This window comes from Triticum aestivum, chromosome 7D (assembly GCF_018294505.1).
Source record: "Triticum aestivum cultivar Chinese Spring chromosome 7D, IWGSC CS RefSeq v2.1, whole genome shotgun sequence".
NCBI classification, from domain to species: domain Eukaryota; kingdom Viridiplantae; phylum Streptophyta; class Magnoliopsida; order Poales; family Poaceae; genus Triticum; species Triticum aestivum.
In genome coordinates this window covers 93,904,459-93,976,547 of record NC_057814.1, presented here as the reverse complement: position 1 = coordinate 93,976,547, position 72,089 = coordinate 93,904,459, and the positions used below count along the sequence as shown (strand labels likewise).

Genomic DNA, 72,089 nt, shown 5'->3' with positions numbered 1-72,089 from the left:
GAACTAGGTATCGAGGTACCGACGATCAAATCTCGGGCAAGTAACATACCGGTGACAAAGGGAACAACGTATGTTGTTATGCGGTCTGACCGATAAAGATCTTCGTAGAATATGTGGGAGCCAATATGGGCATCCAGGTCCCGCTATTGGTTATTGACCGGAGACGTGTCTCGGTCATGTCTACATAGTTCTCGAACCCGTAGGGTCCGCACGCTTAAAGTTACGATGACAGTTTTATTATGAGTTTATGTATGTTGATGTACCGAAGGAGTTCGGAGTCCCGGATGAGATCGGGGACATGACGAGGAGTCTCGAAATGGTCGAGACGTAAAGATCAATATATTGGACGACTATATTCGGACTTCGGAAAAGTTCCGAGTGATTCGGGTATTTTTCGGAGTACCGGAGAGTTACGGAAATACGTATTGGGCCTTATTGGGCCATACGGGAAAGAAGAAAAAGGGCCTCAAGGGTGGCCGCACCCCTCCCCTTGGTCTGGTCCGAATTGGACTAGGGAATGGGGGCGCCCCCTTCCTTCCTTCTCTTTTCCCCTTCCTCTTTTCCTATTCCATATGGGAGGTGGAATCCTACTAGGACTAGGGAGTCCTAGTAGGACTCCACACTTGGTGCGCCCCCTCCTAGGGCCGGCCTCCTCCTCCCTTGCTCCTTTATATACGGGGGCAGGGGGCACCCCAGAGATACAACAATAGATCCTTGAGATCTCTTAGCCGTGTGCGGTGCCCCCCTCCACCAAATTACACCTCGATAATACCGTTGCGGAGCTTAGGCGAAGCCCTGCGTCGGTGGAACATCATCATCGTCACCATCCCGTCGTGCTGACGAAACTCTCCCTCAACACTCGGCTGGATCGGAGTTCGAAGGACGTCATCGTGCTGAACGTGTGTAGAACTCGGAGGTGCCGTGCGTTCGGTACTTGATCGGTCGGATCGTGAAGACGTTCGACTACATCAACCGCGTTGTGATAACGCTTCCGCTGTCGGTCTACGAGGGTACGTGGACAACACTCTCCCCTCTCGTTGCTATGCATCACCATGATCTTGCGTGTGCGTAGGAAATTTTTTGAAATTACTACGTTCCCCAACAGGTTGTGCTCAACCAGCTTTTCTGGCAGATCATAACTGATAGGCGATGCCGACTCAAGTCATACCGGAGAATGCCCAAACCATGATCAAGGAGGAAGTAGAGTTGTTTTCCGATGAGGAGACTAGGCCTTCCCATGAAGTAGTTGTCCGATACAAATCCTATGTGACTACAGGCCGGAGAAGTCCACTTCTGGGAGTATGATGAGTACACAGACGCCCGCAGGAGAGAATGTTCGTCATCATCCACACATCCCTCATCCTTGATACAAGCCACGGAAAATGGGCCCGAGTTGCAGGCTGCATGGTCGCAGCCGTCCACGGAGCAGAGCACCACGGTTGCGCAGAAGTAGTCAGACTCTCGCAGTTCGTTCCGCCTCCTGGACACGGGATCCCAGACGACAGCTTCATCACGCAGTTCCGAGCAATCAAGAAGAACGCGGCCATGGCGTCAGTCGAGCACGAGAGTGCTTTCCCGTTTGGGAATGGGACTGCGGGGGCAGAACTTTTTTGTGGGGATGAAGCGCTCGGGGTCGCCGGCCACCCAGCTCTGCAGGAAGGCCAGGACCAGAGCTGTTCCATGCAAGGCGAGGTAGCGGCTTCGGAACGCGTTGCCGGAGAGGAGGCAGCACCAAGGTTTGCAGGCGAGGGAGGCGCGGACGAGGATCTCCAGCTCCTCTGGCGGAATGCTGAGCAGGATCTTTTCCACGAGCTCCTCCACCATGCTCCGTGCTAGTGGACGGTGCGGATGCGGATTTTCGTGCTGAACATTTTGATATACTATATGTTTTTTCTGACATCGTATGCAAAAGTTATAGCCGTTTTACATTTTCCATACACTTTTTGCAAAACATGTCCAAATTTAAGTTTTTAAATTTTCCTAACTAGTACATGTAGTAACATAACTACATCTGGAAGGATTTTAATTTTTGAAGTTTTTATCATTTTCTTTTCCTTTTCACAAAACTGAAAAGGCGATCCACAGGGGGGGGGGAGTGTAGAGTTTGAAAATGGGACCTTTAGTACCGGTTTGTGCCATGAACTGGTACTAATGCCTCAAACCGCATTAGTACCGGTTGGTGGCTCGAACCGGGAGTAAAGGTCTAACCTCTAGTACCGGTTGGTGCCATGAACCGGTACTAATGGGCATCGCACCCTTTAGTCCCGGTTCGTGGCACCAACCGGGACTAAAGGTCCCATTTGAACCGGGACTAATGCATGTACGGTGCCCTAGCCGCTCGAACTGGGACTAATGCTCACATTAGTCCCGGTTCGTAATGCAACCGGGATTAACGCTCTTTTCTGGCCGAACCAAAGCCCTGTTTTCTACTAGTGACAGCAACCTTTTGCCCGATCTCGCACGATGGGTGGAATACTGAAATCACCCATTAGATTGCATCATTTTGCTTATCCCTGTCATTAAAATTAGGCATCATGTCTGAATCGTCCGTGGACGATCGTTTGCAGAGCACTTTCAATCATAATATAGGAAGCATTTTGCTTGGCAAGGGAAGTTGGAGGGACCAGTCCGACAGGCTAACAAAATGACTGAAGGAACAAGAACTTGGCTATCCTCCGGCCATATCTTAACCAAGTTACTGAAAGTTCAGTGTGATACGCCACAGAGAAAATATGTTTGGGTAACCAACTTAGAACTGACGCTTAACAAGATTATACCAAAGCGAAGACTCTCATATATTCATAGCAAACATAGGACAAGACTCTCATAGCAAACATAAGTGAAGATAACAAGACTCTCATATCAGAGTAGGATAACACTCCGAATAAGAAGAAGCACCAAAACATGAAATTAAACTCCCATGCTTCATTGCCTTGCCAGGGATTAATTCAGACTTCGGCATGATAAACACCTCCTCCTTCAGCAGCTCTTTGGTCGTCCACAACACCAGCCAGTGCTAAACGAGGCAAAGAACGCCAATCAGTAGTGTACTCAGTAAAATTTCTTGGCACCGCTTAAGCGATTTTGTTAAGGCAAACTTAGCATGTGTTGGTGAACTGAACACATCAAACAATCGTACACATGGGAATCATATATGAAGTGGCAAGGTAAACATACCTGGTATGGTGTTGAAGCTCGTGTAGAGAAAGATGTGCTCAGCTAAATCCCAACCATATATGTACTTCTTACTCGAAAGCTTCTTATAATTCAGGGACTTGCGATCAAATGTGAAGACACCAAGATCTATGACGACAATGCTCACGTTGGTGCCCTCCAAAGATCCAGCCAACACTGGCGGATGTGAGCTCATCGGATGGCCAATGGGGCGAAGCATATTGAGGTCAATTGCTCTGCCATAGAGCCAACGATACTCACCATCAATGCTCCACCTCGAGTACACGACGCATAAGCCGTGCTGGTCCTGGTGGACGACCCCCAGCCTACCGCCGGGCCCCGAGATAAGGAGAGGGTTATGCTCAACCAGCTTTTCTGGCAGATCATAACTGACAGGCGATGCCGACTCAAGTCATACCGGAGAATGCCCAAACCATGATCAAGGAGGAAGTAGAGTTGTTTTCCGATGAGGAGACTAGGCCTACCCATGAAGCAGTTGTCCGATAGAAATCCTATGTGAATACAGGCTGGAGAAGTCCACTTCTGGGTGTATGATGAGTACACAGACGCCCGCAGGAGAGAATGTTCGTCATCATCCACACATCCCTCGTCCTCGATACAAGCCACGGAAAACGGGCCCGAGTTGCAGGCTGCATGGTCGCAGCCGTCCACGGAGCAGAGCACCGCGGCTGCGTAGAAGTAGTCAGACTCTCACAGTTCGGTCCGCCTCCTGGACACGGGATCCCAGACGACAGCTTCATCACGCTGTTCCGAGCACCCAAGGAGAACGCGGCCATGGCGTCAGTCGAGCACGGAAGTGCTTTCCCGTTTGGGAATGGGACTGCGGAGGCAGAACTTTTTTGTGGGGACGAAGCGCTCGGGGTCGCCGGCCACCCAGCTCTGCAGGAAGCCCAGGACTGGAGTTGTTCCATGCAAGGCGAGGTAGCGGCTTCGGAACGCGTTGCCAGAGAGGAGGCGGCACCAAGGTTTGCAGGCGAGGGAGACGCGAACGAGGATCTCCGGCTCCTCCGGCGGAATGCTGAGCAGGATCTTTTCCACGAGCTCCTCCACCATGCTCCGTGCTAGTGGACGGTGCGGATGCGGATTTTCGTGCTGAGCATTTTGATATATTATACTTTTTTTTTCTGACATCGTATGCAAAAGTTATAGCCGTTTTACATTTTCCCTACACTTTTTGCAAAACATGTCCAAATTTAAGATTTTAATTTTCCTAACTAGTACATGTAGTAACATAACTACATCTGGAAGGATTTTAATTTTTGAAGTTTTTATCATTTTCATTTGCTTTTTACAAAACCGAAATGGCGATCCACAAGGGGGGAGGTGGTGTAGAGTTTGAAAATGGGACCTTTAGTACCGGTTCGTGCCATGAACTGGTACTAATGCCTCAAACCCCATTAGTACCGGTTGGTGGCTCGAACCGGGACTAAAGGTCTAACATTTAGTACCGGTTGGTGCCACGAACCGGTACTAATGGGCATCACACCCTTTAGTCCCGGTTCGTGGCACCAACTGGGACTAAAGGTCCCATTTGAACCGGGACTAATGCATGTACGGTGCCCTAGCCGCTCGAACCGGGACTAATGATCACATTAGTCCCGGTTCATAATGCAACCGGGATTAATGCTCTTTTCTGGCCGAACCAAAGCCCTGTTTTCTACTAGTGACAGCAACCTTTTGCCCGATCTCGCACGATGGGAGGAATACTGAAATCATCCATTAGATTGCATCATTTTGCTAATCCCCGTCATTCAAATTAGGCATCGTGTCTGAATCATCCGTGGACGATCGTTTGCATAGCACTTTCAATCATAATATAGGAAGCATTTTGCTTAGCAAGGGAAGTTGGAGGGACCAGTCCGACAGGCTAACAAAATGACTGAAGGAACAAGAACGTGGCTATCCTACGGCCATATCTTAACCAAGTTACTGAAAATTCAGTGTGATACGCCACAGAGAAAATATGTTTGGGTAACCAACTTAGAACTGACGCTTAACAAGATTATACCAAAGCGAAGACTCTCATATATTCATAGCAAACATAGGACAAGACTCTCATAGCAAACATAAGTGAAGATAACAAGACTCTCATATCAGAGTAGGATAACACTCCGAATAAGAAGAAGCACCAAAATATGAAATTAAACTCCCATGCTTCACTGCCTTGCCAGGGATTAATTCAGACTTCGGCATGATAAACACCTCCTCCCTCACCAGCTCTTTGGTCGTCCACAACACCAGCCAGTGCTAAACGAAGCAAAGAACGCCAATCAGTAGTGTACTCCGTAAAATTTCTTGGCACCGCTTAAGCGATTTTGTTAAGGCAAACTTAGCATGTGTTGGTGAACTGAACACATCAAACAATCGTACAAATGGGAATCATATATGAAGTGTCAAGGTAAACATACCTGGTATAGTGTTGCAGCTCGTGTAGAGAAAGATGTGCTCAGCTAAATCCCAACCATATATGTACTTCTTACTCGAAAGCTTCTTAAACTTCAGGGACTTGCGATCAAATGTGAAGACACCAAGATCTGTGACGACAATGCTCACGTCGGTGCCCTCCAAAGATCCAGCCAACACTGGCGGATGTGAGCTCATCGGATGGCCAATGGGGTGAAGCATATTGAGGTCAATTGCTCTGCTATAGAGCCAACGATACTCACCATCAATGCTCCACCTCGAGTACATGACGCATAAGCCGTGCTGGTCCTGGTCGACGAACCCCAGCCTACCGCTGGGCCCCGAAATAAGGAGAGGGTTATGCTCAACCACCTTTTCTGGCAGATCATAACTGACAGGCGATGCCGACTCAAGTCATATCGGAGAATGCCCAAACCATGATCAAGGAGGAAGTAGAGTTGTTTTCCGATGAGGAGACTAGGCCTTCCCATGAAGCAGTTGTCCTATACAAATCCTATGTGAATACAGGCCGGAGAAGTCCACTTCTGGGTGTATGATGAGTACACAAACGCCCGCAGGAGAGAATGTTCGTCATCATCCACACATCCCTCGTCCTCGATACAAGCCACGGAAAACGGGCCCGAGTTGCAGGCTACATGGTCGCAGCCGTCCACGGAGCAGAGCACCGCGGCTGCGCAGAAGTAGTCAGACTCTCACAGTTCGGTCTGCCTCCCGGACACGGGATCCCAGACGACAGCTTCATCACGCTGTTCCGAGAACCCAAGGAGAACGCGGCCATGGCGGCAGTCGAGCACGAAAGTGCTTTCCCGTTTGGGAATGGGACTGCGGGGGCAGAACTTTTTTGTGGGGACGAAGCGCTCGGGGTCGCCGGCCACCCAGCTCTGCAGGAAGCCCAGGACCGGAGTTGTTCCATGCAAGGCGAGGTAGCGGCTTTGGAACGCGTTGCCAGAGAGGAGGCGGCACCAAGGTTTGCAGGTGAGGGAGGCATGGACGAGGATCTCCGGCTCCTCCGGCGGAATGCTGAGCAGGATCTTTTCCACGAGCTCCTCCACCATGCTTCGTGCTAGTGGACGGTGCGGATGCGGATTTTCGTGCTGAACATTTTGATATATTATACTTTTTTTTTTCTGACACCGAATGCAAAAGTTATAGCCGTTTTACATTTTCCCTACACTTTTTGCAAAACATGTCCAAATTTAAGATTTTAAATTTTCCTAACTAGTACATGTAGTAACATAACTACATCTGGAAGGATTTTAATTTTTGAAGTTTTTATCATTTTCTTTTGCTTTTTACAAAACCGAAAAGGCGATCCACAGGGGGAGGTGGTGTAGAGTTTGAAAATGGGACCTTTAGTACCGGTTCGTGCCATGAACCGGTACTAATGCCTCAAACCCCATTAGTACCGGTTGGTGGCTCGAACCGGGACTAAAGGTCTAACCTTTAGTACCGGTTGGTGCCACGAACCGGTACTAATGGGCATCGCACCCTTTAGTCCCGGTTCGTGGCACCAACCGGGACTGAAGGTCCCATTTGAACCGGGACTAATGCATGTACGGTGCCCTAGCCGCTCGAACCGGGACTAATGCTCACATTAGTCCCGGTTCGTAATGCAACCGGGATTAATGCTCTTTTTTGGCCGAACCAAAGCCATGTTTTCTACTAGTGACAACAACCTTTTGCCCGATCTCGCACGATGGGTGGAATACTGAAATCACCCATTAGATTGCATCATTTTGCTAATCCCCGTCATTCAAATTAGGCATCATGTCTGAATCGTCCGTGGACGATCGTTTGCAGAGCAATTTCAATCATAACATAGGAAGCATGTTGCTTGGCAAGGGAAGTTGGAGGGACCAGTCCGACAGGCTAACGAAATGATTGAAGGAACAAGAACTTGGCTATCCTACGGCCATATCTTAACCAAGTTACTGAAAGTTTAGTGTGATACGCCACAGAGAAAATATGTTTGGGTAACCAACTTAGAACTGACGCTTAACAAGATTATACCAAAGCGAAGACTCTCATATATTCATAGCAAACATAGGACAAGACTCTCATAGCAAACATAAGTGAAGATAACAAGACTCTCATATCAGAGTAGGATAACACTCCGAATAAGAAGAAGCACCAAAAGATGAAATTAAACTCCCATGCTTCATTGCCTTGCCAGGGATTAATTCAGACTTTGGCATGATAAACACCTCCTCCTTCAGCAGCTCTTTGGTCGTCCACAACACTAGCCAGTGCTAAACGAAGCAAAGAACGCCAATCAGTAGTGTACTCAGTAAAATTTCTTGGCACCGCTTAAGCGATTTTGTTAAGGCAAACTTAGCATGTGTTGGTGAACTGAACACATCAAACAATCGTACAAATGGGAATCATATATGAAGTGTCAAGGTAAACATACCTGGTATAGTGTTGCAGCTCGTGTAGAGAAAGATGTGCTCAGCTAAATCCCAACCATATATGTACTTCTTACTCGAAAGCTTCTTATAATTCAGGGACTTGCGATCAAATGTGAAGACACCAAGATCTGTGACGACAATGCTCACGTCGGTGCCCTCCAAAGAACCTGCCAACACTGGCGGATGTGAGCTCATCGGATGGCCAATGGGGCGAAGCATATTGAGGTCAATTGCTCTGCTATAGAGCCAACGATACTCACCATCAATGCTCCACCTCGAGTACACGACGCATAAGCCGTGCTGGTCCTGGTGGACGACCCCCAGCCTACCGCCGGGCCCCGAAAGAAGGAGAGGGTTATGCTCAACCAGCTTTTCTGGCAGATCATAACTGACAGGCGATGCCGACTCAAGTCATATCGGAGAATGCCCAAACCATGATCAAGGAGGAAGTAGAGTTGTTTTTCGATGAGGAGACTAGGCCTTCCCATGAAGCAGTTGTCCGATACAAATCCTATGTGAATACAGGCCGGAGAAGTCCACTTCTGGGTGTATGATGAGTACACAGACGCCCGCAGGAGAGAATGTTCGTCATCATCCACACATCCCTCGTCCTCGATACAAGCCATGGAAAACGGGCCCGAGTTGCAGGCTGCATGGTCGCAACCGTCCACGAAGCAGAGCACCGCGGCTGCACAGAAGTAATCAGACTGTCACAGTTCGGTCCGCCTCCCGGACACGGGATCCCAGACGACAGCTTCATCACGCTGTTCCAACCACCAAAGGAGAACGCGGCCATGGCGTCAGTCGAGCACGAAAGTGCTTTTCCGTTTGGGAATGGGACTGCGGGGGCAGAACTTTTTTGTGGGACCTTAGCGCTCGGGGTCGCCGGCCACCCAGCTCTGCAGGAAGCCCAGGACCGGAGTTGTTCCATGCAAGGCGAGGTAGCGGCTTCGGAACGCGTTGCCAGAGAGGAGGCAGCACCAAGGTTTGCAGGCGAGGGAGGCGCGAACGAGGATCTCCGGCTCCTCCGGCGGAATGCTGAGCAGGATCTTTTCCACGAGCTCCTCCACCATGCTCCGTGCTAGTGGACGGTGCGGATGCGGATTTCGTGCTGAACATTTTGATATATTATATTTTTTTTTCTGACATCGTATGCAAAAGTTATAGCCGTTTTACATTTTCCCTACACTTTTTGCAAAACATGTCCAAATTTAATATTTTAAATTTCCTAACTAGTACATGTAGTAACATAACTACATCTGGAAGGATTTTAATTTTTGAAGTTTTTATCATTTTCTTTTGCTTTTTACAAAACCGAAAAGGCGATCCACAAGGAGGGAGGTGGTGTAGAGTTTGAAAATGGGACCTTTAGTACCGGTTCGTGCCATGAACCGGTACTAATGCCTCAAACCCCATTAGTACCGGTTGGTGGCTCGAACCGGGACTAAAGGTCTAACCTTTAGTACCGGTTGGTGCCACGAACCGGTACTAATAGGCATCACACCCTTTAGTCCCGGTTCGTGGCACCAACTGGGACAAAAGGTCCCATTTGAACCGGGACTAATGCATGTACGGTGCCCTAGCCGCTCGAACCGAGACTAATGCTCACATTAGTCCCGGTTCTTAATGCAACCGGGATTAATGCTCTTTTCTGGCCGAACCAAAGCCCCGTTTTCTACTAGTGACAGCAACCTTTTGCCCGATCTCGCACGATGGGTGGAATACTGAAATCACCCATTAGATTGCATCATTTTGCTAATCCCCGTCATTCAAATTAGGCATCGTGTCTGAATCATCCGTGGACGATCGTTTGCATAGCACTTTCAATCATAATATAGGAAGCATTTTGCTTGGCAAGGGAAGTTGGAGGGACCAGTCCGACAGGCTAACAAAATGACTGAAGGAACAAGAACGTGGCTATCCTACGGCCATATCTTAACCAAGTTACTGAAAGTTGAGTGTGATACACCACAGAGAAAATATGTTTGGGTAACCAACTTAGAACTGACGCTTAACAAGATTATACCAAAGCGAAGACTCTCATATATTCATAGCAAACATAGGACAAGACTCTCATAGGAAACATAAGTGAAGATAACAAGACTCTCATATCAGAGTAGGATAACACTCCGAATAAGAAGAAGCACCAAAAGATGAAATTAAACTCCCATGCTTCACTGCCTTGCCAGGGATTAATTCAGACTTCGGCATGATAAACACCTCCTCCCTCACCAGCTCTTTGGTCGTCCACAACACCAGCCAGTGCTAAACGAAGCAAAGAACGCCAATCAGTAGTGTACTCCGTAAAATTTCTTGGCACCGCTTAAGCGATTTTGTTAAGGCAAACTTAGCATGTGTTGGTGAACTGAACACATCAAACAATCGTACAAATGGGAATCATATATGAAGTGTCAAGGTAAACATACCTGGTATAGTGTTGCAGCTCGTGTAGAGAAAGATGTGCTCAGCTAAATCCCAACCATATATGTACTTCTTACTCGAAAGCTTCTTAAACTTCAGGGACTTGCGATCAAATGTGAAGACACCAAGATCTGTGACGACAATGCTCACGTCGGTGCCCTCCAAAGATCCAGCCAACACTGGCGGATGTGAGCTCATCGGATGGCCAATGGGGCGAAGCATATTGAGGTCAATTGCTCTGCTATAGAGCCAACGATACTCACCATCAATGCTCCACCTCGAGTACACGACGCATAAGCCGTGCTGGTCCTGGTGGACGACCCCCAGCCTACCGCCGAGCCCCGAATAAGGAGAGGGTTATGCTCAACCAGCATTTCTGGCAGATCATAACTGGCAGGCGATGCCGACGCAAGTCATACCGGAGAATGCCCAAACTATGATCAAGGAGGAAGTAGAGTTGTTTTCCGATGAGGAGACTAGGCCTTCCCATGAAGCAGTTGTCCGATACAAATCCTATGTGAATACAGGCCGGAGAAGTCCACTTCTGGGTGTATGATGAGTACACAGACGCCCGCAGGAGAGAATGTTCGTCATCATCCACACATCCCTCGTCCTCGATACAAGCCACGGAAAATGGGCCCGAGTTGCAGGCTGCATGGTCGCAGCCGTCCATGGAGTAGAGCACCGCGGCTGCACAGAAGTAGTCAGACTCTCACAGTTCGGTCCGCCTCCCGGACACGGGATCCCAGACGATAGCTTCATCACGCTGTTCCGAGAACCCAAGGAGAACGCGGCCATGGCGTCAGTCGAGCACGAAAGTGCTTTCCCGTTTGGGAATGGGACTGCGGGGGCAGAACTTTTTTGTGGGGACGAAGCGCTCGGGGTCGCCGGCCACCCAGCTCTGCAGGAAGCCCAGGACCGGAGTTGTTCCATGCAAGGCGAGGTAGCGGCTTCGGAACGCATTGCCAGAGAGGAGGCGGCACCAAGGTTTGCAGGCGAGGGAGGTGCGGACGAGGATCTCCGTCTCCTCCGGCGGAATGCTGAGCAGGATCTTTTCCACGAGCTCCTCCACCATGCTCCGTGCTAGTGGACGGTGCGGATGCGGATTTTCGTGCTGAACATTTTGATATGTTATACGTTTTTTTTCTGACATCGTATGCAAAAGTTATAGCCGTTTTACATTTTCCCGACACTTTTTGCAAAACATGTCCAAATTTAAGATTTAAATTTTCCTAACTAGTACATGTAGTAACATAACTACATCTGGAAGGATTTTAATTTTTGAAGTTCTATCATTTTCTTTTGCTTTTTACAAAACCGAAAAGGCGATCCACAGGGGGGGAGGTCGTGTAGAGTTTGAAAATGGGACCTTTAGTACCGGTTCGTGCCATGAACCGGTACTAATGCCTCAAACCCCATTAGTACCGGTTGGTGGCTCGAACTGGGACTAAAGGTCTATCCTTTAGTACCGGTTGGTGCCACGAACCGGTACTAATGGGCATCGCACCCTTTAGTCCCGGTTCGTGGCACCAACTGGGACTAAAGGTCCCATTTGAACAGGGACTAATGCATGTACGGTGCCCTAGCCGCTCGAACCGGGACTAATGCTCACATTAGTCCCGGTTCGTAATGCAACCGGGATTAATGCTCTTTTCTGGCCGAACCAAAGCCCTGTTTTCTACTAGTGACAGCAACCTTTTGCCCGATCTCGCACGATGGGTGGAATACTGAAATCACCCATTAGATTGCATCATTTTGCTAATCCCCGTCATTCAAATTAGGCATCATGTCTGAATCATCCGTGGATGATCGTTTGCATAGCACTTTCAATCATAATATAGGAAGCATTTTGCTTGGCAAGGGAAGTTGGAGGGACCAGTCCGACAGGCTAACAAAATGACTGAAGGAACAAGAACGTGGCTATCCTACGGCCATATCTTAACCAAGTTACTGAAAGTTCAGTGTGATACGCCACAGAGAAAATATGTTTGGGTAACCAACTTAGAACTGACGCTTAACAAGATTATACCAAAGCGAAGACTCTCATATATTCATAGCAAACATAGGACAAGAATCTCATAGGAAACATAAGTGAAGATAACAAGACTCTCATATCAGAGTAGGATAACACTCCGAATAAGAAGAAGCACCAAAAGATGAAATTAAACTCCCATGCTTCACTGCCTTGCCAGGGATTAATTCAGACTTCGGCATGATAAACACCTCCTCCCTCACCAGCTCTTTGGTCGTCCACAACACCAGCCAGTGCTAAACGAAGCAAAGAACGCCAATCAGTAATGTACTCCGTAAAATTTCTTGGCACCGCTTAAGCGATTTTGTTAAGGCAAACTTAGCATGTGTTGGTGAACTGAACACATCAAAAAATCGTACAAATGGGAATCATATATGAAGTGTCAAGGTAAACATACCTGGTATAGTGTTGCAGCTCGTGTAGAGAAAGATGTGCTCAGCTAAATCCCAACCATATATGTACTTCTTACTCGAAAGCTTCTTAAACTTCAGGGACTTGCGATCAAATGTGAAGAAACCAAGATCTGTGACGACAATGCTCACGTCGGTGCCCTCCAAAGATCCAGCCACCACTGGTGGATGTGAGCTCATCAGATGGCCAATGGGGCGAAGCATATTGATGTCAATTGCTCTGCTATAGAGCCAACGATACTCACCATCAATGCTCCACCTCGAGTACACGACGCACAAGCCGTGCTGGTCCTGGTGGACGACCCCCAGCCTACCGCCGGGCCCCGAAATAAGGAGAGGGTTGTGCTCAACCAGCTTTTCTGGCAGATCATAACTGACAGGCGATGCCGACTCAAGTCATACCGGAGAATGCCCAAACCATGATCAAGGAGGAAGTAGAGTTGTTTTCCGATGAGGAGACTAGGCCTTCCCATGAAGCAGTTGTCCGATACAAATCCTATGTGAATACAGGCCGGAGAAGTCCACTTCTGGGTGTATGATGAGTACACAGACACCCGCAGGAGAGAATGTTCGTCATCATCCACACATCCCTCGTCCTCGATACAAGCCACGGAAAACGGGCCCGAGTTGCAGGCTGCATGGTCGCAGCCGTCCACGGAGCAGAGCACCGCGGCTGCGCAGAAGTAGTCAGACTCTCGTAGTTCGGTCTGCCTCCCGGACACGGGATCCCAGACGATAGCTTCATCACGTTGTTACGAGCATCCAAGAAGAACGCGGCCATGGCGTCAGTCAAGCACGAAAGTGCTTTCCCGTTTTGGAATGGGACTGCGGGGGCAGAACTTTTTTGTGGGGACGAAGTGCTCGGGGTCGCCGGCCACCAAGCTCTGCAGGAAGCCCAGGACCGGAGCTGTTCCATGCAAGGCGAGGTAGCGGCTTCGGAACGCGTTGCCGGAGAGGTGGCGGCACCAAGGTTTACAGGCGAGGGAGGCGCGGGCGAGGATCTCCGGCTCCTCCGGCGGAATGCTGAGCAGGATCTTTTCCACGAGGTCCTCCACCATGCTCCGTGCTAGTGGACGGTGCGGGTGCGGCAAAGATTTTGGATGGAGTGGTACGGTCTCCGAATCATAGTTTAATAGCCGGCTATAGCCCCGCTATCGCTGTTTGAGGGTGTTGTCGCTAAATGACTTCATGTACAATTTGCCGCTATAGCCCAGCTATAGCTGTTTTTAAGGGTCGCCGCTAAATGCCATAGCCCGCTATTTAAAACATTGCTCCGAATACGATTATTTAGCCATTACCCTAGCTTTGCATCAGCTTATATAGAAGTTCGGAGATACGATGCGGTTACAAAATGCGGAGTAGTAAATTCTGCCTCGGGCAGTGATCGAGCACGCCTGCTCAGCTTCCAATAATCTTCATCAATGCACGCACGCATGCTGAACCGTCACCTACTTGTAGCATGCTTTCTGGCCATTTGTCCCGGTTCTTAAGGGCCTTTTGTCCCGGTTGTTGAACCGGGACTAAAGTGTCGTTACTAATGCCCTGGGCCTTTAGTCCCGGTTCTTACATGAACCGGGACAGATGGGCCTCCACGTGGCCCGTGCGGGGAGCCCAGGCAGGAGGCCCTTTGGTCCCGGTTGGTGGCACAAACCGGGACCAATAGGCATCCACGCGTCAGCAGCTGGCAGGAGCCGAGGTTTTTGTTTTTTTAAGGGGGTGGTTTAGGGGTTTGGGGGGGGGGGTTAATTTAGGTGTTTCATATATTGTGTTATCTACCTAATTAATAGAGAGAAGTGTTTTCTCTTATCTCCGTGCTTGGTCGACGTACGCTACGTATTATATATGCGTATAGAGAGGACTCGACACGCTAGCTAGTAAGCAAATGAAGGAAACAGAAGATCGTCATGAACATATGCATACAGAGCGAAGTAATATCGACCACCTCTCCTTCTCCGAGAGATTGGTCGAACAACAAGTTCTCGTATATCTATCCGACGCTACTGGCTACATATATACAGTATAATTATCTCTTACAATATAATCTCCTAATTATATATGAACTCAGGGTCCACATGGTATTCTTCGTCTTTAGCGATCACGTGGTCAAGGAAGAATGCCGCCAATTCCTCTTGAATTGCTCGCATACGATCTGGTGGTAGGAGTTTATCCCACATCCGAAAGATCTAATTTGAAGAAGGGGGTCAATACATATATATATGAATAAATGAAACTCAACACAAATGATGGTAATAAAATAAAATTGTGAATATTATTGCTTACGCACTTCATATTGTTCGTCAGAGTAGCCCTGCTCACAGGTCGTGTGGCGGATGGACTCGCAAATGTAGTATCCACAGTAATTATTCCCGGCTTCCTGCCACAACCACTTTACAAAAAATAGAGGTCAATCAAACTGATAAGCAAGCATGCTATAAATGGTATTGATGAAACTAGCGCTTGAATCACTAGGAGGTGCGCGGAACATGCTAGTAGTACTTACTTTCGGGTGTCTAAATTGCAGCTTCTTTGGCAGTCCCGGAGCTTTTTTGGTGAACTTTGTCCAAACCCTGCTAGACAAAGAAAACAATTACTTGATATCAGGAAATGAACAAACTTGCTGATATGGTGCGATAATGATCGATTTAACTTACTTCTCGAGCATTTCAGTCATGTCCGCATACTCCTTAGGATCTTTTCGTCTCGAGTCTAAGACGGTTACTAGTCCCTGCTAAAGCTTAATCTCTAGGAGAATATAGTGGAACCTGCGCACACATGCATAACTCATCAATTACATTACTATAACCTGGACTAATAAGGGAAACCGAATATGCACAAGACAGTAACACTCACTTGAAGTTGTAAGGAAAGAGTATTATATCTTTGTTTTCATTTATTACCAACGATCGTAGCAAGTTGGCCTCGGTATCTTTGGCATGAAATTTAACCTCATTTGCATCTATGAGATTTGTGTTAATGAACCCAATATCACCGATTTGTCTTTTCTTCAATTCAGCGATCTTCAATCTGCATATATAATATAGTGAGGATAATTATAAATACATGCAATGAAAGAGCTGACCTATATATAGATACTTAATGACAGAAATAGTACTACTTACAGACAGTAGCAAGTGACCGTTAATTTATCGAGGGCCATTTGATTGAAAAACTGGAAGAACTCCTCAAATGCAACATGCAACAGATCAATTCCAACGAGGTCATGCTCCTCTTTAACGAACAGCGTCAAAGTATTCGTCCCCCCAGATTCTCTGCAGGTTTTCATGTACCAATCATGGAATCTTCGCATCATCGTTGTTAGAGATTTTTCATCTTTGACGAGAGGCTTCCCGTACTCGTATCTGTGTTCGTCCACCTCCAAGAAATCATAATGTACATCGTCGGGCAGGTAATCTCCAAGATTGCTATAACCGGGCACCATCCTCGGATCATTAGCGACGATGTCGCTAGACACCTTGAGCGGGGGGGGGGGGCACGATTGGTCCGCTTGTTCACCGAGCTGGGCAATTTTTTTCCCAGCTGCTCGTCGTTCTTTTAACCTTTCATCACTTCTAGTACTTCCCGACCACTTCGCTTCGAGAAATGACTTTTCAATAATGCGGTCATATTTGGCTTTCGGCGGAGACTTTGGTGGTTTCTTCAGGGCATCCAGAGTGCGCTTCGCTTTCACGGGATGTATCTTCTCCTCCGGAGGTGGATGTTTCTTTTCTTTCGCCCCTTCAAAGAATTTCGTCACTTCGGTCCGCATGATATTCGCGTTTTCCTCCACGGTCCTCTCGTATGGTAACTTCTCTGAAGTCTTCAGAGAAGGACCAAATCTGTATTGCCTCCCGCCTCTGGCAGTACTGCTAGACGCCGGAGCAGACGGAGCGGCTGCGGCTGTCTTCTTTCGTGCTTGCTTACAAGGCGGAGGAGAAGGACTATGACGCTCCGGAGCAGCCGGAGCAGCGGCGGGTCTCTTTCACCCTTGCTGGCGAGGCGGAGAAGGAGGAGGCTGGCTGCTCGGGCGCACCGGCGCAGGCGGAGTGCCGCCACACGCTGGAGAAGGAGGCTGAGTGCCCTGATCATGTTGGAAATATGCCCTAGAGGCAATAATAAATTGGTTATTATTATATTTCCTTGTTCATGATAATCGTTTATTATCCATGCTAGAATTGTATTGATAGGAAACTCAGATACATGTGTGGATACATAGACAACACCATGTCCCTAGTAAGCCTCTAGTTGACTAGCTCGTTGATCAATAGATGGTTACGGTTTCCTGACCATGGACATTGGATGTCGTTGATAACGAGATCACATCATTAGGAGAATGATGTGATGGACAAGACCCAATCCTAAGCCTAGAACAAGATCGTGTAGTTCGTTTGCTAAGAGCTTTTCTAATGTCAAGTATCATTTCCTTAGACCATGAGATTGTTCAATTCCCGGATACCGTAGGAATGCTTTGGGTGTACCAAATGTCACAATGTAACTGGGTGGCTATAAAGGTGCACTACAGGTATCTCCGAAAGTGTCTGTTGGGTTGGCACGAATCGAGACTGGGATTTGTCAATCCGTGTAAACGGAGAGGTATCTCTGGGCCCACTCGATAGGACATCATCATAATGTGCACAATGTGACCAAGGAGTTGATCACGGGATGATGTGTTACGGAACGAGTAAAGAGACTTGCCGGTAACGAGATTGAACAAGGTATCGGGATACCGACGATCGAATCTCGGGCAAGTACTATACCGGTAGACAAAAGGAATTGTATACGGGATTGATTGAATCCTCGACATCGTGGTTCATCCGATGAGATCATCGAGGAGCATGTGGGAGCCAACATGGGTATCCAGATCCCGCTGTTGGTTATTGACCGGAGAGTCGTCTCGGTCATGTCTGCGTGTCTCCCGAACCCGTAGGGTCTACACACTTAAGGTTCGGTGACGCTAGGGTTATAGAGATATTAGTATGCGGTAACCCGAAAGTTGTTCGGAGTCCCGGATGAGATACCAGACGTCACGAGGAGTTCCGGAATGGTCCGGAGGTAAAGATTTATATATGGGAAGTCTTATTTTGGTCGCCGGAAAAGTTTCGCGCATTATCGGTATTGTACCGGGAGTGCCGAAAGGGGTCCGGGGGTCCACCAAGGGGTCTACTTGCCCCGGGGGGCCACATGGGCTGTGGGGTGTGCGCCTTGGCCTATATGGGCCAAGGGCACCAGCCCCAAGAGGCCCATGCGCCAAGAGATAAGGGAAAGGAAGAGTCCTAAAGGGGGAAGGCACCTTCGAGGTGCCTTGGGGAGGATGGACTCCTCCCTGGCCGCACCCTTCCTTGGAGGAAGGGCCAAGGCTGCGCCCCCCTCTCCCTTGGCCCTATATATAGTGGGGGGAGGGAGGGCAGCAATACCTAAGCCCTGGCGCCTCCCTCTCCCTCCCGTGACACATCTCCCTCCTCCCGCAGCGCTTGGCGAAGCCCTGTTGGAATCCCGCTACTTCCACCACCACGCCGTCGTGCTGCTGGATCTCCATAAACCTCTCCTCCCCCCTTGCTGGATCAAGAAGGAGGAGACGTCGCTGCTCTGTATGTGTGTTGAACGTGGAGGTGCCGTTCGTTTGGCGCTAGGATCATCGGTGATTTGGATCACGACGAGTACGACTCCATCAACCCCGTTCTCTTGAACGCTTCCGCTCGCGATCTACAAGGGTATGTAGATGCACTCCTTCCCTCTCGTTGCTAGTAAACTCCATAGATTGATCTTGGTGATGCGTAGAAAATTTTGAATTTCTGCTACGTTCCCCTACAGTGGCATCATGAGCCAGGTCTATGCGTAGTTTCTATGCACGAGTAGAACACAAAGTAGTTGTGGGCGTCGATTTTGTCAATTTACTTGCCGTTACTAGTCTTATCTTGATTCGGCGGCATCGTGGGATGAAGCGGCCCGGACCGACCTTACACGTACTCTTACGTGAGACAGGTTCCACCGACTGACATGCACTAGTTGCATAAGGTGGCTAGCGGGTGTCTGTCTCTCCCACTTTAGTCGGATCGGATTCGATGAAAAGGGTCCTTATGAAGGGTAAATAGAAATTGGCATATCACATTGTGGCTTTTGCGTAGGTAAGAAACGTTCTTGCTAGAATCCCATAGCAGCCACGTAAAATATGCAACAACAATTAGAGGACGTCTAACTTGTTTTTGCAGGGTTTGCTATGTGATGTGATATGGCCAAAAGGATGTGATGAATGATATATGTGATGTATGAGATTGATCATGTTCTTGTAATAGGAATCACGACTTGCATGTCGATGAGTATGACAGCCGGCAGGAGCCATAGGAGTTGTCTTAATTTATTGTATGACCTGTGTGTCAATGAAAACGCCATGTAATTACTTTAGTTTATTGCTAACCGTTAGCCATAGTAGTAGAAGTAATAGTTGGCGAGACAACTTCATGAAGACACGATGATGGAGATCATGATGATGGAGATCATGGTGTCATGCCAGTGACGAAGGTGATCATGCCGCGCCTCGAAGATGGAGATCAGAGGCGCAAGAGGATATTGGCCATATCACGTCACTTTATGATTTGCATGCGATGTTTATCATGTTTACATCTTATTTGCTTAGAACGACGGTAGCATAAATAATATGATCCCTCACTAAAATTTCAAGAGACGTGTTCCCCCTAACTGTGCACCGTTGCGAAGGTTCGTTGTTTCGAAGCACCACGTGATGATCGGGTGTGATAGATTCTAACGTTCGCATACAACGGGTGTTGACGAGCCTAGCATGTACAGACATGGCCTCGGAACACATGCGAAACACTTAGGTTGACTTGACGAGCCTAGCATGTACAAACATGGCCTCGGAACACAAGATATCGAAAGGTCGAACATGAGTCGTATAGTAGATACGATCAACATGGAGATGTTCACCGATGATGACTAGTCCGTCTCACGTGATGATCGGACACGGCCTAGTTTGACTCAGATCATGTATCACTTAGATGACTAGAGGGATGTCTATCTGAGTGGGAGTTCAGTAAATGATCAGATGAACTTAATTATCATGAACATAGTCAAAAGATCTTTGCAAATTATGTCATAGCTTACGCTTTAGTTCTACTGTTTAAGATATGCTCCTAGAGAAAAATTTAGTTGAAAGTTGATAGTAGCAATTATGCGGACTAGGTCCGTAAACTGAGGATTGTCCTCATTGCTGCACAGAAGGCTTATGTCCTTAATGCACCGCTCGACGTGCTGAACCTCAGCGTCGTCTGTAGATGTTGCGAAACATCTGACATACACGTTTTGATGACTACGTGATAGTTCAGTGCGTAATGCTAACGGTTTAGAATTGTGGCACCAAAGACGTTTTTGAAACGTCGCAGAACATATGAGATTTCCGAAGACTGAAATTGAGATTTCAGACTAGTGCCCACGTCAAGAGGTATGAGACCTCTGACAAGTTTCTTAAGCCTGCAGACTAAGGGAGAAAAGCTCAATCGTTGAGCATGTGCTCAGATTGTCTGAGTACCACAATCGCTTGAATCGAGTGGGAGTTAATCTTCCAGATGAGATAGTGATGGTTCTCCATAGTCAGTGCCACCAAGCTATTAGAGCTTCGTGATGAACTATAACATATCAGGGATAGACATAATGATCCTTGAGCAACTCGCGATGTTTGACACCGCGAAAGTAGAAATCAAGAAGGAGCATCAATTGTTGATGGTTAGTAAAACCACTAGTTTCTAGAAGGGCAAGGGCAAAAGGGATACTTCATGAAACAGCAAATCATTTGCTGCTCTAGTGGAGAATCCCAAGGTTGAACCCAAACCCGAGACTAAGTGCTTCTGTAATGAGGGAAACGGTCACTGAAGCAAAACTGCCCTAGATGCTTGGTAGATGAGAAGGCAGGCAAGGTCGACAGAAGTATATTGGATATACATTATATGAATGTGTACTTTACTAGTACTCCTAGCAGCACCAGGGTATTAGATACCGGTTCGGTTGCTAAGTGTTAGTAACTCGAAATAAAAGCTGCGGAATAAACGGAGACTAGCTAAAGGTGAGATGACGATATGTGTTGGAAGTGTTTCCAAGGTTGATGTGATCAAGCATCGCATGCTCCCTCTACCATCGAGATTGGTGTTTGCGTTGAGCATAAACATGATTGGATTATGTTTATCGCAATACGGTCATTCATTTAAGGAGAATAATGGTTACTCTGTTTACTTGAATAATACCTTCAATGGTCTTGCACCTAAAATGAATCTCGATCGCAGTGATACACATGTTCGTGCCAAAAGACATAAAATAGTAATGATAGTACCACATACTTGTGGCACTGCCATTTGAGTCATATTGGTATAGAACGCATGAAGAAGCTCCATGTAGATGGATCTTTGGATTCACTCATTTTTGAAAAGATTGAGACATGCGAACCATGTCTATTGGTATATATGCATGAAGAAACTCCATGCAGATGGATCGTTTGGACTCACTTGATTTCGAATCACTTGAGACATGCAAATCATACTACATGGGCAAGATGACTGAAAGGCCTCGTTTTCAGTAAGATGGAACAAGAGAGCAGCTTGTTGGAAGTAATACATTTGATGTGTGCAGTCCAATGAGTGCTGAGGCATGCAGTGGATATCGATATGTTCTTACTTCACGGATGATTTGAGTAGATGCTGAGAATATTTACTTGATAAAACACAAGTCTGAATTATTGAAAGGTTCAAGTAATTTCAGAGTGAAGTTGAAGATCGTCGTGACAAGAGGATAAAATGTCTATGATATGATCATAGAGATATCTGAGTTATGAGTCTGGCACACAATTAAGACATTGTGGAAAGTGTTTCACAATTAATACCGCCTGAAACACCACAGTGTGATGGTGTGTCCGAACATCATAACTGCACCCTATTGGATATGGTGCATACCATGATGTCTCTTATCGAATTACAACTATCGTTTATGGGTTAGGCTTTAGAGACAACCACATTCACTTTAAATAGGGCACCACGCAATTCCGTTGAGACGACACCGTTTGGAGAAACCTAAGTTGTCGTTTCTTAAAAGTTTGGGGCTGCGATGCTTATGTGAAAAAGTTTCAGGCTAATAAGCTCGAACCCAAAGCGGATAAATGCATCTTCGTAGAATACCCAAAACAGTTGGGTATACCTCCTATTTCAGATCTGGAAGCAAAAGTAATTGCTTCTAGAAACGAGTCCTTTCTCGAGGAAAAGTTTCTCTCGAAAGAATTGAGTGGGAGGATGGTGGAGACTTGATAAGGTTATTGAACCGTCACTTCAACTAGTGTGTAGCAGGGCACAGGAAGTTGTTCCTGTGGCACCTACACCAATTGAAGTGGAAGCTTATGATAGTGATCATGAAACTTCGGATCAAGTCACTACCAAACCTCGTAGGACGACGAGGATGCGTGCTACTTCAGAGTGGTACGTGATCCTGTCTTAGATATCATGTTGTTAGACAATACTGAACCTACGAGCTATGGAGAAGCGATGGTGGGCCCATATTCCGACAAATGGTTAGAAGCCATGAAATCCGAGATAGGATCCATGTATCAGAACAAAGCATGGACTTTGGTGAACTTGCCCGATGATCAGCAAGCCATTGAGATAAATGGATCTTTAAGAAGAAGACGGACGTGGACGGTAATGTTACCGTCTATGAAGCTCGACTTGTGGCAAAGAGTATTTTCACAAGTTCAAGGAGTTGACTACGATGAGATTTTCTCATCCGTAGCGATGCTTAAGTCCGTCGGAATCATGTTAGCATTAGCTGCATTTATGAAATCTGGCAGATGGATGTCAAAAACAAGTTTCCTTACCAGTTTTCGTAAGGAAAGGTTGTATGTGATACAATCAGAAAGGTTTTGTCGATCCTAAGGATGCTAAAAGGTATGCTAGCTCCAGCGATCCTTCCATGGACTAGAAGCAAGCATCTCGGAGTCAGAATATACGCTTTGATGGAGTGATCAAAGTTTTTGGGTTTATACAAAGTTTGTTAGAAACTTGTATTTACAATAAAGTGAGTGGGAGCGCTACAACATTTCTGATAAGTATATGTGAATGACATATTGTTGATCCGAAATGATGTAAAATTTCTGGAAAGCATAAAGGGTTGTTTGAAAGGAGTTTTTCAAAGGAAGACCTGGATAAAGCTGCTTACATATTGGGCATCAAGATCTATAGAGATAGATCAAGACGCCTGATGATACTTTCAAAGAACGCACACCTTGACATGATTTTGAAAGAGTTCAAAATAGATCAGCAAAGAAGGAGTTCTTGGCTGTGTTACAAGGTGTGAGTATTGAGTAAGACTCAAGACCTGACCACGGCAGAAGAAAGAGAAAGGACGAAGGTCGTCCCCTATGCTTTAGACGTAGGCTCTATAGTATGCTATGTTGTGTACCGCACATGAAGTGTGCCTTGCCATGAGTTGGTCAAGGGGTACAATAGTGACCGGGAATGGATCACATGACAGCGGTCGAACTTATCCTTAGTATCTAGTGGACTAAGGAATTTTCTCGATTATGGAGGTGAAAAGGAGTTCGTCGTAAAGGGTTACGTCGATGGAGACTTTGACACTAATCCGGATGACTCTGAGTAGTAAACCGAATTCGTATAGTAGAGCAGTTATTTGAAATGGCTCCAAGTAGCGCGTGGTAGCATCCACAAGATGACATAGATATTCGTAAAGCACACACAGATCTGAAAGGTTCAGACCCGTTGACTAATAACCTCTCTCACAAGCATAACATGATCAAACCAGAACTCATTGAGTGTTAATCACATAGTGATGTGAACTAGATTGTTGACTCTAGTAAACTCTTTGGATGTTGGTCACATGGTGATGTGACCTGTGAGTGTTAATCACATGGTGATGTGAACTAGATTATTGACTCTAGTGCAAGTGGGAGACTGTTGGAAATATGCCCTAGAGGCAATAATAAATTGGTTATTATTATATTTCCTTGTTCATGATAATCGTTTATTATCCATGCTAGAATTGTATTGATAGGAAACTCAGATACATGTGTGGATACATAGACAACACCATGTCCCTAGTAAGCCTCTAGTTGACTAGCTCGTTGATCAATAGATGGTTACGGTTTCCTGACCATGGACATTGGATGTCGTTGATAACGAGATCACATCATTAGGAGAATGATGTGATGGACAAGACCCAATCCTAAGCCTAGCACAAGATCGTGTAGTTCGTTTGCTAAGAGCTTTTCTAATGTCAAGTATCATTTCCTTAGACCATGAGATTGTGCAACTCCCGGATACCGTAGGAATGCTTTGGGTGTACCAAATGTCACAACGTAACTGGGTGGCTATAAAGGTGCACTACAGGTCTCTCCGAAGGTGTCTGTTGGGTTGGCACGAATCGAGACTGGGATTTGTCACTCCGTGTAAACGGAGAGGTATCTCTGGGCCCACTCGATAGGACATCATCATAATGTGCACAATGTGACCAAGGAGTTGATCACGGGATGATGTGTTACGGAATGAGTAAAGAGACTTGCCGCTAACGAGATTGAACAAGGTATCGGGATACCGACGATCGAATCTCGGGCAAGTACTATACCGGTAGACAAAAGGAATTGTATACGGGATTGATTGAATCCTTGACATCGTGGTTCATCCGATGAGATCATCGAGGAGCATGTGGGAGCCAACATGGGTATCCAGATCCCGCTGTTGGTTATTGACCGGAGAGTCGTCTCGGTCATGTCTGCGTGTCTCCCGAACCCGTAGGGTCTACACACTTAAGGTTCGGTGACGCTAGGGTTATAGAGATATTAGTATGTGGTAACCCAAAAGTTGTTCGGAGTCCCGTATGAGATACCGGACATCACGAGGAGTTCCGGAATGGTCCGGAGGTAAAGATTTATATATGGGAAGTCTTATTTTGGTCGCCGGAAAAGTTTCGCGCATTATCGGTATTGTACCGGGAGTGCCGAAAGGGGTCCGGGGGTCCACCAAGGGGTCTACTTGCCCCGGGGGGGCACATGGGCTGTGGGGTGTGCGCCTTGGCCTATATGGGCCAAGGGCATCAGCCCCAAGAGGCCCATGCGCCAAGAGATAAGGGAAAGGAAGACTCCTAAAGGGGGAAGGCACCTCCGAGGTGCCTTGGGGAGGATGGACTCCTCCCTGGCCGCACCCTTCCTTGGAGGAAGGGCCAAGGCTGCGCCCCCCCTCTCCCTTGGCCCTATATATATGGGGGGGGAGGGCAGCAATACCTAAGCCCTGGCGCCTCCCTCTCCCTCCCGTGACACATCTCCCTCCTCCCGCGGCGCTTGGCGAAGCCATGTTGGAATCCCGCTACTTCCACCACCACGCCGTCGTGCTGCTGGATCTCCATCAACCTCTCCTCCCCCCTTGCTGGATCAAGAAGGAGGAGACGTTGCTGCTCCGTATGTGTGTTGAACGCGGAGGTGCCGTCCGTTTGGCGCTAGGATCATCGGTGATTTGGATCACGACGAGTACGACTCCATCAACCCCGTTCTCTTGAACTCTTCCGCTCGCGATCTACAAGGGTATGTAGATGCACTCCTTCCCTCTCGTTGCTAGTAAACTCCATAGATTGATCTTGGTGATGCATAGAAAATTTTGAATTTCTGCTACGTTCCCCTACAGATCACTCGCCGGAGGAGGAGGCGTAGTGCCCTGACTCACCGGAGGAGGAGGAGGAGGCGGAGGCGTCCAGTTCGGCAGGTTGATGAGCTCCTTCCGCCATAGGCATGGAGTCTTCAGAGAAGAACCCAGCCGAGTCTCCCCTTCACCCGTAGGGTGGTCAAGCTAGAGGTCCTCAAATCCGTCCGTTATTTGATCCACCATCACCCTAGCATATCCTTCTGGAATCAGCCGGCAGTGGTAGGTTGCGCCAGGTTCAGTAGGTAAAACAGAGCCAACAGCCGCCTTGACTTTGAATGTCATCCATTGCGTCATAAGGTGGCAATGTTGAGACTCCGTGATAGCATCCACGGGGTAGCTAGCAGGAGCCATGAAGACAGGCTCCTGCTGAAGCTGCTCGGTGGAAGCCACGCTGCTTCTCCGCTAAGATGGCGGGGTAGCTTCGGGGGAAGCTTTGGCAGGTCGCTTGCTGCGATTTGCTTCTCGTTCCTCTATCACTAGTACCCTTGCATGCAGCGCCTGCAGTTGGGTATGCTCCACTTTCTTCCTCCTCTCCTGGCATTTGTAACCGCCTGCGTCCGGAAACCCAACCTTCCACGGAACGGAGCCTGGCGTGCCTCGTGTCCGTCCAGGGTGCTCAGGATTCCCTAGGGCCATTGTGAGCTCGTCGTGCTCTCTGTCTGGAACGAACGTCCCTTGCTGGGCTGCCTCGATATACTCCTGAATCCTCGTGACTGGTATTCTCAGTTGCTCGTCCGTCCAAACGCACTTCCCTGATACAGGGTCTAAGGTTCCGCCAGCCCCGAAGAACCAAGTCCGGCAACGGTCTGGTCACCTGAATGTCTCTGGTTCGACCCCTTTATCAAGCAGGTCATTCTCAGCCTTGGCCCACAACGGCCGGGCTTTGAGGTAGCCACCTGACCCCGTGCGATGGTGAAGCTTCTTCTTCGCAACATTCTTCTTGTTTGTCACTGACATCTTCTTACTCTTGTCCGATGTCTTGTGGGACACAAATGCGGGCCAGTGATCTCTGATCTTCTCATACCGGCCGATGAATTCTGGTGTCTCTTCTTTGTCGACAAATCTTTTCAGCTCATTCTTCCACCTCTTGAATAGTTCTGCCATCTTCTTAAGAGCATGAGACTTGATCAGTTGCTCTTTAACTGGCTTCTCCGGATCCTCCTCTGGCGGTAGGGTGAAATTTTCCTTCAGCGCGGTCCAAAGATCTTCTTTCTGCATATCGGAGACATAAGACACCTCAGGGTCTAATTTAGCCGGCTTTAACCATTGGTGGATGCTGATCGGGATCTTGTCCCTAACAAGAACCCCGCACTGAGCAGCAAATGCTTCCTTTGTCCGGATGGGTTCACTCGGCATGCCATCGCGCGCAACTTCTATGATTTCAAACCTTTTATCCGAGCGCAACTTTTTTCTTCGGGCCTCGTCTCTTTACCGAAGTTGTGCTCGATCCGGAGGGTTAGAAAAAAGAAGAAAGACGAGAGTTCATTAATATATGTGTACATACCAAAAACAATTAATGCATCAATTATCTAGCTATAGTCAGCACATGCTTAATTAATATATATACCTGGCCAGACTCCGTTCGGTCACCGGAGCCGTCATCACGGTGTCCTTCTTGCACAGGCATTGGGTCACCGGAGCCATCATGATCATGTCCTTCCTCCTCCATTGTTCGATCACCGTAGTCTGCTTCTTCACCCTCTCCTTCCAGACCATCGGTGTCGTTGAGAAACGACAAGATGGCCTCACTTCCGTGTGCGATTATGTCCCCCAACATCGCTTCTTTTGCTTCATCTCGGGGCCGGGGTCCATAGTTTCTGCAAATTTTTACAACATGGCAATTATTATTCAAACATGACAGATGGATATATTACTGGCAAACGTAGAACTAGCTAGCTAATCACAATAAGGAATCATATTAATTAGTGGCCTCGACGCTGCTTCTCTAGGGTTTGGGGTGGCCTCGATCGGCAACGCTTCAAGGGTTTGGGGTGGCCTCGACAACGCTTCAAGGGTTTGGGGTGGCCTCGAAGACAACGCTCTTTTAACTTGGTAAATTTGGGTGGCCTCGAGAGAGTTTGTCGGGTAGAGGCGCGGCGGGAGGGGGTAGGAGACCGACATCGTTTTTTTCTACGGTTTGGGTGTCCTCGAGAGTTTTGGTCGAGCGAGAGGGCCGGGGGGTGCTCCCGTGGTATAAGTTATCATGGTCGAGAGGGGGTATATATATCGACCGCCCATCATGTCGAAGTTATTTTGGAACGGAGTTCCCGATAAAAATTAAGAAGAGGAAGTAGAAGATAAAAAAAGAGGAGAAGAAGAAAAAAAAAGGAGAAGAAGAAGGAATAGAGGAGAAGAAGAAAAAATAGACTCTATTTTTTCTTCTTCTCCTCTATTCCTTCTTCTTCTCCTCTTATTTTTCTTCTTCTTTCTCTTTTTAGTTCATTCCTTCTTCCTTTCTTCCTAGCTAGATATATAAAACTTTTCTAAAAAATGTTATCGGGGAGGGGGTATATCGACCTCCCCTCATGTTGAAATTATCGGGGAGGGGGCATATCGACCCCCACCCCCCTCATCATGCATATATAGCTACCACATACATATATACATTGAAAAAAAATTACATATATGCAACAAAAACATTAATACACATATGAACAAAAAAATACATATATGAACAAAAACATGCTGTGAACAAAAAAATTAATGTAGTAAATCTAATAAGAAATTAATCTAATAAAAAACATGCTCTGAACTTACATATAGCCACATACATACAAATATACATTTTATATATATGAACAAAAAATTAATCTAATACAAAATAAAAATAGAGCCAGACCGGCGTGGCGGCTCACAGCGGGGGCGTCTGGCAATGGCGATAGCGGGGGAGGCGAGGGCGCCGGCGCGCGGGGGCAGGCCGCGGGGCAGGGCCGGCGCGGCGATGGCGTGGTCGGGGGCAGGGGCGGCGCGGCGACGGAGTCGAAGGCAGGGCTGGCGCGGCGACGGCGTTAGAGGCAGGGGCGGTGCGGCGACGGCGTCGGAGGCAGGGGCGGCACGGCGACGGCGTCGGAGGCAGGGCGATGACGGCTGATACGTCTCCGTCGTATCTATATTTTTTATTGTTCCATGCCAATATTATTCGACGTTCATATACTTTTGGCAACTTTTTATACTATTTTTGGGACTAACTTATTGATCCAGTGCCCAGTGCCAGTTCCTGTTTGTTGCATGTTTTATGTTTCGCGGAAACCCCATATCAAACGGAGTCCAAACGGGATAAAAACGGACAGAGAATTATTTTGGAATATTTGTGATTTTTGGGAAGTAAAATCAACGCGAGACGGTGCCCGAGGTGGCCACGAGGGTGGGGCCCACGCCCACTCCAGGCAGGCACGCCCCCCACCATCGTGGGCCCCTCGTAAGGCGGTTGATGCTCTACTTTGGCCGCAAGAAAGCTAATTTTTGGAAAAAGATCTGGGCGAAGGTTTCAATCCAATCGGAGTTACGGATCTCCATATATACACGAAACGGTGAAAGGGCAGGAGGGAGGAACGCAGAAACAGAGAGAGACAAAGAGACAGATCCAATTTCAGAGGGGCTCTCGCCCCTCCCACGCCATGGAGGCCAAGGACCAGAGGGGAAACCCTTCTCCCATCTAGGGAGGAGGTCAAGGAAGAAGAAGACGAAGGGCCCCCCTCTCCCCTTCTCTTCCGGTGGCGCTGGAACGCCGCCGTGGCCATCATCATCACCGCAATTTTCACCAACAACTTCACCGCCATCATCACCAACTCTTCCCCCCTCTATGCAGCGGTGTAACCTCTCTCTTACCCGCTGTAATCTCTACTTAAACATGGTGCTCAATGCTATATATTATTTCCCAATGATGTATGGCTATCCTATGATGTTTGAGTAGATCCGTTTTGTCCTATGGGTTATTTGATGATCAAGATTGGTTTGAGTTGCATGTTTTATTATTGGTGCTGTCCTATGGTGCTCTCCGTGTCACGCAAGCGTGAGGGATTCCCGCTGTAGGGTTTGCAATATGTTCATGCTTTGCTTATGGTGGGTGGCGTGAGTGACAGAAGCACAGACCCGAGTAAGTAGGTTGTTTGCATATGGGATAAAGAGGACTTGATGCTTTAATGCTATGGTTGGGTTTTACCTTAATGATCTTTAGTAGTTGCGGATGCTTGCTAGAGTTCCAATCATAAGTGCATATGATCCAAGTAGAGAAAGTATGTTAGCTTATGCCTCTCCCTCAAATAAAATTACAATAATGATTACCGGTCTAGTTATCGATTGCCTAGGGACAAATTACTTTCTCGTGACAAAAAGCTCTCTACTAAAACTAATTTAGTTGTGTCTTTATCAAAACAACCCCTACTTTTTATTTACGCGCTCTTTATTATCTTGAAAACCTATCCAACAACACCTACAAAGTACTTCTAGTTTCCTACTTGTTTTAGGTAAAGCGAACGTTAAGCGTGCGTAGAGTTGTATCGGTGGTTGATAGAACTTGAGGGAATATTTGTTCTACCTTTAGCTCCTCGTTGGGTTCGACACTCTTATTTATCGAAAGAGGCTACAATTGATCCCCTATACTTGTGGGTTATCAACAGCGACGGCGACGAGGAGCAGCGCTGGGGCGTCGGGCACGAACTAACTGTGAAGTTGTGAAATTTTCACAAGTCTAGCTTAAATACAAAGAGCATTGGTACCGGTTCGTGGCAGCAACCGGGACGAATGCTACCTTTAGTCCCGGTTGGTGCCACCAACCGTGACCAAAGGTCAGTTTTCGGCAGCCCAAAGGGCGGGAAGCGGCGGCCTTTGGTATCGGTTGGTGGCACCAACCGGGACTAAAGGGTGGGCATTGGTACCGGTTGGCGCCACCAACCGGGACCAAAGGCCCCGTGCCGCTGCGCCCGCGACGAAAGTTTAGTCCCACCTCGCTAGTTGAGAGGGGCGCGCAGTGATTTATAAGCCCCACTGCCGCACCCCTCTCGAACTCCTCTCCATTGCAGGCTTACGGGCCTAATTGTCACTGCTATGCCCGATGGGCCTACTGGGCCTTCTGCGGGCCTGAATCCTAGCCCATCGTTGGGTTTCTAGTTGTATTCAGGCCGTGGTGGCCCAGTAGGTGGCATATTTTTTTGCCTGTTTTTTGTTTTCTTTTTTGCTTTATTTATTTTGTTTTGTTTCTACTTACAACAAAAAACTTATTTATTTTATTTTATTTTGTTTCTAATTACTTATTTATTTTACTTTATGATAATTTTTTGCTATTAAAGTTTCTAACAAAAAAGTTCTTTATGAAAATTCTTTTTGCTTTTAATGATTTTGAACAAAAAATACTTCGATAATTTTAGTTGCATCAATTTTATATAATTTTAGTTTCAATAATACTAGAGGTTGCTTATAATGTTTTGAACAGAAAATACTTTGATAATTTTAGTTTCATAAATTTTATTAATGTTATTAAAGTTTATTTTATTTTGTTTCCACTTATATATTTTATTAAAGTTTATATTATTTTGTTTCTAGTTACTTATTTATTTTATTTGTTATTTTTCATGCACCATTTTTATGCATTTACTGATTATTTTGAGCTATAAGACCCTGAAATTGAAAAGCATTTCAAATGAACTCTGAAAAGGTTGAAAGTTGGCATGGTATCATCATTTGACCCACATAGCATGTGCAAGAAAGTAGAGAGGGTTACGGCAAAAAGTGGATGCACTTCGTGTACAAAACGGACAATCTCTTTCGTAGTATCAGGGTTTCATACAGAAACTCGTCTGTTACAAAGGGATTTCATTTTTTTAACTTATTTGAACTCCAGAGTTTTTCTGTGTTCAAAATTCACCATTCAAAGCCACATCATCAATTTCAACCCTTTCTGACTTCATTTGTTAGTTTTTCATGCATTTACTGATTGTTTTGAGCTGTAAGACCCTGAAATTGAAAAGCATTTCAAATGAACTCTGAAAAGGTTGAAAGTTGGTATGGTATCATCATTTGACCCATATAGCATGTGCAAGAAAGTAGAGAGGGTTACGGCAAAAAATGGATGCACTTCGTGTACAAAACGGACAATCTCTTTCGAAGTATCAAGGTTTCATACGAAAACTCGTCTGTTACAAAGGGATTTCATTTTTTTAACTTATTTGAACTCCAGAGTTTTTCTATGTTCAAAATGCACCATTCAAAGCCACATCAACAATTTTCAACCCTTTCTGACTTCATTTGTTATTTTTCATGCATTTACTGATTATTTTGAGCTATAAGACCCTGAAATTGAAAAGCATTTCAAATGAACTCTGAAAAGGGTGAAAGTTGGCATGGTATCATCATTTGACCCACATAGAATGTGCAAGAAAGTAGAGAGGGTTACGGCAAAAAGTGGATGCACTTCGTGTACAAAACGGACAATCTCTTTCGAAGTATCAGGGTTTCATACGGAAACTCGTCTGTTACAAAGGGATTTCATTTTTTTAACTTATTTGAACTCCAGAGTTTTTCTGTGTTCAAAATGCACCATTCAAAGCCACATCATCAATTTTCAACCCTTTCTGACTTCATTTGTTATTTTTCATGCATTTACTGGCTATTTTGAGCTATAAGACCCTGAAATTGATAAGTGACCAAATTAATAGAAGTTCATCATCACATTAAAACCAAAGTACATACATAGTTCTCATTGAACAACATATATAGCTCTACAGAGCATATAATTAAACCATACATTGAAATGATGTAAAACATTTCAATGCAACAAGAAATGCAATCATAATCGCAACCAAGGTAACAATTGATCCAACTGCATAATAATACCAAGCCTCGGTATGAATGGCATATTTTCTAATCTTTCTAATCTTCAACCGCATTGCATCCATCTTGATCTTGTGATCATCGACGACATCCGCAACATGCAACTCCAATATCATCTTCTCCTCCTCAATTTTTTTTATTTTTTCCTTCAAGTAATTGTTTTCTTCTTCAACTAAATTTAACCTCTCGACAATAGGGTCGGTTGGAATTTCCGGTTCAACCACCTCCTAGATAAATAAAATATATGTCACATTGGTCGGCATAATTGTCATAAACAATAAATGAACCAAATAGTTATAAAAAGATAATATATATATACCACATCCGAATCATAGACAAGAGGAGGGATGATGGGGGCGGATACCAAAACCATCGCACTATATAATAACAAGGAATAATAAAAGTAAGAAAATTAGACAAGTATCTATCTGAAGTAAGATTTTTTTTTTCTTTCAGAAAGAAGATAAGAACAAGAGAGGCTCACCACGGTGGTGCGGGCGATCGACGGCGGTGAAGACGGGGACGGGACGTGACGGACTGCTAAAACATGGACAAATCTCGGGGAAAATGGAGCTCGGAGGTCGAGTTTCTAGAGGAGAAAGATTAACTAGTGTGGCTCAGACATTTCATCGAACACCTCATGTGCATAGGAGGTGAACTAGAGCACCCAAATGCCCTCCCCTCACCGGCCAAAAAAAACAGAGCACTGTGGAGTGCTCTGCTGTGGCGATGGGGTATATATAGGCAGCTCCTTTGTCACGGTTCGTGGCTGAAACCGGGACTAAAGCCCAGCCATCTGTCCCGGTTCAAGCCAAGAACCGGGACCAATGGTTGTGGGCCAGGAGCGAGTCACATTGGTCCAGGTTCGGGCCTAGAACCGGGACAAATGGGTCCCCATGAACCGGGACCAATGCCCACGAGACCCCGGCCGCCCCCCTGGGCTAACGAACCAGGACGAATGCCCCCATGGGTCCCGGTTCGTGACTGAACCGGGACTAATGGGCTTGCCCTGCCCGAACCAAAGCCCTGTTTTCTACTAGTGCATGGATATAAATGAATGGATCCGACTTTCTGTAACACTAGTTCGGCTTACGCTGACTATTTTTCTCATTCAACGAAACCTGGCATGCCATCGTGACATGATACGGGCAAGGGTAATAACATAGCCGGCTGCTAGTTCTATCTTTGTGAAAAATCATCTAGTATATATAGCGAACCTAAATGTCCACTCATATAGTAGTTGCTTGCTCTATGGAAGCGGCGATTCGATGCCCAAGCGCAAATGCTCTCGAAATCGTCATCCCTGCACCCTATAGGATCATCGAATCCATAGCAATAAGCCTTGTTTGAAGAGGTTCGTATACGAAACGCCTGTAAATTCTACTTGAAGCAGGAGAATCAATTAAGCAAGATTCGAAAGCTACAATTTCGCCTCTCCCATCAATAGGTTTAGCTAGAGCATTTATAACACGACCCAAGTTATATACGCTCACGGGCATCTGAGCAATTCTTCCTGTTGCTTTTACAAAACTTCCCTCTCCGTTTTGTGACTTGGGATCCGAAATAATAGCGCTGACATGACTGATAGGAGGCGGGGTAAAAAAACGCGGTTCACGATATACGGTAGTGGTTCGTTTCTGGGACCGTATCATAGTAGTGGCACGGAGGACGCGTGCTGCCTGTTTCAGTTGTTGCTTTATTTATAAAGCGGGGTGAAAGCCTGTTTCGAGAGGACGCGCGCGGCCGTCCTAGTGCGTGGACCAGGTCATGACGAAATATCCGAGCCGGGGATAAGATAAGGAGCTCCGAACGTTAGCGAAAATCTGAGCCGTTTTTTGGGACGTCGCTGTCCCACAGGCGAACATTTTAAGAAGTTCTTGAACTTTTTTTATTTTGCTAACAAATTTTGAAAACATGATTTTTTTGTAATTTGTGAACAAATTTTGAAAACAGGAATATGTTTTTAATTAATAAATAAAATTTTAAAATACAAGCATTTTTGAAAATTTTAAAATTCTAAACCTTTTGAATTTTCAAACATAAGCGAACAAATTTCAAAAAAATATATTTTTTGGAATTTCTGAAAATAATTCAAAACTGGAACGTTTAATGAAAAAATAAAAATGCGAACATGTTTAAGTTTCTGAATTGTTGAAAAATAAAATGGAAAATGAAAGAAAATAAAAAAAAGGAAAAAGAATACGAGAAAACAAAAAAGAAACAGAAAAAAAGCTGTTTAAGAACCTTACATAAGGTTCCCAAAACCGTAAAAAAAACCGGCTTGGAACCTATATATAATCACCAAAAACTGTATGTTAACAAAAATACCACTTATTAGTGTTCAATAATACAAAGTGTTGCAAATAAACGCTTCATGCCAATAAAAAGCAAATGTACAACAATGAATCCAATAATGGAAAATAAAAATAAAATAAAATGGTCTCATCTCAACCCCCTCTCGGTCCGTTGTAGATCATTAACAAAACCAGTGGTGTTTTCTTAGTGTTTAGTCAACTATATTATCTGAATGTGCAGTACTCCTTGTGTAACTAACCAATACGGAAACTACTTTAGGGCTGGGATGATGATCTAGCGGTAGAGTTGGCCAGCTCCTTGTCAGCATTATCCATTCTTGAGTCAAAGGCGTGCATCTCCTCGTATTGCCGGTCTTTCACCTACGCATCAAGCATAACAACAATTAATATTCTCATGAAATATATTGTGTTACCTTAATCAATTAGTACTATGTAATGTCAATATTTGTATAAAAAAATTAAATGTACATATCTGCATACCTTAGCCCTGCTTCCTTGCTTTTCTCCGTTACCCTGCATGCCAATCGAGGGAGTAACACAGAAAAATTAAAAGAGCGCATCTGAGAGCATGCCACGCACGCAAGATATGCTTCATATGTAAAATGTTCATGCTTTAAGTGGTTGTGGTGTAGTAAGTTGCTTAAACAATTTGTGATGTATGACTTTGTGCTTGATAAATATTATATCAGCACCTTTTAATTATCAGTGCTCAGTCAGGAAGACACAGCAGTACAATCCTTCCTACGCAGTGAAAATTCAATATATTTTGCTAAACATCTTTCCAAATGAACATGCTTTAAGCTCCATAATACAGTATCTTTCTTGCGGCCTCTTGATGCTCGTTGTGTTTTTATTCTCTTGATTCTCCATTTTAAGCCAAACAAATTCACCCTTTAAAAAAAAACTTTCTTGCGGGAAAAAGGGATGCAACTCAATCAAAACGCGTGGATGGGTTCCTGGCCTCGTGGTAAGAGCGCCATGATGTCTCTCGGCCGACTCGAGTTTGAATCTGTGTAGGCAAGCACTTGGTAAAGTTACGTTACCTGATCTCTGAGTGTGGGAACTGCATGATGGACAACATACTGTGCGTCCACGATGCCAAATTGCTCTTCAGGGTCCTGCCAGTTAAAAACAGGAAAAAAAAGTGAGCCATGTCAGGTGTGCACAATTTTTCAAAGCGATTTTCTGGATAACTCAAGCGTTCTTCAGTGAATCTATAAAAATGCTGCATGTATCTCTGGTCAAGTAATTACGTACGTCGACACATCTCCAGAAGTTGAAGTCGAGACCCCATCCATGAACCAGATCATTCTGAAATAAATAAATAAATAATAAGTTCTTCATTTTAGTTTGAGACAAAATTAAAGGTGGTTCAAATAATAATCCAGAATTAACTATGAGCAACGAACAAAATCAACCTGGATCATATGCCACACGCATCTCCAAGCATCCCTTGAGAAGACTGGCGCCATCACCTCCACGAACCTGCCCATGCATGCATGCTTCTTCATCTTAGTAACTTATAAGATTTTCATACACCTGACACAAGGTGAAGAACTTGTGTTGATGATGATCGATTACCCGCTGCACGGCCGCTGGTGCACGTCGGGGCACTTCTCCCCCCCTGCATCCGTCCTGTGTCGTTCAAGCATGCATGCCAGATTAATTAATCATCATATGGAATGCAGAATCAGCGTGCATGCTTACTTGTGCACCTCGCCGGAGTTTCTCTTGACGGAGACGTCGTACGCCTTGTGCCCCTTGGTGGCGTCCAGCCCCGGCTGCGAGATCTCCAGCCCGTGCTTCTTCACGATGTTGATGTACCTGCAACCGCCCGCCCACAGTCTCTCAATGATCAAATTTCAGAGCTAGCTAGATTCAGAAAGCAGCCACACGAATGGACATGGATGATCGGCGATGATCCTACGCTTCGGCGGTGAAGTTGTCGACGCCGAGGTCCTCGTCCCACAGGAAGACGTAGTCGTACGGCGCCACGATGCTCGGGTGAAGGAACCTCTTGGCGAACCACCTTCGTCAATCATCATTCAGACATTGCAGGTCAGAAATGTCTGAAGATTGCCGGGACTAATGACTGAAGAACGAAAATGTTGGAGACAGGCACGGTGCTCTCACCATTTGGTCTGCTTCCTGGCGCTGACATGAACGGCCTCCTTGGACCACTGGAACTCGTCGTCCCACTCCGTCGTGTGGCCGTCGTAGTGGAACAGCACCACGTCGAAGTTGTCCGAGAACTGCGTTATGTGCAGTCCAGTGTCATCTGACCGTTATTATGTAAAAGTCAAGTACTAGTATTGATCAAAGTTCAGAAACCACTTCTTGGTTCCTTCTTAATTACCTTTTGAACAGTTGCATTGACATTGGCCCTTTCCTTGTACCCTACCGCCATTGTCAGGAGGTACTTTCGAACCGGCGTGTCCTGCGCATCGCACACCGCAACAAGTTATTCAGAGTAAGCTTAGCTAGAATTGAGACACGAATTCAGGGTTCAGAGAAGGCGAGAAAGACCTTCGTAGGGGATCCCCATAGCCGGCGCAGGTGAAGATCGGACTCCGAGACCACGATGCCCGGCGGTAACCTCCCTGCGCCTTCAGGCTTCCTTGCAACATTCACAATCTGCAGAAATGCAGATTTGTTTAGATCATCTGCAAACATGTACTGTTAATTCTTCACAAAGTTCAAACTGGATTGTTTCTGAAAGTTCAGAACAGCAAGTATGCATGTAATGTACCCCTGAAGTGGCATTTGAGGTGCTACTGCTGTTTCTGAGTAATGGTGCCCACAGTCTCCCCAGGAAGCTGTCACTGGAGCTGGAGTTGGTGCTGCCACTCCAAGGCAGTACGCCGCACTGAAGCTGCATACATACATGACCAATCTTACTATCATGATGCCAAGTTAATTTGAAGCAAATATACCAAGATAAAAACATTTGCTGTTTCTTATCATACATTGGGCGTCATCGATGCCGGGAAAGAAAAGCCGAGGACGAACCCCAACAACACCATGGGTAACGCCAACAGAACCGGGACTAATCTCATCCTCACTGCATATATTACAGTCACCTCGGAAATTTTAAGAATGAACACGAATTTATATATGTAACAAGATTCTGGTTCTACAAGGCAGACACTTACAAGATCGATATCGATCGATGACGGCCTCTGCTTCGGGCGCGGGCAGGAAGGGCAGGAAGAACAGAGAAATTTCTTCTGGTGCGATTTATGCCATGATATTATTACGATCTACTGCCCGAGGACGACGACGACTCTGTAGCCAGCGCGTGTCTTTGATCCGAAGGAACATGGTGGAGTAGGGAGGAGGAAAAGATCGGTAGTCTGCCTTAGACGCGCATCCAGAGCATATGCGCAGTTGACTTCCCTCAAAAAGCAGTCCTGGTTGGATCATATGGAAGCAAAATGGAAGCTAATCTGGAGAAGATGAGCTCATATACGGCATGGTGTGGAGCCTGCCTGGTTTAGGAGCCGGTGATAGACCAATGACTCTGTAATTTACACATCGGCGACGATGATCGTGCCTCTGATTTGGGTAATGTGAGCAGCAGGCGGCGCCTGTTCCTTGGAGTGCCCGCATGATAGACATGGTGTGACGTATAAATACGTTTGTGGTTTCGGCAGCGTTAACGTGATGGTTACTTTTTTATTAGAGCATCCAACAGCCGCGTCAAAAGATGCGCACACGGTAAATTGACTTTTTAGCGCGCGCGGGACGTTTTCGCGCGCTCCAGCGGTGGCGGGAAACTAGCGCGCGGGAAAAGATTGCGCGCGCTACATTTGGCGCTCCACGTTCAGCGCGCCTATAAATTGCAGCGCCCTCTAGCGCTCTCTTCATCTCTCAATCGCCCTCTGCCGCCGACACGCCACCACCGCGCCACCATGCCGCCTCGCCGGCGTGGAGGTACGGGCTACCGCGGCGTCCGCGTGCGTCCGTCCGGCACCTACTCCGCCGAGATTCGGTCGGGCCGGCGGCATGCGGCTCCGTCTCGGAACCTTCGACACCGCCCAGGAGGGCGCCCGCGCGTACAACGCTGCGGCGTGGCGCTTCCTGCGGTCCCGTCAGGACATGAACTTCGCCGACGTGGCGACGCGGGAGCGGGCACAGGAGTTGGCGCCTTTCCCGCGGCTTCTCACCGACGAGGATCGTCGCAAGCACCGGAGGCGGGAGCATCGTCTCAGGCTGGCCGAGATGGACGAGCAAGCCATGGCGCTGTGGAGCCATCGCTTCACGGAAGACACCAACGAGGAACAATTCTTCGCCCAGAGGAGGGCGAAGAGGGCGAAGAGGAGGGAGGAGCGAGCCGACTATCGCGAGGAGAAGCGAACGCGGAAGGCGGCCGCTAAATACAACGAAGCGCTAGGAGATGCGTCCTCCTAGAACTCCGGCGACGAGCGGTTCCTTGACGCCTACGCTCCGACGTCGGAGGAGGATATCACCGAGACAGAGTTTGAGTCGGACAAGTAGTAGTAGTAAGAGAACTATCTACGAAACCAAATATGTATCGAATCGTAGTAGGAAAAAACTGATGAAATATAGCGCGCCTGCTGGAGCGGCGTGGGCGCGCTTTAATTTGCGGCGGCCGCTGGAGCCAGCGCACCGCCATGCGCAAAAGCTGGCTAACCCGGCGTTGTATTCTGACTTTTAGCGCGCGGCGCGTTGCGCGGCTGTTGGAGATGCTCTTAGAGCATATAGAACCGGAGCTCTCATGGTTAGGGCATCTCTAACTTGGACCTTTAAACCAGCCATGATTGTCCGGACATAGCGGTCCGGATGTGTTGCACCATCTAACCCGGACCTGCATCGCTTCGTCGACGGGTCCGGATGCATTTTTTCCCGCAAATCCGAGACAAACTGGGGCTTTGTGGGCGTCCTGACCGCTCTGACGACTGTGGCCCACCCAAAAAATCTCAGCCGTCTCTTCTGCACTTTTCACCGTACGCATGCGGCGCTTGCCACACTGCATTCAGGCTGACACGAGAGCATGCAGCGGCCGACATTGATGCTGCTTGATGTGAATAGACATGAGGATGACGCTGACGAACATGACCTCTCGGGCGTTGCCGCTTCAATGCGGACGCTGCGTCCTGCGAAACCAACACTAACGGTTGCACCGCATTGAAGCGGGCTAACCGGCGCTTCGACTTGCCTGGCCACGGCTATTTAAGCCGTGCGCCGGTGTTGCCCATCCGCACTTCGTCCTATCCGAGCCCCTCCTCCTCTCCACCCCTCATCCTCTCTGAGCCCCGCCAACCCCAGCGGTGATGCCGAAGTCATGGTTCTTCGCATCGGTAGGCGATGGCAGTGGGAGCTCTTCATCAAGTAGTTCTTGGCGCTGCCACCCTCGCTCTCTGGGCCACTCGACAACCACGGCGGCCGGCTCCTCCGGCAAGGAGGAGATCATCATCTTATCCACGACGAGGAGGACCAGCAACCGCAGACCGGCCCTGTCTCCTCGCGGAGGCCGCTCCGACAAACGAAGAATTCGTCTGTCAAATGGAGATCATGACGGAGTGACCACTCCGTCAGATGGGCTCGTCTCCACCATCGTCAGCGCACGTCAAGGAGGAGCCACCATCCCCGCTACATGTCCGCGTGAGGTGGGAGTCGGCATCCCCACTTCGGCATGTCAACGAGGCAGGTACGCCCGGATTGAGGGGCCCGCCTTGCCGCAATTGCCGCCCCGTCAAGGAGGAGCTGCCACCCGTGATCACGAAGGCGCGGGGCCGCATCCTCTACAACCTCGCAGGAGGCGGTTACGGCGGTCCCTCGGACTCGAGGGTCGTCGTCTCCGAGGAGTAGCACGCAGCGAGGCAACATGCCCGGTACGACCGACCCAACGCCGCTCCGCGTTCGCAAAGTCCAATACGTCACCGAAATGGGTTCGTGATACGTCTCCGTCATATCTACTTTTCCAAACACTTTTGCCCTTGTTTTGGACACTAACTTGCATGATTTGAATGGAACTAACCCGGACTGATGCTGTTTTCAGCAGACTTTCCATGGTGTTATTTATGTGCAGATGCAAAAGTTCTCGGAATGACCTGAAACTCCACGGAACGTCTATTTGGAAATAATAAAAAATCCTTGCAAAAGATGAAGACCAGGGGGCCCACACCCTAGCCACGAGGGTGGGGGGCGCGCCCCTACCTCGTGGGCCCCCTGGAGCTCCTCCGACCTCAACTCCAACTCTATATATTTGCTTTCGGGGAGAAAAAAATCAGAGAGAAGAATTCATCGCGTTTTACGATACGGAGCCGCCCTCAAGCCCTAAAACCTCTCGGGAGGGCTGATCTAGAGTCCGTTCGGGGCTCCGGAGAGGGGAATCCGTCGCCGTCGTCATCATCAACCATCCTCCATCACCAATTTTATGATGCTCACCGCCGTGCGTGAGTAATTCCATCGTAGGCTTGCTGGACGGTGATGGGTTGGATGAGATCTATCATGTAATCGAGTTAGTTTTGTTAGGGTTTGATCCCTAGTATCCACTATGTTCTGAGATTGATGTTGCTATGACTTTGCTATGCTTAATGCTTCTCACTAGGGCCCGAGTGCCATGATTTCAGATCTGAACCTATTATGTTTTCATTTATATATGTGAGTTCTTGATCCTATCTTGAAAGTCTATAGTCACCTACTATGTGTTATGATCCGGCAACCCCGAAGTGACAATAATCGGGACCACTCCCGGTGATGACCATAGTTTGAGGAGTTCATGTATTCACTATGTGCTAATGCTTTGTTCCGGTACTCTATTAAAAGGAGGCGTTAATATCCTTAGTTTCCGCTAGGACCCCGCTGCCATGGGAGGGTAGGACAAAAGATGTCATGCAAGTTCTTTTCCATAAGCACGTATGACTATATTCGGAATACATGCCTACATTACATTGATGAATTGGAGCTAGTTCTGTGTCACCCTATGTTATGACTGTTACATGATGAACCGCATCCGGCATAATTCTCCATCACCGATCCAATGCCTACGAGCTCTTTACATATTTTTCTTCGCTTATTTACTTTTCCGTTGTTACTGTTACCATCACTACAAAACACCAAAAACATTACTTTTGCTACCGTTACTTTTGTTACCGTTACCACTATTATCGTATTACTTTGCTACTAAATACTTTGCTGCAGATACTAAGTTATCCAGGTGTGGTTGAATTGACAACTCAACTGCTAATACTTGAGAATATTCTTTGGCTCCCCTTGTGTCGAATCAATAAATTTGGGTTGAATACTCTACCCTCGAAAACTGTTGCGATCCCCTATACTTGTGGGTTATCAAGACTATTTTCTGGCGCCGTTGCCGGGGAGCATAGCTCTATTCTTTGAGTCACTTGGGATTTATATCTGCTGGTCACTATGAAGAACTTGAAAGACGCTAAGACAACAATTTATCCCTCAACTACGAGGGGAGGTAAGGAACTGCCATCTAGCTCTGCACTTGATTCACCTTCTGTTTTGAGTAAGCTTGCGACACCTAAACCTGCTTCTGCTATTCGTTCTGATATGTCGCATGTTATTGATGATGCCACTTCTGCTATGCATGATACTTATGATGAGACTACTTCTATGCTTGTTACTACTATGCCACTTAGTGAATTTCTTGATGAACAAATTGCTAGGGCTAGAGAGAAAGAAATTATTGAAATTGATTATATTGATGAACGTGATGATGAAGACTTGCCTGTTATTCCAGAGGGTTATGTTTTTGATAAAGAAGCTTCTTTAGCTATTTTAGCTTGCAAAGATAGATATGAGCTCAAGAGGTTATTAGCTAAATGGAATCAGCAATCTCTTAATGCTATAATGGAACCTGACCCTGCTTTTGCTACTTCACCTATCTGTGTTACCGATAAGGATTATGAATTCTTTGTTGATCCTGATATAATTACTTTGGTTGAATCTGATCCTTTTCATGGCTATGAATCTGAAACTGTTGTGGCACATCTTACTAAATTAAATGATATAGCCACCCTGTTCACTAATGATGAGAAATCTCGCTACCTATATATCCTTAAAATATTTCCGTTCTCATTAAAGGGTGATGCTAAGATATGGTTTAATTCTCTTGATCCTGGTTGTGTGCGTAGTCCCCAGGATATGATTTATTACTTCTCCGCTAAATATATCCCTGCTCATAAGAAACAAGCTGCTTTGAGGGAAATATACAACTTTGTGCAAATTGAAGAAGAGAGTCTCCCACAAGCTTGGGGGAGGCTTCTCAAGTTACTTAATGCTTTGCCTGATCATCCTCTTAAGAAAAATGAAATACTTGATATCTTTTATAATGGACTAACCGATGCTTCCAGAGATTACCTGGATAGTTGTGCTGGTTCTGTTTTCAGGGAAAGAACACCGAATGAAGCTGAAATTCTATTGAATAATATGTTGACAAATGAAAATAATTGGACACTTCCTGAGCCTATTCCTAAACCAACTCCGAAGAGAAGAGGTGTTCTATTTCTCAGTCCTGAAGATATGCAAGAGGCAAAGAAATCTATGAAAGAAAAAGGTATTAAAGCTGAAGATGTTAAGAATTTACCTCCTATTGAAGAAATACATGGTCTTAATTTACCGCCTGTTGAAGAAACATATGATCTTAATCCATTACCTACTGAAGAACCTCATGGTCTTGATAACCCTACACAGGTAGTAAAGGTAAATTCTCTCTATAGATTTGATAAAGCTGAAATCCCTCCTACTAAAATTGCTAGCCAATGCTTGGATGAGTTTGATAACTTTATGGTTAAGCAAGAAGATTTCAATTCTTATTTTGGTAGACAATTAAAACAAAATGCTTATATGATTGAACACTTGGGTGATTATATGGATAATGTTAGAGGTGAACTTAAACTCATTAGTAAACATGCTTCTATGGTTACCACTCAAGTAGAACAAGTACTTAAAGCTCAAAATGATTTGCTCAATGAAATGAATAGGAAGAAAAATGATTATGCTGTTAGAGTGGCTACTAGAACTGGTAGAATGACTCAGGAACCTTTGTATCCTGAAGGCCACCCTAAGAGAATTGAACAAGATTCTCAGAGAAATAATATAGATGCACCTAGTCCTTCTAAAAAGAAGAAAAAGAAAAATGATAGGACTTTGCATGCTTCTAGTGAACCTATTGCTGAACCACTTGAGAATCCAAATGATATCTCTATTTTTGATGCTGAAACACAATCTGGTAATGAACATGAACCTAGTGAAAATGTTAATGAAGATGTTCATGATGATGCTCAACCTAGTAATGACAATGATGTAGAAATTGAACCTGCTGTTGATCTTGATAACCCACAATCAAAGAATCAATGTTATGATAAGAGAGACTTTGTTGCTAGGAAACATGGTAAAGAAAGAGAACCATGGGTTCAGAAAACCATGCCTTTTCCTCCCAAACCATCCAAGAAAAAGGATGATGAGGATTTTGAGCGCTTTGCTGAAATGATTAGACCTATCTTTTTACGTATGCGATTAATTGATATGCTCAAAATGAATCCTTATGCTAAGTATATGAAAGATATTGTTACTAATAAAAGAAAGATACTGGAAGCTGAGATTTCCACCATGCTTGCTAATTACACTTTTAAGGGTGGAATACCAAAGAAACTACGAGATCCAGGAGTACCAACTATACCATGCTCCATTAAAAGAAACTATGTTAAAACTGCTTTATGTGATCTTGGAGCCGGTGTTAGTGTTATGCCTCTCTCTTTATATCGTAGACTTGATTTGAATAAGTTGACACCTACTGAAATATCTTTGCAAATGGCTGATAAATCAACTTCTATACCTGTCGGTATTTGTGAGGACGTGCCTGTTGTGGTTGCAAACGTTACTATGTTAACCGACTTTGTTATTCTTGATATTCCCGAGGACGATAGTATGTCTATTATTCTTGGAAGACCCTTTTTGAATACTGCAGGGGCTGTTATTGATTGCAACAAAGGCAATGTCACTTTTCATGTTAATGGTAATGAGCATACGGTACACTTTCCGAGGAAACAACCTCAAGTTCATAGTATAAATTCTATTGGAAAAATTCCATCGATTATATTTGGAGGTTTTGAATTTCCTCTTCCTACAGTCAAGAAGAAATATGATATTCTTATTATTGGGGATGTGCATATCCCCGTTGAGGTAACATAGTGTTATTCGAAATTTCTCCGGTTCCATGTTATTCGGAATGAGTTTATTAACAAGACCTGATCAACCTTGTTAGTGGATTCTTTTTTATGAGCATGAGATGGATGAAACTAGAAGGCACAACCTTCTGTACCCTCTTTCTATTTTCTGTTATTTAGTTGAAATAAAGTAAAAAATAGTATTTTTCTGTCTGTTTTCTGATTTATCCGTGCAATATAAAAATACCCCGAAAATAAAAGTTCTCCAAATGCCCTGAAAATGGAATATGATTTTTTCTAGAATTTTTGAGAATATCTGGCACTGAGAACACAGCAGGATGGGCAAGCACCTGGCCACGAGGGTGGAGGGCGCGCCCTACCCCCCAGGGCACGCCCCCTGCCTCGTGGGCCCACAGTGGCCCTCCTCCACTTATTCCTGCACCCATACACTCCTTCTTCCTCCCACAAACACCAATATCCAGCTCAAGCACGAGTTCTAGCTCATTTTGCTGCGATTTTCGATCTCCTTGCTCAAAGCACCTCTCGGAAAACTGCTTGGAGAGATTGTTCCTTGGTATGTGACTCCTCCATTGGTCCAATTAGTTTTTCTTCTAGTGCTTTATTCATTGCAAATTTGTGCTGCCTAGGTGACCATGTTCTTGAGCTTGCATGTCAAATTTATATGGTTCCAAGTAGTTCTAATGCATGATATAGTCTCTAGGCACTTGTAGGAGTAGTTGCTATCAATTTTATTGAGTTTGGTTCACTTTTGTTTGAAGTTACTAAAAATTTCAGAATATTTCAGAAAATAATGAAGAGATTTTTTGAGGGGCTCATCGAGCCGAAGCTCGAAGGAAAAGCAAAATGAAGAAGCATAGAGGCCCAAATATAATTTGCCTCGCACCGCGGAGGTCCGGCCGTGTGAATGGCCTTCCGATGATTTCTTGAGAAAAGCCGGGATTTATGATGATTTCTATTCATTGGCTGAGAATGCTGGCCTCACCGACTTCCTCCGCGACCAACGTCATCAGTATCTCTTACTCACCAATACTTTTGTGCAAAACTTCTACTATTTTCCTAAGGAATCACCTCCTTCAGTAGAGTTTCATTTATATGATGTTGTTAAGAAGATGTCACTAGATGAATTTTGCAAGGTTTGCAAAATACCCTTCGAGGGTACCTTAGATGAACCACATCGTAAAGATGTGGAGGGGTTTATTGAAACTATTACTATAGGGGAAACTAGGAAGGTTCCGATGCAAGAATCACTAGCATACATTTTCCTGTTTTACGCTACTTTGCCATATTTTTTAGTCGTTGCCTGATTGGTCGTGGAAACTGTGGAAACCTTAGTGTTCCTGATACTATCATTTTGCTCCACGGTTTATATTCCGATAACACTGCTAGTATGGGCGGTATTATTGCTAAACGGTTAAGTCTGAACCGTACTAAGGGTCCCATCTTTGGAGGTATTTATGCTTCACGCCTAGCTGCACATTATAACATACCTATTAGGCTCTATGAGAAAGAAGAAAAATTGCTGCCCAATGCTTAATTAGATTATAAGAGTATGTTAGCGCATGACTTTATTGTTAAGAATAAGGAAGGGGAGCTTAAATACAAATTGTTCTTTGATAAACATCACCCTGAGACTATTACCTTGCCTGCTCCTTCCTTGTTTAATTTATCTGAAGGCCCGTATCTCGTTCCGTGGGCGGCCATTTACGCTTACCGGAACCCTACACCAGCCCCAGAGCCGGAACCACAATTTGAGCCTCCACGATAGTCTGATTACTTTTGGGATCCGGAGATGACTGCCAGCCAGTGGCAGTCAGAGTCCTCTTCATCTCAGTACGACCCCAGCTACAACTATGGATATCCGCCAGGCCATCCTTGGCAATAAACCAACTTAGGCCAAAAGCCTAAGCTTGGGGGAGTACGTATCTCTCACCGACATTACATTCATGTTCACACACTCATTGCTAGATGTCGGTGCTCATACTCTTTCACTGTAATATCCATGCTAGTTTATTTTCTTTTTCCTGCTTTCTTCTTGTGTGTTTAATAAACTTTAAGAAAAAAAAATTAGTGTAGCTTTTAGTTAGTTTACTTTTCTTGCTGTAGTAGTAATAATTAAAAAGAAAACCCAAAAAGATTTCTTGTTCTTCTTTTGCTTGTTGGGAGCTTTCCCATGTAAATAGCTTTTATTTCTTTTCTTTTCTTTGGGGGTCGATAGGAGAAGACCATGATTAAATTGTTGAAGTGGCTCTTATATGCATTATTGTTGATTTAACCAAGAGCCCATATTTCCTTGTCTTCTCCTGTTTATTGAATGCTCGCAGATTCCAGCTTAGTCCAATGCACGTGCACTCTTATTATTATTCACATCGTTCGATCATGCAAGTGAAAGGCAATTATGAAGATATATGATGGACTGACTGAGATGAGAAAAGCTGGTATGAACTCGACCTCTCTTGTTTTTGTAAATATGATGAGTTCATCGTTCCTGATTCAGCTTATTATGAATAAACATGTTTGCAATGACAATTAGAGATCATAGTTGCTTATGCCGTGCTTGATTAGCTATGAGTTATAATGGTTTACCTTGCGTGCCAACATGCTATTAAAATGGTTGTGATGTGGTATAGTGGGGTGGTATCCTCCTTTGAATGATTTAAGTGACTTGACTTGGCCCATGTTCACACATGTAGTTGAAACAAATCAACATAGCCTTCAGGATATTTATGTTCATGGTGGATTATATCCTACTTATGCTTGCACTCAATGTTTATTAATTTTAATGCATGTTCATGAATGTTGTCGCTCTCTAGTTGGTCGCTTCCCAGTCTTTTGCTAGCCTTCACTTGTACTAAGCGGGAATACTGCTTGTGCATCCAATCCCTTAAACTCCAAAGTTATTCCATATGAGTCCACTATACCTTCCTATATGCGGTATCTACCTGCCGTTCCAAGTAAATTTGTATGTGCCAAACTCTAAACCTTCAAATAAACATTCTGTTTTGTATGCTCGAATAGCTCATGTATCAACTAGGGCTGCCCTTATCTTCCATGTTAGGCGGGTTATTCTCAAGAGGAGTGGACTCCGCCCTCACTCACGAGAAAATGGCTGGTCACCTGGATGCCCAGTCCCATGCTTTATGCAAACTAAATCAAAATAATTGCACACAAAACTCCCCTTGGGACTGTTGCTAGTTGGAGACACTAGTTGTTTTGAGCAAGTCATGGATTGATGCTTGTTGGTGGAGGGGGAGTATAAACTTTACCATTCTGTTTGGGAACCACCTATAATGTGTGTAGCATGGAAGATATCGCCATCTCTTGGTTGCTATGTTGACAATGAAAGTATGCCGCTCAAAATATTATTTATCTCTATTTCAAAACTGAGCTCTGGCACCTCTACAAATCCCTGCTTCCCTCTGTGAAGGGCCTATCTATTTACTTTTATGTTGAGTCATCACCCTCTTATTAAAAAGCACTAGCTGGAGAGCACAGCTGTCATTTGCATTCATTACTATTAATTTATATTGGGTATGACTATGACTGGATCTCTTTTACCATGAATTACAATGTCTAGTCAGTCCTTGATCTTTAAAGGTGCTCTGCATTTATGTTTTGCGGTCTCAGAAAGGGCTAGCGAGATACCATCTTGTTATATCATATCATGATTGTTTTGAGAAAGTGTTGTCATCCAAGATTTATTATTATGGCTCACTAGTTGATTATGCCATTGATATGAGTAAACATGAGACCTGAGAGTTATTGTGAATGTGGTTAGTCATAATCTTTGCTGAAAACTTGAATGCTGGCTTTACATATTTACGACAACAAGAGCAAACAGAGTTTGTAAAAGTTTTTCTTTATCACTTTTAGTTTATCAACTGAATTGCTTGAGGACAAGCAAAGGTTTAAGCTTGGGGGAGTTGATACGTCTCCGTCGTATCTACTTTTCCAAACACTTTTGCCCTTGTTTTGGACTCTAACTTGCATGATTTGAATGGAACTAACCCGGACTGACGCTGTTTTCAGCAGACTTTCCATGGTGTTATTTATGTGCAGAAATAAAAGTTCTCGGAATGACCTGAAACTCCACGGAACGTCTATGTGGAAATAATAAAAAATCCTTGCAAAAGATGAAGACCAGGGGGCCCACACCCTAGCCACGAGGGTGGGGGGCGCCCCCCCTAGGGCGCGCCCCCTACCTCGTGGGCCCCCTGGAGCTCCTCCGACCTCAACTCCAACTCTATATATTTGCTTTCGGGGAGAAAAAAATCAGAGAGAAGAATTCATCGCGTTTTACGATATGGAGCCGCCGCCAAGCCCTAAAACCTCTCGGGAGGGCTGATCTGGAGTCCGTTCGGGGCTCCGAAGAGGGGAATCCGTCGCCGTCGTCATCATAAACCATCGTCCATCACCAGTTTCATGATGCTCACCGCCGTGCGTGAGTAATTCCATTGTAGGCTTGCTGGACGGTGACGGGTTGGATGAGATCTATCATGTAATCGAGTTAGTTTTGTTAGGGTTTGATCCCTAGTATCCACTATGTTCTGAGATTGATGTTGCTATGACTTTGCTATGCTTAATGCTTCTCACTAGGTCCTGAGTGCCATGATTTCAGATCTGAACCTATTATGTTTTCATGAATATATGTGAGTTCTTGATCCTATCTTGCAAGTCTATAGTCACCTACTATGTGTTATGATCCGGCAACCCCGAAGTGACAATAATCGGGACCACTCCTGGTGATGACCATAGTTTGAGGAGTTCATGTATTCACTATGTGCTAATGCTTTGTTTCGGTACTCTATTAAAAGGAGGCCTTAATATCCCTTAGTTTCCGCTAGGACCCCGCTGCACGGGAGGGTAGGACAAAAGATGTCATGCAAGTTCTTTTCCACAAGCACGTATGACTATATTCGGAATACATGCCTACATTACATTGATGAATTGGAGCTAGTTATATGTCACCCTATGTTATGACTGTTACATGATGAACCGCATCCGGCATAATTCTCCATCACCGATCCAATGCCTATGAGCATTTTACCGATTGTTCTTTGCTTATTTACTTTTCCGTTGTTACTGTTACCATCACTACAAAACACCAAAAACATTACTTTTGCTACCGTTACTTTTGTTACCGTTACCACTACTATCATATTACTTTGCTACTAAATACTTTGCTGCAGATACTAAGTTATCCAGGTGTGGTTGAATTGACAACTCAACTGCTAATACTTGAGAATATTCTTTGGCTTCCCTTGTGTCGAATCAATAAATTTGGGTTGAATACTCTACCCTCGAAAACTGTTGCGATCCCCTATACTTGTGGGTTATCAGTTCGCGAAGATCCCGACCTCACCGCTGCGTTGGCCCTCGATCGCTCTGTCACAACCGTGGAGACCACCACCAGGTGGCACCGTCGCCTAGACGGGAGCTTGCCAAGATCAGGGATGAGTGGTCGCTTAGCGACTCCTCCGCCAATGCCGGCAGGGTCAAGGCCGCCGCCAGAGTTCCGCGGGCGCCATTGGCATTGGTCGCGGTGGTCCTTCGCACAACGCTGGAGGAGGCTGCCACAGCCCTCCAGCTGTGGAAGGATGACGACAACGACGACATGAACGGTGACGGCAGTGCAGCAGGGCAGGGCGGCCACACGTACAAAGTGGTCATTCAGTATATGGATTTGGTTTTTTTCCTACTATTTTGTTAAACGGTCGAAATATCAACTTTTTTATGTAAATTATTTCCGAACTTTAATAAAATCTGACTTATTTGATAAATTTCGTCAGATTTGTTTAAACTAATTTTGAAATGTATGTGGATAACATTAGGCGGCCGCCTCCCATATTCATATCCACGAATGGATGTGGTGTCCGGTTTGCTGATCAGCGTTTGAGGTGCCCTTAGACCGTGTCATCGTGAGGCTTGGTGTGTTAATCCTGATCACGTACACGTAAGCAATAAAGCTTTGCTTTATACCTAAAAAAAGAATTGGAGCACTCAAATCCACCACAAACGCCCAGATGGGCTGGCAGGTCACTGTCCAGACAAAAAAACACCCAATCCTGCTCCCCACAAATAGCCCAAATGCCTGGGTTGTCCGACAACCCCATATTCGTCTCATATGTGAAGTGGATATGGGAGGCTCGGATGCGTCCGGACACCGCCGCCATGTTAGATTGGCCCGCTATGGCCCACGCAGCCCCATCACTGTCCCCATAAATATCCAGTCGGTCCGACGAAACCTAGTCAAACCCCACTCCTCCCAGTCCTCTCGTCCTATCCGCTCTTCTCCTGTCTCCTCCTCTTCCTCTCCCAATCTCTCTCGTCCCCTCCACCATGGCCAGGTGAGGCAACGACTCCAAGAGCGAGACTTGATGTTGTAGGGTGGAACCCTAAGTGGAGATCTTTCACGAATTGGAGGGGGAATCCCCAAGAACAAGATGAACACAAGAGAGAAAAACACTCAAGAACAAGTCCAATCACACATCCACTAGACTCACAATCACACAAGATCCACAAAGGTACAAGAACAACAAAGGGAAAGATACAAGGTAAAGTTCATCCCAAATCCAAAGGAGATGAGGTCTTGATGATCCTATGATGGGGATCCTTCTCCAAGAGGAGGGCTTGATCTCCAAAAGGAGCTTCTCCAAGAGGAGGTCTTGTACTCCAATGGAGTCTTCTCTCTCAAGAGGAATCCCACAAGGGGAGGTACATGAGCTAAGCTCTATGATTTGTGTCTATTCTTAGCTATCCCTAGAAAGGAGGTGGAGGTGGTCTATTTATAGTCTAAGCCGCGAAGGGGTAAGTGGGAAAGGGATACATGGCCAAAGGCCCGCGGCTGTGCACACAGGCGGGGCGGTAGTACCGGACATCGGGCGGTACCGCTTGTAGGCGGTAGTACCGCTTGGTGTGGGCGGTAGTACCGCTCATCCCGGACTTGGCTGGTCCGCTTCTTCCGTCTTCTCTTCCATGCTTCCCTCGCGGATGGTGTAGGTGTTCCTTGGCACTTGCACTCCTCCTCGACGTCCGTAGGGTTCCGACAATACCTATGCATGCACACGAGAGGGGTGTCAAGTAGTATACCATGCTCGAAGGGGTCAAGTGAACACGTGTAAAGGAGATGATTCACCTTTATGTGTGTGAAGTAGATGTCGCACGTGTCACTTGCCAAATGGACTCTTGACATGGTGATGTCCGTAGGATGCTCCGCATCATCCCCTCCCCCTTGGGAAAGATCCGACCTCGGATCGAAAACCAAATCACCATGGGAAAGAGATGGCTTCACCGTGTAGAAGTGGACGTTCACCAAGTAATCATCATCTTTAAGCTTGAAGCTGGCACTCTCCAATGTCGCACCGTCTAGTGATTCCTTCAAAATGAGCAAGGACAACAAACACTTGGAAAAATAAATGTGGTTAGCGTTAGTGCAAAACCAAGCATTCAAGCGGTGATTCACCCAACAAGTGTCATCATCATGCAAAGCATATGGTGTGACAAGGGATTGTGTCATGGCATGTAAGCATATGAATTGAGCACAAGCAAATATATCATGGGGACAAGCATGTAAATATGAGGTAGAGATGCGAATATGTTTGACAAGAGAATACGCATCTACCTCAAGGTCATAGCAATCATGCATAAAGCGCTCAACAAATGGTCTATGGTAGGCATAAGAATCATTCACAACACCAAGTAAAATGAAGTGTCTAATCACATGGGACAAGTGCAAGACAATCCAAGCATAATGTGCATAGGGTATAGTGAAGATAGTATGGCACTCAACACAATAGAAAGAGCAATTGTTCATTATGTGTGAGGCAATCAAGTCAAGCATGTAGCAATCAATGGGACATGGCATGTGTGAAGTGATGACATTGTTGCAACCAAACATGTGAGAGGAACAAGTAATCCAAGGATTGGATGCAACACACAAGGCATATATATCATGATGCATGGAACGGTGAAAATGACAAGTCGAAGCAAGATCTCTAACAAGTGTGCAATCAAGTGGTCCAAGATGAATAATAAGTCTCATGGTGCAAGCAACACAAGTAGTATGATCCGCAATATCCATGCTCATGGTTTGAAGGTTCTCAAAAGAGAATGATATCACCTTGAAAGCATGTCCTTGGCGTCCTTCACAATGCCGAAACACAAGCAAAAGCGGTGTAGAAGCGCGCCGTGGTAGAATGTATGAGGCTCACTTTCAAGAGCTCGAATGGTCAACTCACGTGACGTGGAAGTCGACACAAAGTCCAAGTATCCTACACATGCACACAACAAAACAAAGAACGTATGCACATGGTAGATGAACACATCATCCATCATGATGTGTATGTGCACATGTGAATTAGCACAAGATAAGCATCGCTCAAACAAATTTGATGCATGGTATAAGAACATGTCATCCATCATGAAAGAATAGTTATTATGTATGACATGATGGGGACACAAATTGAGCATACAATTATATGGCACATCAAATAGCATGTTTATTCATGGGAAGCATATTGTGCCCATAAGTATGAGGATCATGCAATGGATGGGATGAATCAAAATCTCCTAAAATGTACGAGGAAACTATGGGGGTCTCCTCATGAGCAAAAATGGAAACATCATATCGAGAAAATGGACAACATCCAAAACAATGCATATCCGAAGCTAGGTGGTCATGGCATGGCATATTAGATAAATGATGCAAAGGGAGCATATCAATGTCATCACAAGAAAAACAAATGCCAATAACCATGGGCTTGTCATCTATGCCATTTGTGCAAATTGGGTTCATTTTAATGGCATATGCATAGTCACTACGATGATATTGCAAATTTGACATATGATTAATCTCATGCATAGCATATGACAAGTCAAGCGGATTGTCAAACATGATGTGACCTAAAGAATTATCACAAGAAATCCTATGTAACATGGCATCACAACTAATAGACTCCACATGGCAATCATCATACTCATCATAAATGGGTAAATCATCACATGGGGAAATCATACTAGCATGAAGCATGGCAATAGGGGTATCAACATCATGCAAGCAATCAATGTCAAGAATGTCCACTAGTGGGACTAGAGCATCACCTTCACCTATGTTACCTAGTTCATTCCACACAAGTGGTGTAGGTGAGGTGTGAAAGACCAAATGGTGGTCATCTTCATCTTGATGGAACCATGTGGGGGTGCATCATATTCCACCATGGCCATCGCTTGTCGAAAGGGAGGACGAAGTCATCGCGAATCGGCACGTCATCATATATGGGACCTAGCACCAAATGAGAAGACACAATAGAGGTAGAGGTCAAGTTGTTAGAAATGCAAATGGCCTCATGAGACCTATCAACTATCTCACTCTCTCTATGTGGTGGTTCACGCACTCCCTCAAAATAGGTGCACTCAATCTCACGTATGGTGGAGTCACTCATCGCACTCAAGTGGTGGGGGTTGTGGCTCTCCTCACATGGGAATTGGGGCAACTCATCATATATGGGGCTAGTGGTGAAGTCACTCTCACTCTCAATATGGTGGCTAGAATCACTCAAGTCATCATATGTCGCCGTGGTCGAAGGGAAAATCCCATGCTCAATCATCTCATAGTCGTCGCCGTGGATGAAGGCCGAAGATGGCACATCATCGCTCTCCTCCATGACCGAAGGGAAAATCCCATGCTTGATCATCTCGTCATCGTCGCCCTGGATGAAGGCCGAAGGTGGCACATCATCACTCTTGCCTCCAAAGATGGAAGCATCATCCTTGCTCGCCACCTTGTCGCTCGCCTCCGAAGCTTGGTCCTAGAGGTTCTCCGTAGTCGTACACGTTGCCGCACCGTCTTGAAAAAGAGTCGAAGTAGACTCGTCATCATCAATGCCACAAAGAGGGATGGCGGCGAAGTCGAACTTGGGAGCATCGTCTTGGAGCTCGTCGGGCTTGGACATCATGGTGGTACTAGCCTCATGCTCGTCGTGTGGGAGCTTGGTCTTCGAGAAGTGTGCTTGGGGTCGAGAAGCCTTTGCCTTCATGAGTTCTTGTTCCGCCTTGAGAGCACCAATGTAGTTGTCGTCGAAGGACTTGTAGTTCTCGAGGAAGATAGTCTTGGAGATGTCGTTGTTCAATCCCATCATGAAGTGGAACTTCATCGAAATGGGGTCGTCCATGCCGGCTCGTCGCAAGGCATTCTTCATCTCCTTGAAGTACTTGTCGATGGACTTGGATCCTTGGATGGTGTTCTCCAATTGGCGTCAAAGTTGTTCCGTGTAGGTTGGAGGCACGAATTCTCGCCGCAAAGCTCTCTTCGTCTTGGGCCAACTCATGTCGTAGCCGTCCGAAGGTGTGTGAAGCCACCATGTCGAGGCGTAGTCGTGGAAGTTTCTTGAGGCGCACTTCACTTGTTCTTCGGGAGGAACTTGATGTAGCGTGAGGTAGTCGTCCATTAGGCGCTCCCACTCGAGACACTCCTCGGGTTCTTGAGTCCCATAGAAAGGAATCGCGTGGTTGATGTCGAGGTCGTAGTAGCTCGTGGAAGTCGCGGACTTGAGCTTGTGTTGCTTATCTTGAGCGTAGTCTTGAGGTGCTTGTTGGCGAAGATGCCGTATGTCCGTAGGCGAAGATGCCTTGAAGTCGCTTGGCAAAGATGCCAAAGGAAATGGTGAAGTCATTGAGCGGTTGTTGGTGTTGAGCTCTTGACCTTCACGTTCTTGTTGGTGATGGTGTTGATGCCGATGTGATCTTGCCGAAGATGGTAGCTCGGAAGCATGTGCTCTTGAGCGTCTTCTCGAAGATGAGGAAGATCGCTTGTAGGACTTGATGTGGGCTTTGATCTCCTCCATTTGAGCTTGCATCTTGGCGTCGAAGTTGTTGTTCATGGCATCGAACTCGTCGTTGTTGTTGTAGACCGAAGGTGAAATGCCTTGCCAATCCATCACAAGACTCGAGTAGAGGTGAGTAGGAAATGAAATAAACAATACCAAGTTACCTTTTCCCAAAGTTGAGGATGTATCTCGTTTCACTCAATGTGAGATGAAAGAATAGTGGAATTGGTACCGGACTTGTTCACTCACACCTACAAACTAAAGCTTATGGAGTAGCTCGGTGAGGATAGTGGCACAAAAATTTGATGCAAAATGTTAGCAAGAGTCAATAATGTTGAAAAAGATTCACAAATTCGCAAGTGAAACAAGTAGACCAATAGCAATATGTGGCACACGGAAACACACACACGGATAGATAAATGGGGTCGTGCAACCAAGGAATGAGCTGAAAATGTGGAATCCACGGAAAACGCTCGTGTTGCACAACTCAAGAGAGACGCTAGCACGATTGCTCAATAGGCGGACACGACACTTGTGCACAACCTATACGATGCAAAATGGATAAACTTTCTATCCCAAGTATGCTATGTATGTATGGTTCCCGGTGTTTCTCTCAAGATGATCCAAGATGATCGGATATGACAATCTTATGTGCAATGTGGTATGATGCTATGGCTCTTGCTTACAAGCTTCTTTACTCTTTCTCTCTTGCTTAAAAGCTTATTCTTTTGTTTCTTTTTTTTGTATGGCCACTATTGCACAATGCACAAACCATGATAGCAATTGTGTATATGCGGGAACAATCTTGTGACACAAGGGATGATATGATGATACCAAGATGATATGGTATTTATGCAATGGGCGGTGTAGATCGATGATCACTAATGTCCACAAGTAACATTGCCGGCAATACTCAAATGGCTAGTCTTGATAGGCAAGTGACGCAAAATGGGCTAGGGGTTATCAATGCAATTGCAAGGGTAATATACAATGGTGTCGTCGAGGTTACCGTCCTTTGCGATGATGAGTGGCGGTGTTGTATATACCAAGATGATGGAGACTCGTCCCTAAGTAGCCGAAATACCTTAGGAAACGGTAAAAACCGCAAACTCAAAATCTCCAAAGGCAAATGTCAAAGTGTATGGTGGTCAAGCCTATGCGGAAGGTAAGGTGGTGGTTGATGAAGAAGCAATCGTCCCTAAGTAGCCTAAACACCTTAGGAGACTCGAATCGCAACTCAAACAACCACTAATGCTATGGGGAACAAATTGGGTTAGGTTGCGGAAGGCTATGGTGGTTTTGCGGAAGTTTTGTTGGAAGCCCTAAGCAAACTTTCCATTTTTGGAAACTTTGATGGAGTCAAATGATGGTGGTGGTATTTTTGTGGGAAGGGGGATGTCAATAGCTTCAAAACGAGCTAAAGAACGTCAAAAACAGACTCCGGATGAATTAGTTATGGCCAAAACGGTGAAACTCGGAACGCTGAAACTGGGAGGGACGGTAGTACCGCTTGGAAGGGCGGTAGTACCGCTTGTAAGCGGTAGTACCTCTTGGGATGGGCAGTAGTACCGCTCGTGTCGGGTTTTTTCGCATAATCTGGCTCTGGGAGGGGCGGTAGTGCCGCTTGGAAGGGTGGTAGTACCGCTAGGAGGGGGCGGTAGTACGGCTGGTGTCGGGAAAATTCACAGATTGAATCGGGGCGCGGTTTTGGGGCGGAAATGGATGATTTCGGGGGGAAAATTTGACGAATTTCGTGGATGGAAAGTGGGGAAACTTGGGGAGATGCTAGATCCACTCGAAACCAAGCGAATCCATGGATCAAAATCAACAAAACATCATCAAACCAACAAATCACAAAAAAAAATTGGGGCTATTTTTGGTGAGGATTTTCGAAATTGGGGAAGAACACAACAAAAATAGGCTAGCAAACAAGAAGGGGGGCTCCAATTTCGTGAGAAACCATGGCTCTGATACCAAGATGTTGTAGGGTGGAACCCTAAGTGGAGATCTTTCACGAATTGGAGGGGGAATCCCCAAGAACAAGATAACACAAGAGAGAAAAACACTCAAGAACAAGTCCAATCACACATCCACTAGACTCACAATCACACAAGATCCACAAAGGTACAAGAACAACAAAGGGAAAGATACAAGGTAAAGTTGATCCCAAATCCAAAGGAGATGAGGTCTTGATGATCCTATGATGGGGATCCTTCTCCAAGAGGAGGGCTTGATCTCCAAAAGGAGCTTCTCCAAGAGGAGGTCTTGTACTCCAATGGAGTCTTCTCTCTCAAGAGGAATCCCACAAGGGGAGGTACAGAAGCTAAGCTCTATGATTTGTGTCTATTCTTAGCTATCCCTAGAAAGGAGGTGGAGGTGGTCTATTTATAGTCTAAGCCGCCAAGGGGTAAGTGGGAAAGGGATACATGGCCAAAGGCCCGCGGCTGCGCACACAGGCGGTGCGGTAGTACCGGACATCGGGCGGTAGTACCACTTGTAGGCGGTAGTACCGCTTGGTGTGGGCGGTAGTACCGCTCATCCCGGACTTGGCTGATCCGCTTCTTCCGTCTTCTCTTCCATGCTTCCCTCGCGGATGGTGTAGGTGTTCCTTGGCGCTTGCACTCCTCCTCGACGTCCATAGGGTTCCGACAATACCTATGCATGCACACGAGAGGGGTGTCAAGTAGTATACCATCCTCGAAGGGGTCAAGTGAACACGTGTAAAGGAGATGATTCAGCTTTATGTGTGTGAAGTAGATGTCGCACGTGTCACTTGCCAAATGGACTCTTGACATGGTGATGTCCGTAGGATGCTCCGCATCACCGGACCCATGGACTGGGACGACGTTGTGAGGAGGAGGACTCAAGCTCCAGTAGTGACACGCCAGATGACGAGGAGCTCGCGCTCCGCATCGCCATCGAACGATCGCGACTGGACACTAGCGGGAGGTCGAGCTCCGTGGCGTCAGCCACTAGCTCCTCCTGGGCAATGTGACCCAGAGGGCTTGCCTATCGCCCTTTGCACCGCTCCAGATCCAGAACAGGGCGGCCATATCCCTTTCCCCTCTTTCGCAGCTCCTCCCGAGTAGTGCTGGGTGCTCATTCCCATGAGGATGCGGATGCCAGAATCGGAGGCGAAGGCCGCCCACCGCGAGCGGCAGCGGACCGGGTCTTCCCGCCCACACGCCCGATCCGTCCCCGTCTACCGGGAGGAGCATCTCCTCCGCGCGGTCATGCGCCGTTCGCTGACCACGACGAAGATAGATGCTAGGAGCCTCCAGTGCAAAAATGTGAAGGCACTCCGGCTGGAGAAAGAGACCACTAAGACCAATGCGCGGTACGACCGGCGCAACACCGCTCCGCGTTCGCAAAGTCCGACAAGTCACCGAAATGCGCCCGCGAAGACCCCAACCACGCCACTGCGTGGGCTCTCGATCGCTTCGTCACCACCGCAGAGACCGCTGCTAGGTGGCACCGTCGCCTTGATGGCGAGCTCGCCAAGATCAGGGAGGAGTGGTCACTTAGCGACTCCTCCGCCAATGCCGGGAGGGTCAAGGCTGCCGCCAGAGTTCCACGGGCGCCATCGGCATTGGTTGTGGTGGCCCTTTGCACGACGCACGAGGAGGCTGCCACGGCCCTCCGGCACCCTTCCGACGCTAGAGGGATGATGACGATGGCGGCGGCACGAACGATGAAGGCAGTGCTGCAGGGCGGGGCGGCCACACATACAAAGTGGTTGGTTCAGGGTTTTTTCCTAGCAGTCGAAATTTCAACTTTTTTATGTTAATTATGCCCGAACTTTAATGAAATCTGACTTGTTTGGTGAATTTCGTCAAATTCGTTTAAACTAATTTTGCAATGTATGTGGATAACATTGGACGGCCGCCTCCCACATCTATATCCACGAATGGATTCGGTGTCCGGTTTGCTGATCAGCGTTTGAGATGCCCTGAGACTGTGTCATCCAGGCCCCCCGGGGGGGGGGGGAGTGGCGGCCACCCCGGGCCCCCAAAACCAATGGGGCCTCAGGTATGTGCTGGGCTTTATACTTGAGAGGCCCAAAGTAATAATGGAAACAACAGCGCAGAACGCAACTTCCACGCCGAGAGCACCTCCAACTTCCACGCTTGATCTACGACGTGATCACCTCGTGCGATCCTAAAAAAGGAAACTTTGACGCCTGATCTACGACATTTGGCGCTGTCTCAAGGATCTCATCGTTTGTGCTTTTTTTTTGAAAACTCGTCTCTATTTATTAATGAAAGGCAGGAATTTCTGCCGAGATAATATGAAGAATACAATCCGGAGGTGCTTGCACCCAAATTTTGCTAAGACTATTTGTTACCCCCTCCTTGGCCAGCCCGTGCGCAGCATCGTTCGCCGTTCTCCTTACCCAAGTCACCTTCCATCTTTCTCTGTTTGCGAGCATAGCCTTCACATCCTTGATCATTGGACCCAACACAGATAGATCCTCTTCCCCCCTCTGAAGCATGCGAGCCACTTCCTGACAATCCGTCTCGATATGTAAGCTAGATATGTTGAACATTTCTGCGAGTTCTACCGCCCGTTTGCATGCTAGTAGCTCCATCTTCTGTGGATCCCCTCCCTGCGGGTGATAATCTCCTAGGAAAGCACCTTCCTCATTCCTGAAGACCACTCCCACTGCCCCTTTCTCCCCCATCTTCATGCTCGCCCCGTCAACATTAGCCTTGACCCATCCTGTTTCCGGGGTGTTCCACCGCTGCGATCGAACCACAGCAGGAACTTTGCTCTCCTTACCATGGACTGTCTGCCATACCTCCATGAGCCTTCGCACCATTGCTGCTATATCTGCCGCCTCTTCTATCTTCTTTCCCTCTCGCGTATTATTCCGAGCCATCCATAAGGCGTATAGGCTCTGCACCATGATCGCTCTCTCATCTTCTGTCGCCTCCGCAAACCAGCTCAGAAGCCAGTGAGCTAATGCACTCTGAGAGTAGATCGTCTCCGGCGGGATCGCCACCGGCACTCCCAGTTCCGAGTACATGATTTTCCAAAACTTTGCGGAATGAGGGCATATCCAAAAATGGTGCAGGTTCGTTTCCTCTCTTCCACATGCCACACAAAATACTCCTGGTTTAATCCTTCTTCGATGAAGTTCCGATCCTACAGCAAGCCCATTCCGTAAAAGCCTTCATGTATGAACCTTGACTCTGCCCGGAGCCACCGTGTCCCATAAGTTCATCCAGGCTCTATGGTTCACCACCGACGAAGATGCGCCCGGCGAGCCCCTTCTAGCCCTCTTCTTCTCCATACATAGATGGTAAGCCGACCTGACTGTAAAAACACCGTTCTTCGTATAGTTCCACGCAAGATAGTCTTGTACCATCGGCCCTCCCACTGGTATTTGTATTATCTCGGAGGCTTCTCCTGGCGGGAACATATTTTGCACCTTTACTTGATCCCAACCAGTGCTGGACTCATTTAGTAAGTGCCTTACCTTCGTCATCCCAGGAACAAAAACCTGGCCTAGTGGCTTCAGGCTTCCTTTGCGAGGGATCCAATTGTCGTGGTGAATACCAACTTGGGAGCCATCACCAATGCGCCACACCAGCCCCTCCAAAAGAAGATCTCGGCCATGCAATATGCTTCTGAACGTGAAGGAGCCCCCACCGGGGAAAGTTGCATTACGAATAGATCCTTCCGCATAATACCTCGCCTTAAGCACCCTTGCACATAAAGAGTTAGGCTCCTGCAACAGTCTCCAAGCTTGTTTAGCCAACAAAGCTTGATTAAACGCTCCTGGGTCCCTAAACCCCAATCCCCCTTCACGTTTTCCGGTGCACATTTTGTCCCAGGAAATCCAATGCACTCTCTTTTCACCATTTGCTTCTCCCCACAAAAAGTTTGAAGATATAGAAGACAGGTTCCCGCACATTTTCTTTGTGAGTTGAAAACAACTCATAGTGAAAGTAGGAGTAGATTGCAGCCCCGATTTAATAAGCACCTCCCTAGCCATCTTAGATAGTCCTTGGCCCTTCCAACCTGAAACTTTCCCCTTTGCACTCTCCTTGACGTACTTAAAAGTCCCATCTTTTGATTTTCCCACCACTGTTGGAAGACCCAGATACCTCTCACTTAGAGCCTCTGAAGAAATACCGATCGCTTGTTTGAGCACTGCTTTATCCCCATCTTCAGAGCCCTTCCCAAAAAATATGGCAGATTTCTCTAAGTTAACTCTTTGTCCCGAGGCCTCCTCATAATCCTGCAAAATTGCCCGCAAGCATAGAAAATCATCTTGAGACCCTTCCAGGAAGACAATACTATCATCAGCAAAAAGAAGGTGAGTAACCGTGGGGCCAGTGCTCCCAAACGATACACCCTTAATCTTCCTCTCCTCTTGGGCATGCTTTATCAAACCTGAAAAACCTTCAACACAAAATAAAAACAGATATGGTGACAGTGGATCACCCTGTCTAAGGCCTCTTGACGGAACAAAACTGCTAGAAAAACCCCCATTTAGCTTCACTGTAAATCTCGCAGTCCTCACACATCTCATGATCATCTCCCTCCAGTGAGCGGAGAAACCATATTTTTCATTACTTGATCTAAGAAGATCCACTCCACCCTGTCGTACGCCTTCATCATATCTAGTTTTATTGCACACAAGGGTTTCCTTCTCTTCCGCTTCCTGATAGCGTGAACACACTCATATGCCACCAAAACATTGTCCGTAATTAATCTCCCTGGCACAAAGGCACTCTGCTCCTCCGCTATCATCAATGGTAACACCACTTTTAGTCTGTCTGCCAATACCTTAGACGCAATCTTGTATAGAACATTGCAGAGGCTAATTGGTCTAAATTGAGTGAGCTTATCTGGTGAACAGACTTTGGGTATCATCACAATTACGGTGTCGTTAAAACCCTCCGGCATCATCTTCCCCTCAAGAAAATCTCTTATGGCTAGACACACATCGTTCTTGACCAATGACCAGTGACGTTGGTAGAACATTGCCGGGAAACCATCAGGCCCCGGGGCCTTGGTCGGCCCCATTTGAAACAGTGCTCTCTCAATCTCCTCATCCACAACCGGGGCTGACAGACTCATGTTCATCTCTTCAGTGACCATCGTATGAATATGCTGTAAAATCTTCTCACTATACCTTGAACCCTCCGACATGAACAACTAAGCGTAGAAAGCTGTGGCCATCTCCCTCATGCCATCATCATCAGTACATTTAGTCCCGTCATCTCTACACAGCCCCTTGATGGTATTCTTCCGCTTTCTGTGTGGTGCTCGGTTCTGGAAGTACTGCGTATTTTGGTCACCATACTGTAACCAGTCCACCCGTGACCGTTGTTTATAATAAATCTCTTCTCTTTCGTACAGATCGCGTAGCTGGTCCTCTAAGTCCTTAATCTCCTGTCTGTAACCCGTTCGGATCGCCCTTTCTTTTGCATCTTTCAGCTGCCACTTGAGATGACTAATCTATTTTTTTATAGATCCAAATACCTCCCTGCTCCAAGTCTGCATTGCTTTCACCATGAGTGCGAGTTGTTTACATGCCGCATCCATCCCCTGCTGCCGCTCATTGGTTGCATGCGCTTTTTCCCATGCACTGGTCACCATCGCTTCGTAATCAGCATGTCTTGTCCAGGCCGCCTCATACATGAAAGGACGCAGCCTGTGTGACGTGTTAACGGCCAGTGCCGACGCCACACGGACAAGCAATGCTTGATGATCAGACTCCTTAGTCAGAATGTGCTGCACCTTTGTCTCCGGGAACAACTGCATGAAGGAGGTAGAGCACGTTGCCCTATCAAGGCGAACCTATATATTTTCCCCTCCTTCCCTCTTGTTATCCCATGTGAATGGGTACCCCGAGAATCCAATATCCGCAAGTCCACAATCAGCTAAACAGTCTCTAAACTCATCCATCTGTCGGATGCATCTAGCCTTGCCTCCAATTTGTTCTTTCTGCACCATTGCCTCGTTATAGTCTCCCACACATATCCACGGAAGATCATCTTGTTTCCTCAAATACCTCAAAGCTTCCCAAGTTTTATTCCTCATTTCCACGCATGGCTCCCCATAGATTCCAGTGAACCTATAGATCCGCCCATCCATCTCCATTTGACAGTCTATGTAGTATTGACACCAAGGTCTAACTATCACCTTCACATGATCTCTCCACCACAGCGCCAAACCTCCACTCTTACCCGCACAGCTCACCGCCACACCTTGCGAAAATCCAAGGCTCCATATGAGTCTTCCCATCGCGTTTGCACTCTTCTTTGTCTCTGATAAGAACACCACCGCTGGGTTGTAAGACCGTACCAGGTCTCTCAGTTCGCCTACCGTCGAGTCCAACCCCAGTCCTCGACAGTTCCAGGCCAAAACATTCATTGTTCCCGGCGGCCCTGTCCCGCAGGGTCCGCCGATGTGGCCGTGGGTTCCTCAATGCGATCAAACACAGTCGAGGTTTTCTGTCTCGTGTCACGTACAAAGGTATCATTCCCTTCATGTCTTCCACCATCTCCTTTCGCCACCCAATATTGCCTTGGCCTTCTCTTCCTCTCTCTCAGACCTTCCTGTCTCGGACTTCCGGGAGAGTGCTGTCTTGCCCTAAATTCTGGTCTAGGCTTGCGCACATAGTACCCCTGCCTCCTCTCTCTCCCATTGAAGTTGCTAGACGATCCCACCTCATGATTCTCCCATCTCCCATGCTGCCTGTAGTTGCTCCTTAACTCTGCCTGCTTCTCCTGCTGCCTCTCTCTCAAATTTGACCGCAGCTCTCTCTCCCTCTTCTGTTCTAAATCATCTCTCAAATCTCTTTCTTTTCTGGTCTCCTCCCCATGCACCTGCTCCTGACGACCGCTGCCTTCTTCCCCAACCCCCTTTCCATCCCCGCCAGTGCGGGAAACAGCCGGGGTAGCGAACTCCTTATGTAGGTTGCGCTTTGTGAGAATATCCCGAACAGTTCCTGGTCTTCTACTTCCCCTTTCCCCTTCGCTACTCCTTGCACTTCCAAAGCTATTGAAGCTCCCCGAGACTCCACCAACCGATCTCTCCTTGTGTCCCAACGATCGCCCCGGGGACGCACGAAGCCATTCTCCCCATTGCTGGTCTGGATCCACAGACGGGACACATCCCCCTTCACCATGAACGAGCCTTCCACAAACAAAGCAAAAATGCGGTATTTTCTCATATTTGAAATCAAACCAAGTCTTCTCCACATCATCTACATCTTTCTTCAAGTAAAACCCCCTCACCAGCGGCTCCAAGACTGGTAGTTTAACTCTAAACATCAACTCCACACCATTCGCAAAACCATCCTTCTCTACATCCACCCTCACACTCTTGCCCAGCCAATTCCCAAGCCCCTCACCAAATGCTTTAGATCGCTTGTCTAGCGGTAAATCCTCAACTCTGACCCAAACATCCACAGCATCAAAAATCATCTCTGATGGTCTCGTGCTTCCATCATAATCTTTTAGAACTAAAACATTAAAGTCAAACTGCCATGGGCCATTATTCAACGCGTGTCTCCAATCTCCCTCACTACCGAAATTCACCAAGAACAGATTCCTTCCTATGATCTTGAATTGTGCCTCTCTATGCAGTCCCCACGCCCTTGCCATGGATTTTTCCATAGAACTCTTGTTGATCGGCCTTGGTGTAAATGCTTTCCCGATCGCCGCCCACCTTGCCGGTCTAGCCTGATCCTGATCTAAGTCCTTGAAGACAAAGCCCTTCGCCTCCTTCTCCGTCAACACCAGCCCACCCATCCGAGCCGTCAAGCCTGGGGACACGGAGCCGTTCCTGCTCTGGCCGCCCAGTGGCGTCCTCACCACATCTTCAGTGTCCTCCCTTTGTTTCGACGACCTTGGAGTAGCAGCTAGGTTTTGTGCTTTCTTCCCCGCCGCCGCTTTCCCGGACGTATCTGCCTGGTTCCTCCTCATCTCCGCACCGTCCATCTTCCTCCCCTCCATGTCAACTCACCGGAGAGAGGAACCGCACTCCGGCACCAGCCCGCTCGAAGACGCCGTCGCCTCCTCCCGGGCCGCCGCAATCCTCAGCACCACCAACCGCAAAACCCTAACCCTAGCTATCGAGCCGATCGCCTCGCGATCGCCTTAATCGCCTCTCCGTGTTTTACGCCCGAGGTGGACCCACCTGTAAATATCGACATCGTTTGTGCTTTTTGGATACACGCACTGGCCGCCGCCTGGCACAACGCCGTCTCCGGGATTTTGCATCGAGTGCTGCTGCTGCTGCATGAGATGTGTGGCGCTGGACGCAGCCGCGTAGCTTGTTCCGGCCGGACATGGTGAACACGCTGGTTTCCACGACTGCAGCCTTCATTCCCAGGAGTCCGGTCAGCTGTACGGGTACTACATCTGCGGCATCTACAGTAGGTATGTACAACAGATACCATGTACAATCCTTATTTAAGGAAAGTTTTTTATTAGCTTTTAGGTTTCTGCCTATGGGGAGTTCAATTGTGTGCTGAAGATGGTGTTTTCTGGGTTTTTGCAATGTGAAATTACTTTTTGTTGGAAAAGCCAACAATGAAATGTCAAAATATAGCCTAGTATGCTACTCCTATATAATTACTTTTTTGGCAGATAGCGTAGCTAATTTGTTGGATTATTAGGATAAGCTCGAGCAACCGCAAGAAAAAGCAAGAAAGAATACCTAAATACTTAAACGCGCAGCTGCGCTATCTGGACGTTGCGAGCGCACGCGCGTGATCCGTCCGATGCATGCATGAGCTGATGCTTTGTCTATTTTAACACAACAGTTGGTGGCAGTGTGTGGGGACCGTGCTAGCGTGCATGTGGATAGCCATCGCCGATGCACATGCATGTGCTAACGTCACCTATTTATTTCGTTCCAATTTTTTCAAAAAGTTACAACTTTTGAACCGGGTCTCAGAACGAAGAACCGTTTTCACTGTTGGTTTCCTCGTGACGAGCTCTTCAAAAGTAGATCCCATTTGAATATGTTTTGATGATTTTTTTAAAAAGCAACTTTGATGCTATATGAGGCAACTTTAGTGCTAAAAATCAGCAACTTTGATATTAAAGGAATTGCACCGTGTATATAAGTGAATTCGCCTAGTAGCCTCCTAATTAGCTGTGTGCACTTGTGTAATAAGTGGTTACCATGGTCTAGAAACTATGTTGTAGATTGTTTAGTTGCCTACCGTACTGTGAAAGTTGCTTACCATAGAGTGGAAACTTCTCTAACATGGCGTCACAAACCAAGTTGCCTAAGTCGCTACGAAGTTGGCTACGAGTGATCTACAATTGCCTAGAATACCATGAAAGTTGTCCATAAGGGACCTAAGTTGCCTACAATTTCAAAAGGTTTTTATGGGATCTAAGTCATCCATTAGGATTTCAAATTTCGAAACTGTGTGGGGATGGATGGTATACGATCTGTGTGCTTTCCTTTTCTCGGAGGAGTCTGCCCACCAACAGTACTGAGCGCGCAAGTATTGGCTACCCATGTTGCGACGAGCTCTTCAAAACTAAACCCCACATGGATATGTTTCGGTGATTAAAAAAACAATTTTAATGCCAGATGAGGCAATTTTATTGCTAAACAGAAGCAACTTCACTCCATTAAAAGTAACTAATTACCAACAATAAGCAACGAACTAGTAAGAGAGAACAACTTTGAAACAGACGTATATAACATCACATCACCTTCATAAGCAACTTCCTTTCTACTAGAGGCAACTTTAGTGCTAATAATAGGCAACTTCTCTACATTTTGTGTCCTAATTAATTTTGTCTGGAATTCTCCTAACTTCCTCACCGGTACTTCTAAGTTTCCTATTGTTCATGGTCACAAGTCATTATTTCTAAATTGCTTATAATACTGTAATGTCATCTACCGTTGATACTCTTGTGTCTGCTATTGCTAGTTATGGTAGGAAACTTGGTGGCGAATCGGGGCAACTTCAGAGTATTTGTAGGCAACTTAGAAAAATAATGATAAACCACTTCACAATACTGTAGCAACTATTTCTGCAAAGTTAGGTAACTGGGCAACAATGATAAGCAGCTAATTACCAATATCAGGTAACTAGGCATCAATGATAGACAATTTATTGTATTTATAGGCAACTAAACATCAACCATAGGCAACTAACCATCAAAAAATAGACAACCGAGTAGCCATGATGGGCAAGTTAGGATAATGTTAGCAAAATTCACAGGTACACATAGTCCAGCGGAGTTGTTTTGCATGTAACACTAAAGGGGTATGATGTTTTGTGTTTTTTTTTCTCGTTTTATGCAAACCAACCTAATAGACAGTCTACTAGGATAAAAAGAAGAAGTTGCTTCCATGTAGCACTATAGTTGCCTCCATCTCACCGAAAGTTGCCCATAAAAAAAGTTTGACGAAACCTACCCATATGGGATCTAGTTTTGAACTCGTCGTGAGAAACTCAACGGTGAAAACGAAACTGGATTTCGATACTTGAATCAAAAGTTATGACTTTGAAGAATATTTGAACCCCAACAAATGCACGTGACGACAAGATCTAGGCTAATTTAACAGGATCGTGTTGGGGGGGGGATGATGGCTAGGGACCAGAGTGCTTTCCTTTTTTGGAAGCACGTGTGGAGGGACCGGTTGCATTTTCTATATATGGCAGGAGCGCTGGATCACATGAGCAGGCGCCCGAGCGCTCGCTAGCCATGTCCGAAAGAATATGACATTTTCAATGTTGTAAAAGAGTGCATGTGGGGTTTCAGATCAATCTGAGGGTGGTGACCTAAGAAAAAACAACTTGTAAGATAGAAAACACTAAGGGACCTTGGACTGGTTTCGCCCCGGGCCCCCGAAATCTCAGGACCGGCCCTGGTGCCATCGTGAGGCTAGGTGTGTTAATTCTGAACACACACACGTAAGCAATAAAGCTTCGCTTTATACCTCAAAAAAGAATTGAAGCACTCAAATCCATCCCAAATGCCCATGGGATGGTAGGTTACTGCTCGGACAAAAAAAAGCACCCAATCCGGCTCCCCACAAATAGCCCAAATGCCTGGGCTGCTTGACAACCTCATATCCAGCTCATATGTGAGGTGGATATGGGTAGGCCCGGATGCGCCTGGTCACTGCCGACATGTTAGATCGGCCCGCTATGGCCCACACAACCCCCATCACTGTTCCCACAAAAATCCAGTCGGTCCGACAAACCCTAGTCAAACCCCACTCCTCCTACTCCTATCGCCCTATCCGCTCTGCTCGCTTCTCCCGATACATATTGAACCACACACGCTTGTGCGACACGGCATGCACCATAGGACAGCACCAGAAAAAAGCATGCAAATCAAACCAATCATGATCAGCAATCAACCCATAGGACAAAAGGGAACTAATCAGACATAACAGAGGTGCAACAAATCATTGGATAATAATATATAGAATAAAGCACCATGTTCAAGTAGGGGGCATAGTGGGTAACGGGAGAGTGGACCACTGATTATAGATTCGGGAAGGTGATGGAGGTGCTGATGAAGACGACGGTGTGTTGTTGGAGATGATCGATGTCACGATGGTTCCCCTAACGGTGCTCCGACGCCACCGAGAGAGAGAGGGGGGGAGAGCCCACCTTCTTTTTCTTCTTTCTTGGCCTTCCCCCTAGATTGGATAAGGCACTGGTACGACGAGGTGCTATACAAACGATTTTTAACCCTTTCCGCGACGGCGTCTGGAACCGTCGCCAAGTGAGTGACTGCGACAGGTGGGTCCTTCCCACATGACCCAGAAACCATCGAGGAGAAAACCGTTTCTGATATCTCGAATATTCCAAACGCTTCATCCTTGCTACTCGTTTGTGCTCGCATTGCCATCGCGGTCGGAGTTCTGTGGGTTTACCTAAAACCAGGCACATTCCAGGCACGTACCAAACTGGCTCTACATTTACGATGCCTGACACATTACAAACAGTTCATGATTGTAAACTATAACGCTCGGATAATCAAGCTACAGTAATCCCCTACTAATGATGCCAAGTCATCACTGTTACTGTTGCTAATCTAACTTTGATTCAAAACCAATTCAAATTCAATTTTATAAATAAAGTCAAATAAATTAATTCTCCAAACAGTAAAACAAAAATGTTTGCTGGGTTGCAAATATTCACTAACTAAATGTCATGAGTGCTTCAACATCATTTGAGATAGCTAATTTTCCCTGGGAATTAAAGCAGTTCCAAATCAGCATTTTTAAATGCTTTTCCATTTGTGAAAAATCCAAATCAATTCAAACTCCTCCCAAACTTTTTGTGGTAGTGCCAAATATTGTAATGTATTTATGTGGCCAAGTTCCACATTTTTACAGAGACCAATTGACAGCTCAAAATATTGCAAACAGATTCTGCAATCAATGTAACAATAAAATAAAAAGGAAAGGCCTAACTACTATGTGTTAATGGGCTCTAGTGCCATTGTGCACTTTGGCCCGTCTAACAACATTGGGCCAGCCCACCTCCACCTCATCCCCAACCTCGCTACATGAGGCGGGGGGATCGTGGTGGCCATCCCATGGCGCCCCTGGTCCCGTGGCGGCCATCCCCGCTCTCTCCCTATGGATAAGAGGACGCCCCGACGCCCTCCTCCCCCCTGCCGAACCCTAGCCACTTCCCCTCTTCTACATCGCCCCCTTCTTCTTCTGCTCGAAATCGAGCTCCAAGTCTCCGCGGCCACCGCTGCGTCACCCTTGTTGCCACGGCCACTGCCGTCGCCGTTGCTCGAGGGCACGTCCTGGAGGATCGCCTTGTTCGGCTTCGTCCGTTCCGGGGACCAGCTCGAGCCGGGGAGCTGCGTAACCGCCGCCATCGCCGTCTTCTTCAACCGGCCGTCACCAACTCGCCGTCGATGCCGTCGCTCCTGTCCATCTCCCCGGCACCGCTGTGAGCCACTCTTCCAAACCCTCCTCTCCCTGTAGTCGATTAGTCGCCTTAGCCGCCGTCCCCGAGCTCGTCCATGGCCGCGCCGGGCTGTACGCGCACCTGCTCGGCTGCTGCTGTTGCTTGCTTCCTGCTGCTCTGCTACTGCGGCCCTTCGTCGCCTCGCTGCCGCCCGGCCCGTGCACGCCCTGCCACGCCTCAACCCGCGCCCCCTGCCCTGCCGCCTGATGTTGCGCCATTGCCGCGCTGCCCGCAGCTGCTCTAGCCGTTGCTGTTGCTCTGCTAGCTGCGCTTACTACTGTCTGCTTCCTGACGCTGCTGCTTTGTTGTTCTGCTGCCGCTGCCGCCTTGCTCTTTGCTGCTGGTACTCTTGCCGTAGCTACTACTCTTTGCTATTGCCGCTAGGTACTGCAGCTCCGGTTACTAGCTGCTGTTGCTCACGGCTTTGCATGCCATGGCCATGGCCAAGTGCGTCATGTGCGTGCTGTGTGTGGGTGGCCGGCTGGCCAATTGGCGGTGGTGGCCGGCCCTGATTAGATTAGGGACTAATCCCCCTCTAATACTAACACACTTTGAGTCTGTTACATGTGGCCCCCACTAGGTAAATTGTTTAACTAAAATAATTTTAACACATGTTACGCTTACATGTGGGTCCACTGACCCTGTTGACTGGTCAATCATTGACCTGGTCAACAGTCAACCAAACCCCCTGACCCCACTGTCATACACTAGGCTAGGCAACCCCTGTGTACCCATAGCAATTCTGCCTTTTAAATTCGAATTAATAAAATTCCTAAAAATAAACAAAGCAATAAACTTTGAGAAATTCATATAAAATAAACTGTAATTCGGATGAAAATGTTTTCTACATGAAAGTTGCTCGGAACGACGAGACGAATCCGAATACGCATTCCGTTCATCCGCCACATGTCCCTAGCATAGCGAACATGCAACAATCCCCTCCGTTTCATTTGTCTAAAAACGGGAAACACCGGGAATACTTTCCCGGATGTTTCCCCCCTTTGCCGGTGTCACCTAGTATTGCGTTAGGTCACCTCTAGCACCGCGCATTGCCATGCTATGCTTTGTGATGCTTTGATTGCTCTGTTATTTATTGTGTTCCCCCTCCGTTACTTCTTTCCGGTAGACCCCGAGATCGACTATGATACCCCTGTGATCGACTACATCGACGACGACCCTTCCTTCTTGCCAGAGCAACCAGGCAAGCCCCCCCTTTGATCATCCCGATATCGCCCATTCCATTCTCTCATGCTTGCATTAGATTTTGCTACTGTTATTGTTTGCTCCTATTCTGATGCATAGTTTGCTTTTGTAACCTGCTCATTGTACCTTACCTGCTTATCCTAAACTGCTTAGTATAGGTTGGTTAGTGATCCATCAGTGACCCCCACCTTGTCCTTGTTGCCCCTGCTTCATCATCGAAGA

At 46.5% G+C, this 72,089-nt stretch overlaps 1 protein-coding gene across 1 annotated transcript; it reads right to left on the bottom strand.

The window, feature by feature from the left end:
* Positions 1–34,734: 34,734 nt before the first annotated feature.
* LOC123168287 (uncharacterized) lies at positions 34,735–37,984 on the bottom strand. The gene is made up of 14 exons (XM_044586157.1): positions 37,881–37,984; positions 37,695–37,789; positions 37,478–37,600; positions 37,255–37,362; positions 37,085–37,165; positions 36,862–36,980; positions 36,656–36,757; positions 36,436–36,552; positions 36,310–36,363; positions 36,147–36,213; positions 35,986–36,039; positions 35,772–35,846; positions 35,209–35,241; positions 34,735–35,088 (listed from the first exon to the last, which is right to left on the bottom strand). Exons 2-14 carry the CDS (start codon positions 37,782–37,784, stop codon positions 34,984–34,986), a joined length of 1,128 nt encoding a protein of 375 aa, XP_044442092.1. The 5' UTR covers positions 37,785–37,789; positions 37,881–37,984; the 3' UTR covers positions 34,735–34,983.
* Positions 37,985–72,089: the final 34,105 nt, after the last annotated feature.

Coding starts and splice junctions, on each gene's coding strand:
- LOC123168287 (XM_044586157.1), bottom strand. CDS start 37,784: ATGAGATTAGTCCCGGTTCTGTTGGCGTTACCCATGGTGTTGTTGGGG. Junction 36,981..37,084: donor TCAATGCAACTGTTCAAAAG/GTAATTAAGAAG, acceptor CACATAACGCAG/TTCTCGGACAACTTCGACGT. Junction 35,847..35,985: donor ACTTCTGGAGATGTGTCGAC/GTACGTAATTAC, acceptor TTTAACTGGCAG/GACCCTGAAGAGCAATTTGG.